We start from the raw sequence: 71,494 nt of genomic DNA, 5'->3' as shown, positions 1-71,494 counted from the left end.
CGATTAGCCGGATATTCGACCGATTTTTTGCGCTTATTTTAGTTATACCTCGCAGCTGAATCTCTCATACGATGATCTCGTGATTCTGCCGGCGATCTGACCTAATTTAAACAATGAACTTTGAGTGGCTCAGGATTCGACCGATTTCTCATTCAATTATATGGTGAATCTGCAGGTTATCAATGACAGAGAGACCGGAAGATCACGCGGCTTCGGATTCGTGACCTTCGGCGACGAGAAATCGATGAGAGACGCGATCGAGGGGCTGAATGGCCAAAGCCTCGACGGGAGGAATATAACCGTAAACGAAGCGCAATCTCGCGGCGGCGGCGGTGGCGGCGGCGGCGGTGGTTTCCGCAGCGGCGGTTACGACGGCGGTTACGGCGGCCAGCGCCGTGAAGGCGGCGGCGGCGGCGGTTACAGCCGCGGCGGCGGCCGTGACCGTTACGGCGACGGCGGGTCTGACCGTTACTCCCGCGGCGGCGGCGGCGACGGTTACTGGAGGCAGTAGGCGATGGCTTCGCTCGTCATCGTAAGTAGTTCGTGTTTGATTGTTCTGAAATTTTGCTCTCGTGTTTGTTTTCTCCCGTTTTCTTGATCGCATCTTTGCTTGGTTCTCTGTTCTTCGATCTGACCCTGATCGACATGGGTTTCTCTGAAAATCTTCGCTTCGGTTTGATAATTAACAAATATCTGGTCTTATCTGTGTTAAAAGGCGTGAAGATATTTTTGATTTTCGCTGAATTCAATGCGTCTCGGGAAGGCTGCTGAGATATTTTATTAAATAATGTCAGACGGTGCAGCTTTGGCCGGTCCCTCTTTTTATTAAATCCTTCGATACGTCCAAAGTTATGAACATATTTTATATTAAATAAAGCTCATCCGAGGAATATCCTTTTGGGAAACGTTAAAAGAAATTAAATATGAAAAATAAAGTTGCTCAGTATATAATATTGCAAGGATAAGAGGGTCATCTGAGCGTAATAATATCTCTTGGACCATGGTCCCACAATCTTGCTAGAACGTCGTAACCAAATACCCGGCAGCTTTTTTATTTATATTTAGACTGTCTTTCAAAAATTATATCTAAAACATAATTATCACTTTCCCGGAGTAATGATCAACTAAAGTTCATGATTTTATTATTACTCAAGCTTTGTAGGCTTTCGTTAGTGTAGGCTTTGATAACTCCAGAAAAACTATTATAAAAACTAATATATTATAAAATAACCCAACAACCAAACTAACTGGATGACCTGAGGCCAGTTAAGACCTTTAGGGACCAAATCAAATTGATCTGTTTTGGCCAGGGAAGTTGAACTATAAAATTACAATTTGATTCAATTTGATACAATTACAATTTGATGGAAACAGCGAGGTGAGAAGATGATTACCAAGATTTAATAAGAACAAGATGAAGATCAATGCCAGTAATAGGCTGTAGGACATAATTGAAGAAAGTGAAAGTATGAGAGTAAGATCAGTGAAGACACGAAGAACTGATGATTGGACGATAAAGTGATTAAGGAGGTGGAGATGAAGAAATGCTTAAATTAGGGTTTGCGATTGAGTGGAGATGAGACGACAATCTGAAACGGAGATGATGGAATGAGAGTTGATGATGGTGATTGTAAAATGGACTGTGAAGATGGGAAGTGGGCATACCTATACCCTATAATTGACTGTGTAAATGATTTGTAGCAACAAATAATTTGCGAGAACCAATATTCTGATGCTTTCTTCAATTTTATCATAACTTTTTAACAGACCAAGAGCACAAGCAATATAAAAAGGCATTTTCTATAATAAATCCACATAACCGTCTCTACATATTCAAGAGATGTGGCACAACATGATTTAACGACATAAAAAAGAGCAATAATTTCAGAATAATTCTTCTTTAATTTTTCCTTTTTGCATGTATAAGTATCGGTATGGGATTTGGCTGGTCACTTAAAAGTGGATTGCAATGATTGGTCCTTTTGGCATCGTCAACGACACTCATTTCATCAGATTAAAAGTGCAAAAAATAGTGCAATCATTTGCAAATTTTAGTGGAAAATCAAAGACATATATTTCAAATGCAGACTATGACGTGCAATATTTGGGAAAATCTGAGTTGGTTCTTTCTCTGTCGTGGCGCGGTAGGATGCTGCGACGGGTGCGTTGAAATGATAATTGATATAAGAGAAGTGTAAACTATCATTCTTTTTCTGTATTCAAATTTTTAAAAGAAATTTAATACATGAATACATGGACCCAAATACGTAGGCCCGACACAGATGAAATGGGTCATAAAAGCACAATGACAATAATGTCAATCTCAAGGGCCCATTGACTAGGCCGTGTATGTGAAGGTCGGGTCTCCCCTTTAGCCCACGGTCCACGCGCTAGGTGAGACCAATCTTCAGTGCTTGATGGTCCCCATCACACTTCCGTGATCCATGCCTGGGCTAGGAAAAAACCAACTTTCTGGTTACTACAAATTTCAACCAGCATGCATGGCTTACGATCCAAAATGAGTTTTGGGCTGAAATGTTAATGCTTGTTCTATATTTACCTCTTCGATCCATTAATTATTTTGGGATCTATAAATAGATCTCCCACCCTTATAGAAGTGGACCCTTGAATTTTGTTCCTAATTATAATTACCATAGTGATTTTCTCATTTAAAATCTCACTTAGACCCATTGTTGAGTTTTAAGAGTAAAGGATTGAGGGAGTGACATTTTTTAATGGCAAAGACAGAGTACAGTGCTAGGTAAGATACTAGGGGTGTGCTTGTAGATTGATCTATTTGTGCTCTGGATCCCACTCACGAGGGTTTTATATATGTGAAGATTTAAGGTTTTCAAGAGTTTGTAAACATTGAGCTAGTGTAAATACCCCACTCACCCATGCCCAGGACAAAATAAATGTTGATAACACACAATATTAGTAGGTTAATATGATGATATTATATATGCATGTTATCAAGCCGAAAATGACTAGATCCGTATTTACAATGTTATTTTAATTTTTATGGAATTTACAATATTTTTTGTAATTTTTCTGACAACAAATTCTGAAACAAAATAATTTTTTGAGTCATAGTTTTTCCTTAATTTTTGGACATTGTATTCATAAATATATAAAATTTCCAAGTTGAAATATATATTTATTTATATTTTGTATAGTCCTCATAAGATAACCGATTCTTGAAATCGTAGGGTTATAAATACCCCCTTGTAAGGTCATTAGAGGGACTTTTGATGAAAGATCAACTTGTGGTTTCTTGGCACAGGTAGCTGTATCTGGGTTTCGTCGAGTGCAAGAACTCCTGATTCAGAGGTTCTTGAGAGTTTGTTCACCAATTGTTCTCTCTTACCTCTTCCATATATCCTATTCTCCTCTCTATCCCTCATCCTGTTTCTTGATTTTGTTAGATCTCCATGGGGATCGTAACATATTTGCAGGGTTATGTACAATTCTATATGAATTGTAAGACATTTTTCAGGTTTCTATCTCCTCTGTTTCACATGTCACCGTTTGATTCGTCTAATGGTGACCAATCAGTGATTACGCTTAAATGATTGGTGACATCAAATCATTAAACACAAAGCATTATGGCATGGGGATTAGTGATGCCATAATGGCATTTAATGCTAACTATTTTCTCACCTATTTCTTCAATCGTAGGGATGATGTGACCCAATGAAAAAGATGATATTTTCTGTAATACATGCGATGCAGATATTGAGGCAATTTGAATTTTAAACTCATTATTCTCGATTTGTCCATTGGTTAGTAATGATAACACCATCCAATGTGTTATGAGACGTGTCGTGCACATATCCCTTTTATTGAGGTTTAAAGGATGCACGCTGACTTGGCGTGCGCTGACATGATGTCACATCAAACACATAGTTCTTTAGTAATATATATAGTATACTTTTAAACCATTATACTCTTATTTCGTTGTTTCGAGGATGTGACAGGTGGTAATCTGACCCAATGGTTGTATTTCATGGTATGACTAGATAAAACCCTAAGAAATGACATGACAGGTAGCGAGGACGAGGAGAGATGTTTGGATTATATCAACAGCTAGGAATTGTCCAACTTCAGGACTCGATATCTGATGACCAAAACTATGACTAAACATCTTTAAGCTCACTTCCTCCTAGAGAGGCAGATTGAAAAAAGTGAAACTTTGAAGGTCCATCAAGAGTATCTTGGTGTCTTGAGTGCTGTGAGAAGGTCAAAGGAGAAGCGGGGAGGCTGATCTGCATCAGGATGACGCCTTGATCTTAGTGGAACATATGGATATAAGGTTAGTCTCTTGCCTTACATTGATCATTCTTCAACATATTCATTTAGGTAGATCATACTCATCATTATTATCCATCCCCCTCTATCATCATTTACCATCCACATACGCCATCATGATCTCGCCATGTGTTCCCTTTCTATTTGTCTAAGAAAACCTAAACCAACCAATATGTTCATCTCATTCATCACTCAACTCCTTTTGCCACCTTCATCACCATGTCTCATCCTGTCATCTTTATCTCGTCTCACTTTCAAGCCCTCCTATCTTCTATTAAACCTTAAAATTTATATTTATTATTGGCATTTTGTGTTAGTTATCATCTCATCTTATCATCACCTCTTCACGTCTTCCTTCATCCTAACATTTTGTTTTCACTTACTTTGTTTACGGTCCACTATCTATCACTCATGTAATACTCGTCCTATTTCCATTAAATAATTGTTATTCCATTAAATAATTGCTACCTCTTACGCTATATGTATCCCTTCTCATCATCTTAAATTCACTCAACATATAAAGCTATCTCCCTTAGATTCGTTCCCTGTGGAGACTACCCTTGCTCATCCCTATCTAGTCAAATTATTCATGATTAAAAGTTTGTAAATTTTATAGATTAAACTCAAATCTACAATGATGTAAATTTACCCTAATTTTGAGTTTATCAAAGGCATACAATAGGTATACTACGACAAGTCGCTAAGGAGGTCTCAGATGCCAGTAGCTGGTTCATGTCCCCCTCAGAGTCTTCCACGCTTGGTGGATGCATCATTGTCATCTGAAGAAACTTCTGGAACCCACTTTGTTCGTTGTTTGGAATACCTTTGATTGAGGCCCTCTTCCATTTATCTTCCCCCATCCCAAGGTAGGCCATCACTTAGGTACAAGCACTCCGTTCAAGGCAGCATATTGAACCCCCAAATTTATGAACTGTTAACATGAGAGATGGAAACTAGAGGATATTGATCTAGAAAAAAATAAGTATAATATGGATTGAGTGATGGAATGATGATTGCATGAGAAGGGGATAGAGAGATATGAATGGGCATTTGTATATAACTGAATATAGAAGAGCTATGCAAATTTGGGAACAGTGGAATGATGAGGAATGAGGTCATGTAAGAGTTTATGAAGCTAATACTATTTTGGACGTGGCTTAGATGGATCTTCAACTCACTCTCTTTCACTAAGCCTAAAAATGTAATAAGTTTAAATGTTATCTTATAATTGTGGAACCTCCCCATATAGATCAGAGGGCATGAATGGATAGAGGGATAAAATACAAACCTGCCTTCAAATTTTCAGCTCAATCTGTATTAAGAATTGTTAGATGACAAGGTTTGACTTTCTAGGATCTGTCTTAGCTTGTCATTGCCACTACAGCACCTTAGGGCTTTGCATCTAATTTTTTCTAACTTATTCTTATCAGTGATTATTCAAACTCTTTGGGTCATCCTTGAATTATTTTTTCCGGTCATGACATGCATCCCATAGCAAATTAAAAGAGAAAAAAAAGTCTTAACCATTTAATGTGCGACGTGATGACCCGTTTTGCCACTAGGTTAATGCATTTCTCATTTTTGTCGATGTCATGAGGACACATATGTTTTTGATTTTCCAGATTTGCATCACATTAAATGAAATTGTAATCAAAGATTTCTTTTACACTGCCACATGTCACTCCCTTAAAATCACATTTAGTACACTTCTAATGATGCCATATATTTATCTTATACATTATAAAATAATAAACTATAGCTCATGATTATCTATTATTTATCAGAATTATTAATGCCATAAATCCAATTTTTTTTTAGAATGCTGTGGTAGCCCTTGGTTTCTATTTGACAAATCAGATGATGGCACTTGGTGGAGAGCACTTTGAAGTGGTAAATATACTTAAAATATAAAACCTTAATTAATTCTTCATAAAATATTTTAGGAGATAAACATCAATAATGATAGAGCAGCACTTAGAACTAGGTAGTAGTTTCATAGGTTTTTTAGGCAGATGACCTGAAGTAATAGAGAATCTTAATCTTGGTCAAGAAGACAGACCAATAACATTAGGTCCTATTATAGCAAATATGATCTTTCCTCTGCTTAAAATATTCTCTTGGATGATAATGAGAGGTTGATATGCTCCAATTATGGGGTTTTTACTGGTTTTTTTACTAATTAGTCGTGTGAGTATTTGAGCTAATCAACAATAAAAATTAACCTCACAGCCTTAGGGCGAGTAAGGTGTCGATCCACAAGGAGAAGATAAGAAAATAGTAATTCTTTTTAATTTAATTTATGTTATCAATTCCTATCAGTTATCCTAACCAGCAAGTTGAAGATCTTCAGTAAATTAGGTAAAATATTCTTCAGTCATTTTTTTAGTTATCTCACAGTAAAAATCAGTTTAGATTGACTTTCAACTTATGGAATTGGGAGAATTTCTTCAGAAGAATTTCTTACACGTAGTTCATGCTTAGTTACAGGCCTACACCTGTGAGTTTGAGCGATAGCCTCTTTGGCTGCGCGTGGTTTGCTGCGCACAGAGCTGCGCAGCCTGCTGGCAGCGCGCAACACTTTGTGTGCAAAGGCTGGGCACGCCTGATGGCAGCGTGCGGCCTCTGTCCGCGGGGGCTGTGCGTGCCTGATGGCAGCGCGCGGCCTCTGTCAGTGGGGGCTGTGCACGCCTGATGGCAGCGCGTGGCCTCTGTCCGCGGGGGCTGTGCGCGCCTAATGGCAGCGCGCGGCCTCTGTTCGCGGGGGCTGTGCGTGCCTGATGGCTACGCGCGCTCTCTGTGGGCAGAGAGTGTGCGAGCCTGCTGGCTGCGCGCAGCACCCTGTGCGTAGAGGCTATGTGCAGCTGCTAATCCTTGGTTATGGGGGATTAACTATGAGCTAGATACACTGGATGGATGGACGATTTGAAAGGCAATGAGAAGAAGACACGATTTGAACAAACAACAAACTTGAAATCAACTTTGAACGATGAACAATTTCGTCTGGAAACGTTGGAAAACACTTCTTGGTACCTTCCAACCCAACTTCAATTGTCTTCGAAGGGAGAGGGAACAATCTCTGAAACCAAAAAAATCACACCAACCTTGTGTCATGTTCCTGCCGGCAAGGTGGTGATCGTCTTGCCCAGGTTTATGCCTCAGCTTGCTTCTCCTCCCAACTCCAATGCTCATCAGCTCTTGGAGGGTCTGCAGAACTCCTCTCCTCCAAGCCCTAGCCTGTTTTAGACAGAAATTCTAGACCGCCTCAAATGGCTCTTTGAAGGACTATTTATAGGTTTCTCCCTTGAGCTTCTTGAGTCTTTTTTTAGGGCTTCTTCTTGTAAGTTTTTGCAAGTCTTGATTAATCTGGTGCCTTCATTGTATTTTATCCACATTTAAACTCATTGAGATGAAAGGTGAGATCCAATCCACTTGATTCTCTGAACCAAGTGGGGTTAGTAAATATGGAAATAATGCATGCAAATAATGGTAAATCTGGAATCAATGTATGCAAATGATGTTCTGATTACTGGAAAATCCCTGATTATTTTATGACATAATTAGAGTCATCAAATACATGCAGAGGTCAAGACATCAAACATATTTATGAAAATCATGATAAAAAATCAAGATATATATAATCGTTTTATTTTCTAATATGATATACAAAATGTTCATAAAATTACCCTAAATTTTATTAATGTGAAAATATTATTCTTAAAAACATATTTAAAGATTGGAAACGTGATATCACAAACATAAATTTATTTTAATGATATTATTCTAATAATTTGTGTATTATGAGGTGTTTACCTGGTCCTCCAGGTCTCTAAGACATGGAAGAAGCTTTTGACCCTCCCGGATCCATTACACTGGCATCAAGGATGATCCAAGGAGTGTGGTAGCTGATGGAGGCAAATTGTGTGTTAATTTTTAATCTCGGTTTAATTTTAATATGCCTAAAATCAAATAAATTTGATAAAAGTATAAAACTCACTCAAACGTATAGTAAGAGCAAGGTCATCTCCACATGGACTGCCCTCTAAAGTGTATTTAATAATTGAGTTATTAGTTAATACACAATAATAATGAGGATAGTAAGTATAAGAAGAAATAATTAGTTAGTATGTAATTACATATTAGGTAGACGAGAGAGTTAGATTTGGAGAGAATATCAGATATGAATTATATATATATACATTTATAGATACTGGAAATAATAAAGAAGTGAGATACTAGATATTATAATTAAGGGTGATATTAATATAGGTAGTGAAGAAGTAGATAAGACTAATAATATAGATATATTAGTAATATACTATTGATAGAGATAAGAGGATATTTATTTAACTAATAGTAAGTTATATTCTAGATAGAAGAGAGGGATAATAATAATGACTATTAAGATTTAAGTAGTTAGTGAAGAGTAATGTTAGTCTTAGTAAGATCTAAGGAGTTAATTAATAAAGATAGTTATTATAATAAGACGTAAGAGGAAGAATAAAAGAGAGCGAAGAAATGTCATAGAATAGAAGAAATAAGGAGTAGATAAGGGCACTAGTAAGAGAACTTAACAGTATATATATACATATATATAGGATAGCCTATAGTTATACTATTTATTATATAGTTAATATATATTATAATATATATATATATTATATGTTTTATATATTTTTAGAGTAGAAAATCGAAACTCAAGGGGTAGTTCTATTGAATACCCTAGAAGTGTTCGCCAAAATGCCCGATAGAAACCTAAATAAAAGGTAGATTTATATATTTATATAATTTTTATAAATTGAAAGCAATAAAAACTTAGAAAAATTCAGAAAATCCCGCTGCATAGCATGTGTTTGATGAAATGCCTCATAGAAGCTGCGACATCAAATTTCAACGAAAACTTGATCACTATCTGCATTGGATTAAAAATCATGCATCCAGAGTATAGTAACACATAGAACTCAACTGAAGAAAGTCGTAAACGCACCTGAATTGCCCTGATTCGATGAAAAAGGGTGGCGGCGCCGATCGCTACCGCCGAGCTTTGGTGGGTGGTCTCCCTTGCTCTTCTCTTCCATCCTGGCGTGAATCCAGGATGCGTCAAACCCCCTTCGGCGCCCTACAGAGCTCCGAGAATGGTCGGAGGGGTGTCACGGCCTTCTTGCTCTCCCACCGCCAGATGGCCTGGCGGTCTCCCCTCGCCTAAAACCGTCGCCCGGCCAGTGGCGTCAACGGCCAGGGAAGGGGTGGACAGAGCTGCCCTTGGTCGTCTGATCCCCTTGCAGCTGTGGACCCCTTTAAATTTAGTCTAGCCCATCAGGCCACATCAGCCTGCCCCATCAGCTACATCCTTCGTGATTGGTCCATTTGGGTGGCCCCTCGTCTACGTCATCTGCGACAACCAATAGGAATCCCTGAAAGTAAAATAAAAACCAATTAAACAAGATGAGATAGATATCAGCGTTTGATCTTCTTTTAGAAGATCAGATCGATGATATCATATCCGCCTATTAAAATAAGCCCAAAATGACATGGGCTACGGGCTGGGTCGACTCGAAGCCCGGTCATGATTTCTTTTCAAATTTGACAAGATCGCCGTCTGTTGGGCGACAATCGATCATGTTGCTTCACAGCCTGGCCCGACACAAATCTGAAACAAAGAGTGGGATTAATCCCATATTGGAAGTATTCAAAAAATGAAATGCTTTAAAATTATTAATCAATATCTTATATCTAAATAAATTGACTTCCGTCTCCATTATTCGGACTCCCCCTGCGGCCTCTATGGGCCTTATGTTGGGCCTCTCTGGTGGCCGTTGGGCCTGTGCAGGGTGCCAGCCCTTACTGGTTGCGGGATGGCTTGAGTGCCCTGCGTTCGTTTGCCTGTGGCTGCCATGGGCTCTGCTGCACCTGGCTTGGCCTCTAGCTGGCCACAACAAAACTTTTTTTTTTTAATTTACTTTCTTCCTATCTCCTTCTCTCTTTTATTTTCTTCTTCAACCTTGATTTCACCCCTGCAAAAATATAGACTAAAATACTAGATTGAGCATTAATCTCATGATAATTAATAATATTTTAAACATATTTTTACTAAGAAATTATTGTACTTGTAAATTAGTGCATGAGATAGAAATTAAAAATGCATTATTTAATCACTTGCTCTATTTAGTGCATGAGATGAAAATTCTTGTAAAATTGAAGATAATACACATGAATGACCCCAAAATAACTTTGGAATGTGTATGATTACATGCCACATTTTGGGTCTATCAGTAGCGTGCTTTTATTCCACCTTCAACTACACTCCCGATCCATCATCCTCTGCTTCTGTAGTGCGTATTTCCTTAATCTTTGATGTAAGGAAACAGGTGGATGAATAATTTATGATGAGGACCTTTTAATGATGAGCCCCTGAGATCTAAACTGATAGATATTACATATTTTCAGTTTACTTCTCTTGAGGTCTGTAGATTAATCCACATCATATCAGACTTACCTGTTGATGATGAACTATTGCTTTGCATGATTTATAAGAGTAGACAAAGAGAGGAAGAGAAAATAAACTAGTGAAAACTATTTCTCAACTATTATGAACTTTATTATTGCATATATTAAGTTCCTCACCTTGATATTACTAATTCTAGAGGTATTGTCTTGAATATTTATGATATTTGAACTAATATTGAATAACATGTTTTACTTGGGGAATTATTTGAGTAAATTATTTGTGGTATACTAATGGCAATCTCTCATTGATGAATACATTGAATATTCCTTAGTGTGGTTGATTGAATATTATTCTAACATTAAAGCGCTTCTACCATATAGACTAATGCACATCATAGTATACTTGGGGTCATCTAGAAAATCTCAGTGGGAAGAACATGAGGAAGAGTTTGATAGTTGAGTCCAAGAAGGCCAACAAGTATCGTTCAGAGAAAGATGTTGGGTGTCGAGGATGACATAACTTCACAGAGTTTTATTTTATTCTATTTCAGAGTATATGACCAATGGAGCATTCATACAAACTGGTTAGGGTTTCCCATAACTTTGGGCTGCATATCTGTGAAGAGGCATTAAGAACTAGCAAAACCTGTGTAGAAGATAAGTTAGTCGACCATACCTTTATCACATTCCCTTGATAGGTACTTAGCAACTCACCTAGCTACCTATATTAGAGTTATTACAATTGAAAATAACCTAATCCCCCCTTTTTGGTTCATACCTTAGCCAGATAAACCAGAAATATTATAAAATTTGAAGTTAAAGTTTAATGTGAATTATTCTATTAATATAATATAATGTAAACTATCACTTATCGATATATGAATTTTCAAAATTTTAGGAAGGAATTATAAGCGTTTTAATATTATTTATACAATTTTTTCTCATGGTCATTTATCAAGGGGTCCTTAAAACATTTAATGACCATTCACCACCTCACATATCCAAGTAAAAAACCTCAAAATTAATATATTTCATGATTATTTTTTAAAATAGATTTTCATATGAAATTGGGGATCAAATATGTTTCTTCCTTCTAATCAATCTAAAGATACATTCATTATTTTTATGTCACTATTCTGAACACAACTCTTTATTTAAAATCTTAAACTTCATTAAATCCCAACGTGATGAAATTTAATTTAGAATCACGAAAGATGCACCCATAATTTTGGATCATTCCCTAAAAGAAAGTTGGCCTCCAAAGTAAAATAGTCTCAAGTGTTTTACATATTATATGTCGTGTATATAGTTTTTTAAAATCTCATTTTGTAACTAGGGAAATTAAAATATTAAGTAATGAAAAAATAAAGAGAAAAATATAATATTTTGATCATAAAAGTCTATTCCAAAAAATATAATTATCTAAATTATTTTTCAAATAAAATTCAGATTTTTTACATATTTACTATTTCTATGTAATAATAAAATTAATTAACATAAATTTAAACATAAATAAATCAAGGACATGCCTCTCCAGGAGAACCAAATAAAAAATAATTTACATATTTAACATTTGTGCATATTTAATATTTTTATTGCGAAATTCAATCATATATAATTAGCAAAATAAATTTTACTTTATTCAATTTCTGCTTATTCTGCCCTAGAGGAAAAAATGATAGACCAAATCATATTAATACAAAAAGTACCTAATATATTTATGTAATATTTATGCATGTGTTAATGACTCTTTACCATTTGTGCTTGTACTTATACTTCATTAGAATAGTTATTAACACCAAGCAAATAAATTGTGTTCCATATATCTTCCATTACCAAGACTTGATCACATATGTGTCTAGGTGACGATGACATCATTACACGTTTTGTAACTCTAAAATTTATTTTCATTATTCTTATGGTGTTCCCCTTTATTATTAAGAGATATAAATAAGCTATATTGTGTATTTGCTTTTATCTTTAGCTTGAGACTAGGAAACCAAAAGCTGAAAATTAATTATCTATGCTGCATCATAATAAAGCTAACCTCTAGTATAAGTATCCTAATTAGACTCAACAATGACCTAAACAATGCAAATTTTCATCCACCTACATTTGCATATTCATCACTGTCTCCTCAGTATCAAACCTTATTGACTGCCCTTATATTTACACATTATTATCCCTCACACTGGTTATATTTACGCATTGTAATCCCTCAAACTGGTATCCCACCGGTTCAGTAGATTGATAGATGTTGGTATACAGCTCTAAGTTTAGCTATAAAAGGCTATAACATTAACTGTGACACTACCATGGTATAAGTCATGATCCTTCAACTCAGACTGTCAATAATATGATAATGTATCAAGATAAATACATCTGCACAAAAATAAAAAATAACAAGACAGTGTTAATAACAATAGTGATTTTACAATTTTTACTCAACAACTTAATGAGAACTGTCTGACAATATTATGGAAAGCATCCGAGAATTGCATCTCAAATTTGTGCGGATTATCTTTCTGGTGTTGTACATCAGTACTCTAGCCTATTGAATGATTTTGCACCCAACTGCAGGTATTTTTCATTACAAGCATTGTTTGAATAGTAGACCAATTTTCATCTTCTTCTGCCCTATAGTCATCCCGGCTATGGCAGAAGCATGAACCACATTAATGGGTCATTCAGAAAGAAAAAAGTTACAAACTGGGAGAGTACAAATAATAGTGAATGACTACTAAGTCTCTAAAGTAGAGTTTAATGATATGGCAGCAGCCAGAGACCAACAAAATCCTATAACAGGACCTTAAATCTTCAATGAATGGTTATAGAACTTCTCTTATGAGCTTCTCCGTTAGAAATTTTGGAAGTCCCATCACACTGTCGATAGATCCCACCTAGGACATGAAAGAAAGCGGTTTATTCATCAAACTAGAGGTAAGTAAAAAGATAAGAAATCAGCCAATGAGATGTAACAGAGGGCCGACCACAGAATTAACAAATGGTGACGTCAATGGGTGCTCCACCATGAGGCCTCCAGCCACATAAAGCACCCCACCATCTTCTATCTGTAAATGAGACAAAAATTATTAAAAAACCCAGTAAAAACAGGGGCATTCTTTGAAAAAAACCCAATTAAAAGATTAAGTAAACGGCAAGCCCCAGTATCTACCAGACTGTCGATGACCTCCTCAGGAATCTCATGGAAATAAACCTGAAAAAGGAAGTTTAAGGATATCGAACTTAGTGGGTAACATTAAACATACTAGATTGCAAGGACTAAAAAAGCCTATTGTGGTTAAAATCAACAGCAAAAATAAATGAGATAATGAATGAATAGTAGCTGAGTAGAAGAACGCAAAATGAAGAGGGAATGAGCTGCCCGAGATTACTCTTTTGACAACAATTACATTAATTGTTCAGATATTGACATTTTACCATGATATAAGTGCAGCTCTTAGCTTAAAATTTTGAGGAAGGGAGTGAAAAGAAGGATGTTCAAGGGTACCTCTGCCTTGTCCCATCCTCCTCGTCTGATTCCTGTCTTGAGGTTGGTGACAAGCACAGACCCCACAGTGCAGGCTAATCCACCGGAATATCCTGCAAGGTTGGGTCCAGGTCAAAGGAAAATCAAGAAAAAACGAAATAATAAATTCAAAAAATAGTGAGAGAGAAAAACAAGTGAGTAAACCTTTGATAAACTCTCGCGCTTCTTCCCTGCCAGAAGGTTTCTCCCTGATAGATCCTCCATGAACGACCACCTGAAAATTCCCCTGGATTAATTGCCTAAAAGCTTTTTAATCAGGAGGAATGACTATTAAAACACTGTAAATTAGACTTTGGCTCAGAGTCCACGATTGATGAATTTGTCATTGTCGTCGTCATTCGTTCAAGCCAGACATGAACGCCGATGACAAAGACGCCTGTGTCGTCTATCCACAGAAGACGGGAGATTTTTCAGAGTTGGGTTCACATGTCAACAAACACAATGACAATGGGACAACAATGATGAATTTGCCATCATACTTCTCATCATTTTCATTGTGATTCAGGGATGAGGATGACGATGATGAAATATGGGGAGTTTTCCCTTTGCCAATCATATGATTAAGGATAACAATGACAATCATAGAATATGACAGGAGGAAATAAAAGATACAAAGATTGAGCCCATGCTAGCGCAAAATTTACGTTTGTGTTCAGATAAAATGATTAACTAACAGTTACTTAAACGATGAGAAGTGTCAGAGATGACTGCCACCCATAAGTAGAACACATGACTCAGGGTCTTTGACTGAGTTTAGTCAGTACTAGCACAGAGAAGTTTTAATTTATAGTAGAACTCATGGTGAGATTCACAACAGGTCATACTCTATTAAAGAAATTAATGCCAGCATCTTCAACAGAGACAGAGAAAAGTCATAGCGATTACAAAAGAACGGTTTTATCTTTTCATAGTATTGTCCATTTCTCTCTATATCCAGAAGAGGATAATCGTCATATAACCTTGGACAAAAGTAGCTCAGTTTTCAAACTTACTTGATCAGCAGTGATCAAGAGCGTTGGTACTTCATGTTCTTCGTAGCCATTGTATGGAAGCCTTGATATGATAGCCTCAGCCTAGTCGATGCAGAAACACGCAACAAAGAATCATCAATACTACCCTTTGGGAAAACTCAATCAATAATCTAGGTTTAAAAAAGAAGATTACCAATTCTTGCATCCCCAAAAAGTAAAAACGAAAATAAATGAGAAACAAATCACCTTTGCCTCCGCCAGCGCCATGACCAAATCTTCAGGATTCTCCTTACGAATGCTCTTCTCATCTATGTCCGCCGTCTTCCACCAACACACGACGAATCACCCGAAAAATCGTCCCAGAAGTCTTAGAAACGATTAAAGCTAACAGGGAGAGAGATCATATACCATGATCGTAAAATCATATCCCATTTCCTTCAAGATCTGACGACGGGTAGCTGAAGCGGAACCCAGAATCACCTGGGTCATTGTCGGAATCCACCATCGATTACCACAAAAGATCGAAATAACGTACTTTCGCAAAATGGGTAATGGTTTTTTTTCTGAGATGTTCAGCCAATCTGAGAGAGTTTTAGAGAGAAGACTGGGCAGCAGAATGAACCTTGAATGGATTATTCCCCTGCGCGGCCATGGAATTCGTGGGAGCTGGGCGAGAACTTCCTTCCTGGTGCAGCTGAACAAAAAAAAATCGGGACTTTGGTGGGCGGGAGTTTTTTTCCTGATTTAATCTTGATTTTAATGGGTTGTTCATGACGATTTCACCCGACTTATGCCTAATGATCAAATCTCGACAACTCTTAAGTCAGCGGATGATTTTTCACTAATTTAGATGATTATTTAAGTTAACATTATCGTAATTATCAAATGATTAAGTGCGTAATTAGAGTATTCTAGGTATCATTAAAATAGTGTAATCTCCTGTTTAAGAAATGGGCTCACCTCATTAGTCATGATAGCAGTTGATGGGATCCACGAGTTTAATACACCTTTAAGGGCCAGTTAGAGAGATTTGATGATCAGACTAATTACAGATCGGCAGTCGTCCTCTGTTCGTCGTCCATCAACACTCTTGGCCTTTGGTTGACGTATTTCAATATTCATTGACATAATAAATTAATATAATCCACATAAGATGCTTATAATGCAGTCTCGGTGAGTTCATGTTACAACGAAGTGAATTACAATGAGAGTGTAATACAGATATCACTAGTCTTTTAAAAGACGTGTTCCAAATATTCAAATATCAAGGAAGAATAACACAATTTAATCTCATTTGTATGATGAGTATGGTTGATCCCCTACACATTTATGTCAGTATAGTTAATTAGTGAGGATGGTTGATAAAAAATAGGGTAATTAGAGATATAAATCAGACTGATACATGGGACCATAGGGTGCTACACGTAAGATCTTTTGATGCGATTGGATATGCTTACATTAAAAGGGCTGCTATGAAAAATATCCAAAATAGTGTATACAAGGGCATCCTTTTTCAGGTGCATTTGCAAATTAGATCCCCCCCCTCTTTTATTCTCTCCCACTCCGAAGAAACCTCATTTTTTAGTATGAATGGAGGTTGAGAAGATCTATGATATTTTCAAGAGGTGTTGTTCAAGAAAATCAAGAGGATATCCAATGCTCTAAATATTTTGCGGATACCTCAGGATGATAGACTCAAGAACGGCTTGAATAAACTTGTCCAAAGAACTGTGTTGTAATGGAATATGTTCCACATTTGATGTGATTGTCCATAGTTTTATTGTTTTGAATTCAATTCAATTGTTAAAATTTTTGTCTGACAAAATTATTTTAGATATTCATTCAACCCCCAAAGATCCTAACAGTCCAATCTGAGACATGTTCTGGAGCTTTGATAGACATTTGACTTTGGAAATCCTCCAAAATGATGTCTAAAATATTTACTTGGATACTATTTGGGGTGGATTACAGTGCCAATGCAATTAGGAATGACCAATGGGAGTAATGTTAGAAACAACCAACCATTGTGCCTTGTGCCAGCCTCATTAGTGGGAGCAACAAGAGCCACACATTTATATTTTGACCTCCTAAGAGGCGTTGGTGATAGATGCGCACAACCATTCGACTTTACTGTCATAATTGGCAGTGGTCCTGCATTGTGCGGGTCACCATTGGCATACAATGCACACTTAACAATAATCAGTGCAGTGTGGACCCCAGGTGGCCCATGGATCGAGTCAAACCTGATCCTCCATCGAAAGGGAAAAGCTCATGCAGTGACTAGGTACCAGTTGGCCCATGGATTGGGTCAAACCTAATCACAAATGGTGGATTTTGACCAGTCTGACCGGAATGGACTCAAGGAGGTTGATCAGTTCATTCGGATTGGCTGATATCAAACCAGTGATATATTTTTTAATTCAATCCATTAGTTTTAGGTTCCAAACACAAAACTCATTCACGAATGAAAGCCTTTGCCATTACATTGTTAGTTTGTACTACACATATATAAGATATCTAAGCATCTTACACCACAATTTATGAAATGAGATAATACAAAAATAAATTATAAAATGCCAAAAAAATTACAAAAAATACAAAAATTTTGGGAAACTATCTGGTACTTTTATTAATGCGAATGAATAAAATAATACTTCTTGTTGTCAATAAAATTATGTAGTGAATACTTATAGATTTATTGAAAATAATAATTTGATATTTAATTAATTTATTTTTATTAAAATTTTAGCAATGATTTTTAAGTGTTAAAGTGATTATTTACTTTTTAAAGAAATATTTTCATCTTTATTTTTCAGAATTTTAATATTTTTAAAATTTACATCATATTATATTTTTAATTTTATTCTCAATTTGTGATATGATTATGTGGTATAATGAATGAAATGTTAAATTTAGGATAAATATATGGACCTAACATCCTTACCCCTAAGTTTTAGTTGACCAATAATATTAGATCATGAGGATAACTATGTAATATTTCCAACCCTCACTTATATCTTTTCACACTACACATAAATCATTTAAATACTTATTTATATGTCTTGAATAAAACATGTTACTATGTGAGAGTACACAATCCTCATCACATTAACAAAGATCATAACAAAATCCTTAAAAATCTTAGGTGTAACTCGCGTGTGTTCCTTCTCCGTTGTAGTCTTCGAATCGAAATTTCTTTTAGTTGGCTAGCTAGAGAAAACTCGATGCCAACTTATTTGGGGAGGAACTAAGAGCTACTGAAAGACACAAGGTTGAGGGTAGTGGAGTTGAATAGTTTAGATGAAAAGTCCAAGATTGCATACAAATCTATTCCCACCAAGTAAAGAATGTACTTCCCAGGCCAAACATATGGTTGATGAAGCAAACTCAAAGCCACATGAGTTTTGGGATACCAAAGTATGATTGGCTACCACAACAAGTTGTAACTATCATCGTATGTGTTCTCAATAAGATATATTATGATTGGTGGAGAAAATTCCATGCCAGGACATCTGTGTTCATATTCTGATCCCCACGAGGAGATTATCACATTCTCCCTCTCCATAAAAGCGATGGTTATATGAGATTAGTTGTAGTGGGAGGATCTTTTTTCATTAAACAAACAACTGCATTGAATTATTAACTCATTAGAAATGCCTGATGTAGGAGAAGATGTTTTTGAGTAATCCAATATGAAGCGTAATGGATGACAACCATTTGATTGGTCCAAATTTCACTAGCCAGCTCATGAATTTAAATAATTTTTTATTAAGTATAATCACATTGCTTACATCCTGTAGAGTGATGGCCTTGTAAGCTTGCATGATATGGACTATTAGAAGTGGAAATATAATACTACCATGATCTAGTGCTGCATGTAAGTTTCTTTGTGCAACAAGTTGGCAAGGCAACATCAAGATATGCATCCCCGGGCCATGATGCTTCATTTGATGGAGCTTTTTACTGAACATTATAGAGCTCTTAAATATGAGATTCAAAATGCCTTTTCAAAGGTTGCATGCCCAAGTCATCTTCAGCACATGTCCAAACGCTAAAGATGATAAAATAGATTGACTGTTTGCTAATATGTGGAGTTTTAACTCCACGTTGAGATGAGCACTAAGATCATTCTCTAGTAATTTCCTGATTAATTCTCCCAATCGACTTTTATTTTAGCATGTACAAACAATAGAACACTATGCCATATCTGCTGAACATGATAACTACTAATAACGGATACTATGATACCCCCAATCTACATGAGCTTTTGTTGAGGCAGTTGTGCACCCAAACCTATCTCAGTGGTGCAGCTAGGGCATGGTGGGGGGGTGGGTGCTCAAGGTGCCAAATGGGCCATGCCTTTGTCGTGTTTCACACAATACTGAGGTGCCATTTAGGTGTTATCATATTGACATCCTACACTAATGTTCCGTCTCACTTCAAAACTAGTAGCGGGTTTGTGGCAATGATGAGTGCAACATGTGCATAACGTTAGACGACAATGCCCATGTTGACCCTAGATGGTGACTTATATAGAGTTGATATTGATCTTGTGCTAACCACCTGCTAAGGGTGGTGTCGACATGGTGTGGGGAGACCACATGCTTGTGCCAAAGGGGCATGAAAATTCATCTCGTGCAAAAGACCTACAGGTGCACGATACATGAGATCAGTTGTGGGTGCAAAGTCCATGTGGGAGAGGAGCGGGGGAGTTAAAACTCCAACCACTGATTGATAGGTGTGACTTGGCATGGTGACTTCCTTTAGAATCTGATGTAAATACAGGGGCCAGAATCAAGGCCATTCTAGCACATAACTGGGTGCAAATGCCTTTCTACATTATCTTAGAAAATAGTACATTGTCTCCTCTTTTAGAGGCCGACTCCACTACTTCTTATTTTCTCAAAAGAAGTTCACTGTGCTGGTGAATGCTGCTTGACTTTGAGAAAAAGATGAAGGTTTTTGCACTACAAAACTACACATTTAACCATTAGTTTGCCGCGTGACAGAAACCTTCAGAAGGAAAAGGCCCAAGAACTTTTTGTTGAGAGAGAACGAGATATGTATATGTATATATTTATAGATAGGTTTGTGATTTATAGATCAAAAGGTAGAGATAGGGATGGAGAGAGAGAGAGCAAGAGAGAGAGAGAGAGAAGAAGAAGAAAATGCGAAAGTGAGATAGAGGGGATGAGAATAAGAGAGGAAGCGAGAGGGATAGAGGGAGAGATAGAATAATAACAATAACAACAATAATAACAATAATAAAAATAATACCAATAATAATAACAACAGAAAAAAATAAGTTGGTCCTAAACAGCTTGATATCTCTTCTTTGTAGAGCTCTTAGGATATCTCTTCTTTGTAGAGCTCCACGACCGTGTTACATGTAGGTCTGTTGAGTAGCGGACAATTTTTTTTTAAATGGACGTATGGTTCAGAACTGTGACTTCTGAAAGACATCAACATGTGACATTGACATTGGCATGCACCAATGTCCCTATCAAAATTAGCACATGTCAACATCATTGTCATTGTCATCATCAATGATGATAATTGCTGTCACTTTGATGAAAGCCGTCATCCCATTGTTTATGACAGGCATAGTTGTCACTAATGGTAGTTGACATCCGCATCAAAGCCAGTCATCACCTTTAGTGATGATAGTCATCATCATCGATGATCATAATTTTCATTCTCATCAACTACAACCATCGTCCCCATTGATGCTTCTTTCTTCAGTGTCATATTTGGAAAAAAAATCCTCATCAATGATAGTCATCATCCTCATCCAGAATGCTTTTTTACATGTTGTCTACCATGATATATAAAATAATGGTGGTCAATACATCTTTTTATCGACGACATGTCTTCCTCGTCAACAATAATTGTTATCCTCATTGATGAATACAATCAGAGTTATTGTCAAAAACAGTGTACATCCTCATCCACATGGTCAATAGTTGTTTTCCTCTTTGATAGTTGTTTTCCTTGTCAAAAATGCCTCCAAAAACATTCTCGTCAAAGGCAATTATTTTCCTTGTTGATGATGCTTCCATTGATGTTGTCATTGTGCTAACAATCATTATTGTCTTCATTAACAAAAAAAACATTGTCCACATAAGTTTTCATCCTTGTTATTGAAAACTGTAGTTGTTTTCAATGATTATAATTATCTTTGTCCTCTTCAACCAGTTGATGACAGTGATCCCAGTCCACTGCAATGGTTTCCATCCCTGTCAATTACAGTCGACATCCTTGTTAATGATAGTAATCATTTTCAATGACATTTGTAGGAGTCATTCTCATTGAAGATTCTCATGTAGATATGTTTTTTCATCTACTTTCATTTCATTGATGCCCGACGTTGTCCTTGTGACTGTCGTCGTTGTGATTCTATTAATTGTAGAGTACATACATGTTAGTGTTCAATCTATCAAATACAATATAGGATCCATACTTTTAAAACTTATTAATCCAAATTATAGTGAGGACGAAGAACTCTACCATCATCGTCCACCCCCCCCCCCACATCTGTCATTTCCGTCATCAGTCATCCGTCGTCCATCATCTAGGACTGATGTCTGATGACTAACGCTCAAAAAGTTTCCGTCGAGGCATCTGTTCACTGATCTGCACGAAGACAGACAATACATCATCCATCCAACAACCTTAATTCATCCTATCCATCCTTACTTTTTGTGGGCATGGAATCCTAGTTCAGCATTACTGATTTCTTTTTTAGATTTTTGTCTAACCCTTGCTCAGATTTAACAATCTAAAATATAAATAAAACATATCCACATGACCTATTTATAAATTGTCTATGTATAAAGAAATCAATGTTATATATAAAGAAATCTATGTCATATATGAAGCAATCTATGTTATATGTAAAGGCCTATACGACTTGTATATATTTTGTCTATGTATATAGCAATCTGTGTTATATGTAAATCAATTTATGTTGTATATAAAGTCCTATACAACCTATATATAGATTGTCTATGTACATATTGCAATCTACGTATATAGTAATCTATGTATATATTATATTAATCTATGTTATATATGAAGGCCTATAAATATAAAGGTTACGTGTTGATGCTTGTCGTGCAAGTTTCTCTCCTTGTGCTGTAGATTTCTTCAGGAGAATCGAGATGGGTGATGGAGCGGCAGCAGCGCCGTCATGCAGGAAGAAGAAATCCGAAGAGTCCTCGTTCATTGAGGATGTAAAAGATCACATCGACGAGTTCATTCACGCTTCCATGGAGGAGCACAAGACCTGCTTCCAGAAGACCATCCGGAAGGTATTTTTTCGGAAAATTTTTAGGTCTAGAAGTCTCAATTAGTGATTTTGATGATGCCCGGGGATTTGGATTCTTCAGATGTTCGGGATGTCCAAGGTCGTTGCGGAGAGGAGTGCTGCGGCAAGCAGTGCCGGGGAAGTTGAAAGCTCCCTCTCTCTTCAGACGACGGTCTCGCAGTAGGTATGGGATTCGCTTTTTCAACCCAATTTTAATCATTAGTTCTTGTATCTCCTACTTGGATTAATTTGGATAATGTGTAATTCGCAAAGAAATATCTTTTCTTGTAGAAATTTCGTTTGACGCAATATAAGTCCAGTGAAAACCATCTGAAATGAAAAAATGTTTTGGCCTGCATGGTTCCCCGGATTATCGAGTGATTAATTCCCCATCTGTTTGGATCAATAACTTCCGACGTTCTGTTTTTCTTTTGGAATTAATGATTGGTAAACGGAGAAAACAAGGTTCCTTAATAAGTTTTTTCAGCATTTCTAGATTTAGGGCATGATTGGAAGAAGGGTCGAGATCCTGATATATGAATAGATTACAGAAAATTGATTTTGTGGTCCAAATAACTTTATTGGGAATATTTAAGGAAAAAATTCATACCGCTGAAAACTCTAATTTTTTAGGCACAACGTCTGTTGCTGCGTAACCAAGTCATATTTACCTTGGAAACATAACATTTACCTTCTCGCGATTGCTTTTCCATGATTTTTTTTGGGAAGCTTTCTTGCTTCTTCTGTGACAAACCTCTCGAACTTTAAATATCTGTCTGCAGACAATCAGGCTCATCCTTTTGACCATTTATCTGGAGGAAAACCCCTACACTGTAGAGCAATTTCTAGTTTATTTCATCTTCATTCGTATTGAAAGAAGTGAAATATATTTCTCCTTTACTTAGCTTGTTTACTTCGTTGAGGCTCTTTTTTTTTCTTTCTATAAACCGGTACGCAGTCTTTTTCTAAGGATTCTTAGCTGATACTTTGCCTGTACATACGTTTTTGTTCAAGTTTTTCTAAACTGTCAGAGAGTAGTGTTTTCATGCCATTTCAGAAACTGGTGGTCTTTCGTTACAGAAGCTGTTAGTTTTTTTGCTTCCGCTAGTGTTCTTGCAAGAATCGAAAGAAAAAGATGTAAAATACTGAAGCCGGAAAAATATCCGACAGATGATGTGATTAGATGAGTAGCTTGACACGGATATAAATTTCAACAGAATCCGACTGGTTATGACTGGAATTGAAGCGGACTTTGTCTGCGTTCTGAATGCTTTAAGTCATCATTGTTGCTATCGTCTTCAAAGTTTAATAGTATATCTCTTCTCCTCCAGAAACCCACCAATTTCTGGTTCCTGATATCTTTCCCGTTTCCATGAAATATAAGAAAATTATTTTATTCTATTCAGTAGGTTAAAGTCCAAAGAATTTGGTTTGGCATTTTCGTGTTCTAATTTCATGGATTTTCCTCAGGAAACGGATAATATTCAAGACTTGCTCAGATGTCGGAGTTTTCTGCCTGTCCAAACCTGCTTGCCGGTGGAGTTGAACAGTATACTCTAAATATCTTGCTTTCCACATCTATCAGGTGCGGATGATGTAAAATTAGATGTCATTTTAATTTCCTTATTCGGTTATTCCACAGATAAATAAATTGTTTTGACAATGAGAAGTTCGTCGTTATTTGGTTCTCAGGGCGTATCTTTGGACTAAATTAAAATAGGCTTTGCTATTTTTTTATCATGTTGGAATGATAGAGAGCAAACTTAATTCAGATTCAACTTCAGTTTATATAACTGGGCAAGCACAAATGTCAACTGATGCAATTAAGCCTATAAGAATCCATTTAACTTGAAAATGAAAATGACTAAGTTGCCAGTGCAATACAATGTTCGATGGCTGATTGGGTCGAATATTCTAAAGAACAGATGCCCCATTGTGTGCTTAACCCTTTCATCCACTTGGACGTTCATTTAACTATTGTTACACATTCTCCATAATAACATCTCCCTCTTTTATTGTTGCTCGAAAGAGGCAATCATGTTTAGTACCATGTTGTTCACCTTGGATTTTCTCATAGAATTATTTGTAGCATACAAGGGATGTACTTACAGATAAAACCACACTTTTAAGGGCTGAAACAGTTGATTGCTGTTTAACTTACCGATTATTCTGTGAGAGTCGGACACTGTAGATTCAAAACCAAGTTTTGTAGTTGTTTAAGTAATGGAGCTGTGTCTATGAATCACTTTGAGGTAGGACATGCAAATTGTAAGGTCCAAACTTGATTGATAAGGTATCTAGGGAGTATCTGATAATTAGAAGCATGTATCGATTTCCTGGTTTTCTAAATTGAAATATCAAACCATGAATTGAAATTCCTGGTTTTCTTAATTTTCTCTAACAAAAAATGACTTCTCATCATTCCTGAAAGATATGAGTTGATGTCATGTGAACAGTTATTTCATTTTTGTTAAAACAAAACCAAATCATTTAATGTATACAAATTTGAATAGTGCATGTGCACTTACCCTGATGAAAAGTGTCACTGGAGCAAACTGCTATAATTTCTGGTTACTTTTCCATAAAACTTGTTTTCCACCAATATTGATACATAAGTCACTATTGGTATTTTATCATTCCTAAAATTAATCCAATCAGACTAATAAGAATCCCCTAAATTTTAAGAAAGCGATAGATTTGTGTAGAGTATTGAAATGTATGATGACATTTGCCTGTCACTGTGAGTATTATGACCTTCAAATGTACAGTCGTTGGAGTTCAGATGAGCTAAATTCATGATACAAACTGCATTGGAGAGATGATGAGGAATTAGGAACGGAGTCAAGATCCCCTAAATATAGTGGAGAAGAGAAGACAATGCATCTCATAAACTCATAGGGTAATATCTTTGTGTATTGTTAGAATTTGTTTTAATAAGGATATAGTTTCAATAAAATGTGCAAAGAATAATAAAAATATTAATTTTTAATATAGGTTCAAACACATTTCTTAAAAAAGAAAAATGAGGAAAACCATAAAATATTCTAGGGTGATGGAGAATAAATAGAGAGAACTTATGCAAAATGTCATTCTGATAAATATGGTCAACATTCTGTTCTTTTATCATCCCTTCTTTATCCAGATTTTCTTTCCCTTTGCCTTAGATTTGTTTGTGCACAAACCACACTTCAATATCATAATAATATGAGATTATAGCCATGATCTTGTGTAGGTTATGGGTCAAGAAGAATCACTCAGAAGGTCTGCTATTGGGGCAGACGCATAAGAAATCATTGGCAAGCATTGATAACTTGTAAACATTGTATTCTCCAAAACATATTCATCTTTGCAACATAGAGTACACAAATAAGTGTCCAACTCTTGATGTGGAGGATTACTGATTGTCTTTGGTTAACTTGACTTCAACTTTTGAGCAAGGAATATTAGGAAGTCCCTATGATATGATGCAGTCATCAATGTAGCTGATGGATGAGAGGTTCCTTTCTCATGAATGATGTGCTTTTTTTGGGGCACTTGGCCCATGTAGTAGAGATTGAAGATCATGCAATACCACTAGTTGGCAAACAGAATCAATGAAAATCATATCACTGGAAAGGTCCAGCACAGTTGACATCATAAGACTTAATAGGAGAAGAGCATCATCCTGTACATAGATAACCTTGTGGTCATTCTAGCGCATGCTGAGTGTGTCATGATCTTATTCCATTCCATGGAGTCCAATTATTCATTCAATACCCCAATAGTGGCATTGACCTGGTATACAATAAGAGTTTTTTTTGGTAAAATATATAATTTTTTTAAAAAAGGAAGCAGAATTTCATCATTCTGTGGAAACAAATTCCATTCAGTGTTAGTGACGCCTCATAATCCATTTGAAGTAGATGTGCACTTCCCCGTGAGTGTGTTGAACTTGTCCATAGAGACAGAAAGAATCGCATATGCAGAGTGCCATGATGTCCCCTGTAAATTATCTTGCTTACCCTATGTTGGGTGTCAATAATGCATCATGATACATAGAAGGTCAATGCTGTTTTCAACTTTCAATGCATCCACAATAAGTGAGACCTCTACAAATCAGCTACCTTTTGTCCCAAATCATTTTCATTCCTCTGTACGTTGTCTTCAAAATGTCTCTCACCATCCTTGAATTGGGAATGTCCATGTCCCTTATAGATACCATCAGATGATGGTGTCATTATTGTCCATGCTTCGTGGTGATTCAGTGAGGACTACAAGATGAAAAAGTTCTTGTTTGTCATCTTTCCATTCATATCCACTCAAGATATGCTCTTATTTCTTGATACCTTCACATTAAGTCACCAAAACATGATTTCATACTTATTTTGATCAATTATTTTTAGTTTTTCACATGTAGTATTCGCTACTTCTATTGATTTCTGAGAGGAACCCACTTAAATACTTTAAGTCAAGTTGACTTTTTTTTAATACTCTCAGATTTATAATTAAATTAAAATATTAAATGGTGATTTGTAGATCAAAAGAGAGAAGCTAAAGAGACGACCTGGACCAGAGGAGATAATCTAAGCCATTGGTACAATAAAGGCATTGTGGAAATAACCCACCCTTCAAATTTGAAATAAATCTAAGAGTTAGGAGAGGTAAGGCACTTCTACTAATCTCATCTTGTATTTCTTCTCCCAACGCAATGTAGTCATCCTACTGGATCATATTTTTTAAATAAATTCTTATTGTATAAGGGTGTGGGACAGAGTACAATTTGATTAATATTCTTGGAGAAAATGCAGAAATCAATCCTAGGGGGAACTACTAATGAGGTTTGTGTGATCTTTGCTCTTTTTTCATTTTTACTTTTTCAATTTTTTATCAAAGAACTTTCCAATGTATAGCCTATAATCACATGTTTTGAATGTCATAAAAATATCCAAAACTTCCTCATTTATCAAAAGTTACAGCATTTTACTTCCACCATACACTGCTGCCGAACTCTGCTGATTGGTCGAACACCACCGCCACATAATCAAGGATATTCTAGGTAATTTAAATAAAATTTTCCTTAAAATATGTAGATTTTGTAAAAATTAAAAAAATATTATTCATATAAATTTATAATTTTATTATTTATTTAAATCAGTTTTCATTCCTTTACTTCTGTTCAATTGAATCTAAGTATTATATAATATCTAAAAATACCCAAAAATATAAAACTAAATATAAATAATTTTAAATAAAACTTTATATCTCAATAACTTTTCCCTAGGGACTCTAAATTCACTTACCATTGCCTCAGAAATGAAATTATTTATACACTATTATAAAACTTAGAGCCTTAAAACGACATGCAAACAAAAATTATGGTTTATCATTTCTTGAGAAATCATTTTTCATAAAGAGGTTTAATGTTCTATGATATGTTTCAATACCATTCAATACCATTGAACTATAAACAGGGAAACCATGATCGTAGAAAATTTTATAAACACTATAGGGAGATCAAATTTACCATCATATTAGTTTATGTAGATGACATAATTTTGACTGGTGATGATAGTGAGGCCTTTTGAAATATTTTCTTGGTATAGGAATTTCATACCTTTCTTAAGTACTTGATATCAAATTCATGACACTATCTAAAGCCACAATAAATCAGTGATAAGTACGGTCTATAATCCGGTTCAACATGAAAGAACAAAACATGTTGACATTGATCGACATTTCATCAAAGGAACTGGTAAGGCTTCAGTTTTAAAAGCATATTCACAATATCAGGATGGAGGGAATCCACACTTCGCTTGAGGGGGGTTGTCGAGAAGAAGAACGCCATGAGGGAGGGGGATTGAGTGCAGATCTGAACATGCCTAGAAGTAAAGATTTGTTGATATACATTAGAGTATATTCATAATCCGTAAAAGTTAAATGTTTTTCACTTGACTTCAAACTTAGCCAACATTGTATTTATGTGTGTCTATATATATATATTCCAGCAGGGATTCCTTGTGTACCCTATGAATGAACAAACCCTTTATATTTCTTTCTTGCATGGGAAGGAACTTATTGCTTCCTGCTGTTAATCAAGCCCCTTTCTTCATTCTTTTGGGGCATTCATATCAGAAGAGATCAAGTGTCTTTCATCTGCAGAGTAAAGGAAGGTGATTCCTGAATCTTCATTTTCTGAAGCCCTGCAAAAACTAGATGACTCAACAATCATCTACATTTGTTGACACTACCCATGGAATATATAATGTGTTTACGTAGTTCCAAATCAAATATACAAGAACTTTATAGAAAGAAATAATAAATTGAGAGAGATATGCAGTAGGAAAAAGATTGAGATTAATGGAGACAGAGGGATATGGAGATTGCTAGATATAGAGGGAGAGGGGGGGGGAGAGAGAGAGAGAGAGATAGAGATAGATAGATATAGAGGGAGATGGAGAGAGAGAGAGATGGAGATATATAGATATAGAGGGAGAGGGAGAGAGAGAGATGGAGATAGATAGAGATAGAGGGACAGAGGCAGAGGGAGCTAGATAGAGATAAAGAGAGAGATAGGTGTGTCGTTAGATACATATACATATCAAGATGGATATAGATATATAGATAGATAGATGGATGGACAGATAGATGAAGAGATAGACCGACCGATAGATAGATATATATAGAGAGAGAGGGGGGGAGGGAGAGAGAGAGGAAGGGACATAGGAGAGAAAGAGAGAGCGGGAGGGAGGGAGAGAGAAGAGAGAGAGGAAGGGACAGAAAAGAGAAAGAGAGCGAGGGAGGGAGAGAGAGAGGAAGGGACGGAGAAGAGAAAGAGAGAGAGGGAGGGAGAGAGAGAGGAAGGGACGGAGAAGAGAAAGAGAGAGAGGGAGGGAGAGAGAGAGGAAGGGACGGAGAAGAGAAAGAGAGATATTGAGGGAGAGAGAGAGGAAGGGACGGAGAAGAGAAAGAGAGATATTGAGGGAGAGAGAGAGGAAGGGACGGAGAAGAGAAAGAGAGATATTGAGGGAGAGAGAGAGGAAGGGACAGAGAAGAGAAAGAGAGAGCGGGAGGGAGAGAGAGAGAAGAGACAGAGAGGGAGAGAGAGAGAGAAGAGACAGAGAGACAGAGAGAGAGAGACAGAGAGAGAGAGAGAGAGAGAGAGATCCATTGCTCGTCATCCATCATCCTCATGGATTCTGAGTTCTGACGCCATCTATCACGGGGACAAGGCCGAGTTCCAAGGTGTCAGACATGCCCCCTTAGTTGACAAAATCGAACAGTCGCTGAAATAACACCAACGTCGCCCACGCGTAGGCACAGAATTCCTTCTCACCGCCCCTATCCATGGACCAAATAACTCCGACAGCCCTCAGCAACAACACCCATTACACCTTCACCTTCTCACCGCGGAGAACATTCCTCGGAATCTCAACACTTCTGATACTCTTCTTCGCCAGTAGCAAAGTTTACAGTTTATCTCTTCCACGTCCAATACAAGAATACAAGCCCAAGATGAGGCTGAGCTCCAAGAATACCGAAAAGAAGCTTCTCAAGGAAGAGGAGAAGAGATTGAACAGCGAGAGTGGGAAGTGGAAGGTGGTGAAAGAGGAGTACACCTTTCTCCCGGGATCAGTCCCGTTCAACAGCTGCCATGCGTCCACCATTGTCGAAGCACGTCTCAGCTTCTCCACACAGTCATCGCCCTTCGTCATCACTCCCTCTTACGCCATTACTTGTTCTTAGGTGGAGGAAGGGGAGTTCATCGTGGCTTATTTTGGAGGCAGCAGCGAGGGCGCCGGCGACGTCAAGATCTGGCTGCAGAGATACGCCGTGGGAGATAGAAATAGAGATAGAGATAGAGATAGAGATAGAGATAGAGATAGAGATAGAGATAGAGATAGAGATAGAGATAGAGATAGAGATAGAGATAGAAATAGAGATAGAGATAGAGATAGAGATAGAGATAGAGATAGAGATAGAGATAGAGATAGAGATAGAGATAGAGATAGAGATAGAGATAGAGATAGAGATAGAGATAGAGATAGAGATAGAGATAGAGATAGAGATAGAGATAGAGATAGAGATAGAGATAGAGATAGAGAGAGAGATAGAAATAGAGATAGAGATAGAGATAGAGATAGAGATAGAGATAGAGATAGAGATAGAGATAGAGATAGAGATAGAGATAGAGATAGAGATAGAGATAGAAATCGAGATAGAGATAGAGATAGAGATAGAGAATAAGCCACGATGAACTTGACGTCTCTATCTCTATCTCTATCTCTATCTCTATCTCTATCTCTTTGTCTATCTCTATCTCTATCTCTATCTCTATCTCTTTGTCTATCTCTATCTCTATATATCTTTATCTCTATCTCTATCTCTATCTCCCTCTTACGCCATTCTCAACCGGGTTTCGCTTAAAAGACTGAGTTATCGGTTTTACAGGACGGAGCTTGGAAGCCTCCGGTAATGGCGGATGAGCAGCGCGGCGTGCCGCTGTGGAACCCTGTACTGTTCTTGCTCCCCTCCAAGGAGCTGCTCCTGTTCTATAAGATTGGCCAGGAAGTCCAAAAGTGAGTATGATAACCAAATAATTCAAGGAAAAACTTTGGAAAAATCATTCCGGAGGTCCTACGTTAGCCGTAATTTTAAATATATTTAGCTTGGATTTAGGTGGAGTGGGTGCATGAAGCGGTCCAGGGACGGTGGGTATAGCTGGTCTAGCCGGGAGCAACTTCCCCCTGGAATTCTGGGGCCCTCCAAGAACAAGGCGAGGGTCTCCCTCCTCACACTTGCTATTATTATTGAAAAACTTTTGTGAGTTCCTTGATGATTGTAATGCATCGTGTGATAATCTATCTTTTTTTCTCTAGTTTTAAAGGGTATTCCATGAGATAACGGGCGAGTTAAGTTTGGAATTCCAGATATTACAAAAAGTATTTATTGCAAACAAACCATATATTGCAGTATGAAAAATATTTATCTCAAATTAGATTTTTTTTTTAGTATTTTTTCTATTAGTTATATATGTATTTTTATTGCCGATATTTGTACACTTCTAACTAATAATAATGTTATTATTTTAAAAAGTTTTCTGGGTTCATTGATGATATTCATTTCGTTCTGAACTTTTACATGCGAAGTGGTAACAATACTGTTGATCTGAGTATTACATGTCTTTATTTTCTCTCTCTTGTTAGCCCATTAAGGGCCCTCTCTAGTCAGCCCACTAGGGCTTCCTATAAAACCCTGTAATCTCTTTCATTTGCTATCAAGAATTGTTCTTTTCTTGTTTACATGGTATCAGAGCCCTAACCCTAACCCTAATCTGGGTTTCCTGGGCTCGACCTTGCGCTCCGATCTTCGGCGGTTCTCACGACCGCCTGATCTCGCGCTCCGGTCTCTCGCCGTCTCGCTCCGGGCCTCCCAGGCGCTCGCCGTTCTGACGTCCGCCGTCCCAGCGTCTTCCGCTCCGGCGCCCGCCGTCCCGGCCCGCGCCGCCTCGGCTCGCGCCCTCCCGGCTCACGCCGCCCCGGCTCGCGCCCTCCCGGCTCCGGCTCGCCGCCCGGCTCGCGCCGCCCGGCGGCGACCGACATCCCGGCGCTCGCCGTCCAGGCGGCCGTTGTCCCGGCGCCCGCCGTCCCGGCGCCCGATGTCCCGGCACCCGCCGTCTCGGCCCCCACCGTCCCGGCTCCCACCGTCCCGGCGCCCGACGTCTCGGCGCCTGCAGTCCCGGCTTCTCGGCATTCCGGCGCCTTCTGACTGTGGTCTACTCTGCTTTCATCATGACGAACCCGGTTGAAGCCCAGACCTCTTGTCACGCCAGACTCGGCGCCGGTATCTACGCCACATGCATCTGCGGTGCCTCTCGAGCCCGGAATTGGTCGTCCTCCTCTGGACCATCCTCTTTGCCTCGGATGCCTCCGGATGGTATGTTTATTGGATTCAATCTCCTGCAATGGCGCCAGATCGTCCAGATAACTTTAAAGGCGTCTCATGCCATCTTCTAGAAGACGGACCTTCGGACCGATCCCAAGTATTATGACTGGCTGGGCGTTGAGGGTAGTTCATCGTTGGCTCTTGGACAGTATTTCACCTAGTGTTAAAGGTGAATTCATGTCTCTAGAGTCGGCTCGGGCGATCTGGGAAGCAGCACTTGAGAGCCACTCCAAGAAGCACAACATTGCGACTGCATGTAATTGGTACATCGGGCCGCTAACCTGCGTCAAGGGGACCGGTCTATCATGGAGTACAATCGGAGCTCATTTCGTTGTGGAATGAAATTGACTACTACATGCCGCCGACCCCATTCGGTGGACCGCCAATATACTCTTCAACTTCGGGTTTTCCAGTTTCTTATGGGACTGAACCCGGAATATGAAGTTGTACGGGCTCAGCTTATTCATCGGGAGACTGGTCCTACCTTCAAGGATGCGCTCCACAGCAGGCCCAGAACTCAGCTTCGGCACTTGTAGCTCATTCCTCTTCGTCTGCACGCCCATCGTCGACTCCACCACCCGGCTCTTTGCCACGTGGTCCGACGGCTCGGACGGAGGATTCTCCAAAGGGTGATCCTTCGCTGTTTTGCAATTACTGCAAGAAGCGAGGTCACTCTAAGGAGACGTGCTACAAGCTTCAACGGAAACGCGCACAACCGAGCAACCTTGCTGCAGCCACCTCGTCCGTGCCCCCCCCGGGTCAAGTGCCTATGCTGTACGGTCTTCTCCCGACTAGTGCCTCGCCCGCTAGCTTCACTCCGGAAGAGATGGAGCGTCTACGCCGCTTGCTTGATCCTCCAGTCGTGGGCTCATGCTCCTTGGCCCACGCAGGTATGTCCACCAGTCTTCCCACACCTACATCCCCTCCTGGCCATTCTTTTTCCTCTTCCACTTGGCTTCTTGATTCCGGTGCCACCGCCCACATGACCCCAAATCCTCGAGCCTTTCAAACTTATGCACCCGTTTTTGGCTCCTCCAAAGTTAAAACAGCCTCCGGCGATCTTCTCACTATGGCGGGTATTGGTCGCGTGGCCCTTTCCTCTTCTATGCATCTATCTAAAGTTCTTCATGTTCCTCGCCTTACTCATCATCTTCTCTCCCTATCTAGCCTTGAAACAAGACCTTACCTTCTCTCCTAATTCATGTTTTTATCGTGATAAGGTGTCGGGGAGGACGATTTCCATTGCTGAGGAGCATGAGGGGCTCTATCTTGTTCGTCCTTGTTCGAGTTCTCTTGCTTTTGCTGCTGCGGCAGTTTCCCTTTCAGCTTCCCACGAGCGTTTGTGGCTTCTTCATCGACGTCTCGGCCATCCTTCTTTTGCTACTCTTTATCGTCTCTTTCCTAAACTCTTTCAAGGCCATTCTGTGGACCGTTTTGTTTGTACTGCTTGTCGAATTGTCAAACATCATCGTACCACGTATCCTATCTCGTCTTCTCATTCTTCGACCCCATTCTCCCTTATTCACACCGATGTGTGGGGGCCTTCCCCTATTCATAGTACTTCCGGTTCTCGGTGGTTATGCATCTTTATTGACGACGCTACTCGATTCACGTGGGCATATTTCTTGAAGAACAAATCGGAGATATCTTGTGTCATTCCTCAATTTTACTCCCTTATCCAAACTCAATTCTCTATATCCATTCGTCGCTTCCGCTCCGACAATGCTAAAGACTACGTTAACACCACGTTAAGCACCTTCTTCCAAGACAAAGGCATTATCCATGAAACTTCTTGTCCCTATACACCACAGCAAGATGGCGTTGCCGAAAGAAAATTCCGTCACATCTTTGAAATGACTCGGAGCCTTCTCTTCCATATGCATGTGCCCAAGTATTTTTGGGGGGAAGCCGTCTCCACCGCCATCCATCTTCTTAATCACCTTCCATCTCGAGTGCTTGACTACTCCACTCCCATTGACCGTCTTCAGCATTCCTTTCCAACTCTCTCTCTCCAAACTCATCTTACTCCTCGTGTATTTGGATGTGTATGCTATGCGCCCAACCACCAACTTGGTCGTGATAAACTGGATCCCCGTGCTATCAAGTGTGTGTTTGTTGGCTATTCTTCCACCCAAAAAGGCTATTTATGCTATCATCCACCCTCTCGTTGGTTCGTCATCACCAAAGATGCCACGTTTGATGAATTTCTTCCCTACTATTCCTCCTCCTCTCGTGAACCCTCATCGTCCCCATCTCCCTCCGATCCACTCGAATTCCTCATCCTCGTCCCTCATCCCTCTTCACCGGCCCCGCCCGACGTGTCTCCGCCTGTTGCTCCTCCAGCAATTGTGCCTCCCGACCCGCCTCCGGCCGCCGTCTCAGTCCCTCCTGTGGAGCCTCCTCTAGTATCTGCTCCTGCGCTCGACCCTTCTGCTGCACCTTCTTCGATTCCTCCGCTCCCTATCCGTCGCTGCCCGCCTGAAAAATGCTACGGTATTACCCTTGCTCGTCGCAAGCCTCGGCTTCCTTCTTCGTCTCCTGCTGCCCCGTCTCCCTCAACCTCTACCCCTCCTGCCACCTCCTCATTAGCCGTGCTGCCCTCTTCCCGTTCCTCTCCCCTCTATCCGTTGGCGGAATCTATCTCCTCTCATCGCCTCTCACCCTCTTATCATGCCCTTCTCACCTCCCTTGATGCCACTTCCCTTCCCAAGACGGTGGACATTGCCCTTTCATTTCCGCATTGGCGTCAGGCCATGGCGGAAGAACTTCAGGCTCTTGCTCACAATGAAACGTGGGATCTGGTTCCTCTACCGGCCGGGAAGCATCTCGTGGGTAGCCGTTGGGTGTATGCTGTGAAGCATAATTCTGACGGTTCTATTGAGCGCCACAAAGCCCGGGTTGTGGCACAAGGGTTCACTCAGAAACATGGCATTGATTATCAGGAGACCTTTGCTCCCGTCGCCAAGCTGAATATTGTGCGGATCTTATTGGCCCTTGCTGCGGATCGGGGCTGGATTTTGCAATAATATGATGTGAAGAATGATTTTCTGCATGGAGAGTTGACTGAGGAGATCTACATGGCATTACCTCCTGGCTACACTTCCTTAGTGCCATCGTCTCCGCAGTCTGTTGTCTGTCGCCTGAAGAAAGCATTATATGGCTTGAAGCAATCTCCTCGTGCCTGGTTTGGTCGTTTCACGACGGCCATGCAGCGTCATGGATACCGTCAGTGTAATGGTAATCACACCCTTTTCTACCGCCATTCCACGTCAGGGGGAGTCGCTATTCTTCTTGTGTACGTGGATGACCTCATTATTACGGGTGATGATACGACGACCATTACTGAGCTGGCTATGTATCTCTCGTCGGAATTTGCTATTCGCCATCTTGGCCCGTTGAGGTACTTTCTTGGCATAGAGGTGGCCTATTCTTCCAGCGGGATCTTTATTTGTCAGAGAAAGTATACGGTGGACCTTCTCTGTGAGCTTGGAAAGGAGGACGCCAAGCCTGCTTCGACACCGATTGATGCGAACCATCGACTTGGTGCCGATGCGGATGAGGAGCTTGCTGAGCGTGGCCCATATAGAAGACTTGTGGGAAAACTGCTTTATCTCACCCACACTCGCCCGGACATTGCATATTCAGTGGGTGTTCTGAGTCAGTTCATGCATACTCCTCGCATGAGCCATTTTCATGCTGCTCATCGTCTCCTCTGTTTCCTGAAGGGCACCATTGGCCGTGGATTATTGTTTCGTCGCCATACTGGCTTGCGTCCTCAAGTCTACACCGATGCAGATTATGCCAGCTCTGTGGTTGATCGTCGGTCCACATCTGGGTATTGCACCTTCTTGGGCGGCAATCTGATTACTTGGAGGAGCAAGAAGCAGAAAGTGGTCTCTCGATCGAGTGCTGAAGCGGAGTTCCGTGCCCTTGCGCATGGTCTGTGTGAAGCACTTTGGATTACCCAGCTTCTTCGTGAGCTACGGTGTCCATTTCCCTCTCCTGTCCAGTTGTTCTGCGACAACAAATCGGCGATCAGCATTGCTCATGACCCCGTTCAGCATGACCGTACAAAGCACATCGAGATCGATCGCCATTTCATCAAAGAGAAGCTTGAATCGGGAGATTTTTGCACGCCTTATGTTCCGTCCGCTGAACAGCTTGCAGATATCTTCACCAAAGGGCTTCATGCCCCTAAGTTTGAGGAGCTCTGTTCCAAGCTGGGTGTGGATAACATCCACGCTCCAGCTTGAGGGGGAGTGTTGATCTGAGTATTACATGTCTTTATTTTCTCTCTCTTGTTAGCCCATTAAGGGCCCTCTCTAGTCAGCCCATTAGGGCTTCCTATAAAACCCTGTAATCTCTTTCATTTGCTATCAAGAATTGTTCTTTTCTTGTTTACAAATACATTGTGTGATCTATCTATTTCTCCCAAGTTTAGGTGTTCTCCATTTCTAAATAGGATGGATTGATCACTGACAAGTTAAATATCCATATATTAAGAAATATATTTATAACATTATGAAATATCTATTGTAAAATATACATATTTGTATCTTAGTTTTCCTATTAATTATATATGTATATTTTTTGTTTACATAGTCCCCAATAGAAAACTATATTACTTGAGTTCTATTCTTTGAAATTTTTAGATCTTTCACTGTTAATTTTTCTTAACTTCTCACAGCCAATCTTGCTGGAGGATGGACGCCTTCTCTGTGGGTCATCTGTGGAAAGCTGGAACTCTTGGGGCGCCTGGATGGAGGTCAGCATCAGATAGTACTTGTCATCTCAGATGACGATGATGACAACAGACTCATCATTTGGCTTTTGTCCTCGCCAGGATGACAGTTGGACTTCATCTATCATCATCATCCTTTCTTTGACAAATCATCATCATCAACATAACTTAAGTGGTGGATGGACTATGTATGACAGAATAACATCATTTTGGTCAGTCATCTGTCACAGAGTTTGCAGTTTAGTTATGTTTTCCTGACATAGAGGAAATCTCTAGCATCCAATGATGGTCAGGATAAAACAGAACAAGAGGCAAAAAGGCTTTTCTTCCTTTTTTTTCTGAGGCCAGGACAAATGACATATGATGGTAAGGGATGAAACAGGTGGACTCTATCCATCCAGCTTAAAGGCTTACTGCAGATATGATGATGATGATGAGTATGGATTATTATATGCCAACAATACTTAGAGGCTTAATACAGACGATGACGATTAAGGATAATAAGCCTTGATGGCTTACAATAGACCATAATGATGATTGATTATCATATGCCAACAAGCCGTATAGGATTACTGCAGCCGATGACGATGACTGATTATCGTCCTTCAACAACCTTTGCATGCTTACTAAAGCCGATGATGATGACTAATTATCATCCTTCAACAACCCTTACATGCTTATTGCATACGATGACTGATCATCATCCATCAAAAAGCCTTACATGATTACTACAGGCGATGATGATGACTGATTATCCTCCATCCACAAGCCTTACATGCTTACTACAGGCAATGACGATGGCTGATTATCATCCGTCTACAAGCCTTACAGGCTTACTGCAGAATATGACAATGAAGAAATTTTGCATGGATAGCGTGGCTGTCTTGTTACAACCATCTCTTGCAGGTGACTGAAGATGGAGGTCAGACGTGGCGGAAACACGGGCCCATTTACATGCAGAACCAAACTCTTGGAGTTATACAGCCCGTGCCCTTTGTCACAGAGAGGGGAACTCTACGCATGCTTCTACGCTCTTTTGAAAGCATCGGGCGAGTTTGCATTGCTGACTCTTTCGATGGGGGCATCACTTGGACCTACGCCCAGCCCACGGGTCTTCCAAACCCTAACTCTGGTTCGCTTTTCACTTATACATTTTTTTCTTTATCTCTATTTGCAATTCTATCTCGCAACATAAAAAGACAGGTGTTTGCTTAGGCTTTGTTCTGAAAAGAGAACAAGGACGCAACAGATTTGTCTTTCTAAGGAATTAGAAGAAGTAGAAGAATAAGGAGGTTGAGAGAAAGAGAGAGGAGAGAGGAGAGGCCCATATAGGGAAGATGATTATTATTCATTGTAGTTTCCCAAAATAATTATGTTACAGTGAGATGATATGTATAGTATTCATTAGTGACTATTTTTTCTTAATTGGTTGTGTTATTGTGAGCCCTTTAATCACATAGGTTTCTTTACTAGATCTCGGTTACGTCTAGATATCTCATTGATCCAGAATTAAGTTATGGTATTTTTATTATTTTTTTGTGATATTCCAGGCCATTAGATCAAAGAAGCTTCCATTGATAGATCTGGGTTATGTCTAGATATTTCATTGATTCATCAGTTCTCGTATTTCTTTATTTTATTTCTGATATTCTAAGTCCTTATATAAAAAAGACTTCCTTTGCTAGTTGTGTATTACATCTAGATATTTCATTTATTCGGAAATAAGTTTTGTTTATTTCCTTATTTGTTTGTGATATTCTAGACCCTTAGATCAAATAGGCCTCTTTTGCTAGATCTGGGTTATGTCCAGATATGTCATTGATTCAGAATCAAGGTATGTGTATTTCATTATTTATTTGTGATATCCTAGGCCGTCCGATCAAAGAAGCTTCCTTTTCTTGATCTGGGTTACTTCTAGATTGGGTATTTTCTTATTTTCTTTTAAATAATCTAGGACATTAGAACAAAGATGATTTTTTATTGACTCCAGTCTCTATGTTTTTAAATTGAAATAACTCGGAACTAGATTTCAAGAAGAATTTATTCTCTTCACGACTGTCATCTTAACAGGGATCGATGGTGTGAAACTAAGGAACGGGCTTCTTGTTCTCGCCTACAACAGTATTTCTAGGGGAGTGCTGAAGTTGGGCATTTCAGATGACGACGGCGACTCATGGGAAGAAGTGGCCACCTTAGAGGAAGCGCCATCCATGGAGTTCTCTTATCCTGCTGCTATCCAAAGCATGGACGGATGCGTTCATGTAACCTACACCTATAACAGGACCCAGATCAAGGTGAGAACAAGGGAGAATTTTATTTATCAATTATTTATCGGTGTTTGTCTCTCTAACTTTACTTCTGCAGCACGTAGTTCTTCAGCCATGAGCTCAATCACAACCCACCATCGGTTGAGATTGATGAAGAGTCGTCTCGTTGTGGGTTATTTCTGCGACTCCATGCACAGTTAATCATTTAGTCTCTAAATTATGTTTTTTTTTTGCAGTGCTCTTCTCCTTCAATGTTACTATATGTGATTATATGTTGTTTTTGAGCTAAAATGGCGTAATGGATGGAAAGGGTAATTAATTTGTACATTTGAAAGAGGCCCACTGCCTACCTATAAGTTTTCAGCCGATGAAAAATCTTTGATGTTGTTTCTGACAAGTGACATTGAGATTGACTTAACGTTGGAGCAATACTAGAAGGAGTCGGTGAGTTGCACAACAGATGTGAGAATCTCTTCCATTTTTAAATCCAACACCCCAATGTCATTAAATCCTTTAAACACCATCTGAGCAGCTGGTCTCTCTAGATCAAATTACTTAAGGACTGACCTAATATTTTCTAATACACATGAAATTGACTTTTATGTCAAGTCAATATGACATGACTAGGATATACTCTGCATCAATTGATTTTCTTATAATTTCCCATGTGATGATTACGAGATATTTTGGCCTATAACGCAATATCAAATAAAAATTTCAACATTAAGGATTTATCAATCAACTTGAATCCAACAGTGATGCATGAAAGTTGGTGACTAAAGACAACCTATGGTAGACCAAAACAAGTTATCGTTCACAAAGACTCCTATGAGTATTTGAATCTGGGTATATTACTAATGGAAAAGTCCATCTCCTTGTTCGAGGATGGGAGGACTGTCTACAAGCACCGTGGTGGATATTATTCCCTAGATTCAACGACTGGTGGGTCTCGGATAGGATTTGTTGATCGCTCAATTTTTCCTATCTAGTCTGATGACAAAAGTGCACGCACACATAGTACTTAAATAAATAAAGAGACTTATTACTAGGTGGAAATGAGGACCTGATTGTGGATCAACCATCTTTAGTGTCTTTAGGTGGATCGAGTTATGGTTTGATTGTTGACCTGTATTGGTGGACAATTTACTGGGGTGACCATCGACTGGGTCAAGAGATAGACGTATATCAAATGGCAACATGGCCACATGCGCTGGGTCACATTTTTAAGGCACAAATACCTTAATAAATTATTATAAAATAAAAATATATATTTCAACTAAGAAAATTCATAACTTCATGAATTTAAGGTCAAAAAATTCATAAAAATAATATTTTTAATCATAAAATTAATTTCTTTTAGAATATGATGTGATAAAAATCCTTAAAATTAAATCCCCAAAAATAAAAATATCGCCTGGAAATAAATTTATACATTTAAAGCTTGATAACACAAATTTTGAATTATTTTAAAGCATAAAATATGTAAATGTCACAGAAATAACTCAATCAGTTATTTTTTATCACTAAAGTGCAAGATTCTTGAATCCTAGAGGGATACAGTGGCTGAATCGCCAACTGAAGCCATTAGTTTTCGTGAAGAACTTGAAAAGAGGTACTACAACAGTGATAGAGCTGAGATAAGAGAGTACATTGAAATGTCCCATATTCATTCAAAGTTGAAGGCTCTACATTTGGAATTGCCTGAAGAATCCATTGTCTACATAGCTCTCGACTCTCTCCCTACACAATTCAATCAGTTCAAAGTGAGGGATAATTCTAAAAGGGACCCTTCATCTCTTAATGATATCATTTATCATTGTGTGCAACAAGAGGTGATACTGAAGTTTGAACAATTAGACAGTGCCCAACCCACAATTACCTTCGAAGGAAAGCTCAAAGATAAAGGAAAGATTAAGGGAAAGCAAGCTACCGATGGTCAACGTAAAATAAAGTAATATAAGGAACACAAGCTTATTTGCAAGTGTGGTAGGCATTTGTAGAAATAATGTGCTGATTATCTTGCTTATTGCAAGAATAAATCTACACATTTATCTCTTGTTTGTTCATAACTTAACCTTAGTTCAGTACCAAGATACACATGATGGATATATTCAGGTGTTACTTCTCAACTGGATCAATGGAGGGCTGCCTAAACCATTGCCCACCAAAAATGATGAGTGATTCATCGACCAAGGTGATGGTAAAGCAACTAAGGTCTATGCTTTTGGTGTCTTCATCTTAAAGTTAAAGACTGGTTATCATTTTTATTTCAATCAGAATTTAATTGTTCTTTCTTTTGGACACAACTTAATATATATATCCACCTTGATCAAATCTGGCTATCAGTACTCACAGGTACTGGATGTTTGGTGGCTTAGGATGACTTGTATTTATTTGACTCCACTACATCATCATTAGTTCAGTCATTATAAACCAGCTTGTTTGGTTCAATATGCAAGTTAGTATATAAGAATTTATCATCTTATGGCATAAAAAATTTGGCAACATTTCTAAAAAAAATGACTTTAGAGGCCGGAGTATTTTTTTTAATGATTTATGACATTAAATTCATGAAGATATCATTTTTATAACTCAAAAAATATATCTCTTATATTTTTTGTCTTATATTTCATTTAATATGAACTAATTAATGTTTTTTTGGTTTTATTAGCACTATGTCACATGCCACAGTTTGATTCATCAAATGGCCACCGATAACTCAAAACATGCTTCATGACATTGTTAATCATGATGCCATAATGGAAAATCACTACTGAAGCCCTTTAGTATTTTGATTGCATGTGATGATGTGACTGAAAAAATATATCATACATATTTTAAAATTAATGTGATTGTGTGGACCGATGCCATCACATTAGAATATGATTTCTTTATCTTAATAAATTAGTTAAACAATCAAAGAGTGAGACGCCCACACACACTGCACGACATATATATGTGTGGCACACACTTGTATACGTGGTCCCTATGTGTATACATGCTATTGGCAGAATGACAGAACGTGTGTACTTGACTTGCTCGGATGCAACACCACATCAGGCAGTCCAATTCAGTAATAATTCCTTTAATTTTATTTTTTTATGTTTAGGGACAAGTAACATAACCTAAGCCATTGATAGAGGAGGAAAAGGGAAAATATCAGAAATGCTAAGGAAGAAACCCGAGTGATCTAACGATAGTGTGCTTCACATGATGCTCCACGTACTCCTATCCTATCGCTTACCTGCCTAGAATAATTGGGGAGATTCTTTTGTGGAACCCTCCATGGCTACCTATTTTGTCACTATGAAACTTGTGTAGGATAGCGGGGATTAATGAGGGATTTGATGGTGAAATGATATGTCCTTTGAAGCACAATAATCCTTATGTATATATTTGGTGGTATCTTCCATGTAATGGGCTTTCATCTGTGAAAGTTTTGCATGAGCCATAATGTTCTTCCCCCCTCACCTGCTACTGAATTTCCAAGTCCATATCCATTATTTGGCCATCCGTCAGTGGTACTATAAGGGAATTTCCTTCTAGTCAATCAAAACTCAAGACTAAAATCACATACATAGATGATTCTTTTTAATAATATATGGTGCTTCCATTTGTTAATTGCATCGGTAACTGCTAGAAACTCCCGTTCGTATGGGTTTAGAATGTGGTATCCTCAAAACTAAATAATGCAATGGGTTTTGAATGTTGTAATAAGATTTCTCCTACCCCACTATCTGAGGGTAATGCATATAAGAATAATATGAAATATGATGTTGCTCAGAATCCCATTTCTAACGACCCTATATAACGTTGTGACCCAAGATGTAGATCCTTCTAGAAGCTGACAAAATCTCCAAAAATGTAAGTAGAGGCTCACAAAATCCTCTGACAGAATCCTCTAACAGATTCTTCTTTCTAAATCTGAAGAATTTCTCCTACACCTTTTAAGAGGTTCATATTTTATGTTTTGTCTCGTTAGAATCTTCTTGAGCCACACAATATCATTTCACAGATTATATAGACCCCAAAATCTGCAAAACATCTCTACTTATACTTTTCAAGCGTCTAGTCTTCTATTTTATCTCGTCAATGCTGTTTTTTCTAATGTTTTTAGTTGTATTTGATGGATATTATGTGGCCGTAAAGCCAATTACACTACCATGTTTATTTAAGTTCATCGAATAAAATATTATGTTCATTATTATTCCGTGTGATGTTTATAATGAACTCCATGAATACGTGCAATGACTTAGTGAATTATGATGAGATCATAATACAGTGATCACTAGTCTTTAAACATGTATTCTAAATATTCCTATTCGATGGATAATCGAGACAGACATCAAATTATCTGAATAGAATAGCACTAGCTTATACGATAAGTATAGTTGATCTTGTGCCTATTAGTGTGGCGACACTAAGGAAAGATAGTGGGTGTTATTTTGAGAAAGAGTTCACTTAATTTGATCTTTATGAATTCATGAATGAATTATACCTAAACATCAACCAGGTTGATTAAATTCACAGTTGTATAAGTGATCCATTGACTTGAGACACCAAAGACATCTCGTGAATGGAAGACTAATCATGGAATTCAAATAATTCATAGCTCGGATGTAGTAAGAAACTCACGGAGATGATTGAATGGTCAATACAGGATCATTTGCCCTCGATTTAAGAGGATATCGATTCAAGGAAGACGATGCAGAAAAATCCCTGGCCAGGGTAGCGAGGATATTGGAGAAAGGCATTCTCCAATGATCCCCGTTACGCATCAGTACTAATCGAATGACAGATTAGGGATTGACGATAAAACATACCCTAAGTCATTCGAGAGTCTCGCGCACATGATGGATTATACATATACGGTAACCAATGACGGTAAAGGTTCCACGAGGGAGTTCAATACTACTCGGTATCTTCTAGAACATGAGGTGTAGCTTGGCACCCCATGGGCTGGAAACTTAACCTATCGATTGGGTTAAATCAATCCTTATTTAATTAATCTATATGTTGATATAGTTAATTATTAAGGTTGGTCAATAAATGTTATTGGACCATTAAAGTTATTAACTAGAACGATACATGGGCCTAGAGGGTCACACGCATAAGGTCATAAGGGCATTGCTGGATATATTTTACTTTTAGGTTTTTGAGAAAAATCTTAAGTGAAATATAAAGAGGGAAAGGAGTCTCATTTAAAGCACCCATGCAAGCCTGATTTGAGAGACCCCTCCCTTTCTTCATTCTCTAGATCAACCAAGGAGATAGTCTACAAGAAGATTTGAAGAGGAAAAGGTGGACATCCAAGCGCCGAGTGATCGCGTGGATACTTCTAGAGGCCCGACGAGTGAACAGCTTTAGAACGATATCAGAGCGGCAAAGTCAAGGGTGGAATGTGTTCCCCACAAGGTACATTCAATGTTTCATTTTAAAGATCGATTGTGAATCGATCAACAAATTTTAAAATATTTTATTTATTGAGAAACATGTTTTTGCCCCTTGAAGTGTTCTCTTTGTTTAAGAGTGCTCAAGTGCTTGATGACTCAAACACAACCCTGTTGTGCGCTCAAGGATGGGAGAGTTTAGCTCTTTGGATTCAAGTATTGGCTACTTCAATATAAGCAAGGCACATCTATTCAAGTCATCTTTCTACATTGTTTGTGTGATAAGAGGCATACTTTTAGTATATTCATATGATTATACTTACACATTTATTTACATTTGATTATATATGTGTGTTATTAAGCCTAAAATCATTTAATATATTTTTAAAATGAAATATTCATTTATGATTTTTTAGACATTTTTATTGGATTTAAAATATGACTTTCCTTGAATTTTTTGGCATTAGTCTTCTAAGTCAAAAAACATACTTATCTGTATTTTTTGACATAATCAATTTTCTATGAATTTATCACCAATTTAAGGCTTAACTTTTACCGTGCCAAATGTCTCAATTCGATTCATCGAATGGTGACCAATCATTTATTCTTGTTGATGAATGGTGTAAACCAATCATTGAAAAGATGCTATTATGGTATCATTATAATACGAAATGGTTAATTGGGTCTTTTACCATTTTTTTATTACACGTCATGATGTGGCTCAATCAAAAAAGGCACATTTATTCAATATTTTTGTTATCCTTTTCTATTCATTTGTACAAGTCAACATCAATGGTGTGCCCACGTATCGTGAAGAGCATACATCATGCATGCACGTGACATGCACATGTACTGTGATGCTGACAAGGTGAAGGGCTATTAGTGTGCAATGAAAAGAATGTGGAGGTGGCACATGTTGATGTGTTGCCAACTTGGAAGATACGCATTGCCTCCCTAGCCCTCAATCAGGACTATTATGTGAGAATCCATGCCAATCATTTTGGAAATATTTGAATTAAATTGATGGTCAGGAATTGTCTAACCTCAATGCTTGATATATGATGATCTAGAAGGCCAATCAAGCTGAATTTTGAGGGAAGCTTCATCTTTCTCCCTTCTATCCATTCAGATAGTTGGATTTATATAATGAGCCCCTAATCTTTGCAAAAAAATATTTTAATTTGTTTCGTCCTAGAGAGGATGATCGAAAGAGAATGACATTTCTAAAGATCCATCAAGATTGCTCAACGTCCTAATTGATTTGACAAGGTCAAAGATACGGGGAGATGTTGATTAACCATAAAACATAGGTATCCAAGGTTAGTCTCTTGCCTTATATTGATTAACCATAAAACCCTAAATCATTAATATCTTCACCTTCCCTTATTTCATCTCCTATGTCTGTCATCTCCCCTTTATGTCTTTATCTTACTCCATTCCCATTCATCTTATTCAGGTCGTCATACCTACTCTTCTTATCGACAATCGCGTCCTGATTAAATAATTAGTACCATCACTCTCATCTCATTGACTTCATCAGATCTCTACCTCCTTCCATATGTGTATTCCTTCTCATCCAACCTGAATCATTATCTAGTATTAATTAAATCCCTAAAATTTGTTCCATGTGGGGAAAGTCCCTACTCATCCACTATTCAGAATTTTAAATGAGTATCGAGTTTATAAATTTAATTGATTAAATTCAAAACTAACAATGACATGGTAAACTCTATTTTAGTATATTCATCATTGTGCGCTAAGAGACAGAAGCACTGTTAATATTGGGGCATGGTATTCATCATTGTCAAAAGAGACAGAAGCAGATACAATTTTGACAGAAATGCTTTTATTATTGGGCCTAGTTAGTTTCAAAAAAAATTATTGGGGCTAGTCACCATTATTTTTATAGGCTGGTATTGGATCTCCCAATAAAAAGGTGGGATCCAAACCATTAACATAGAATGGTAATATTGGGTGTATACAAGTAATAAAAGTAATTGATTATTTCATGAAGCACAAGTTCCGAATATTTTGATAAACCATTTTCAATATTCATTTTGTTTTTAATTATAGTTTGATCAAAACAAGATATTCACTTAACCAATTGAAGTAACCGATTTATAATTTGAAATTGATGAAGAAATCACAAAGTTACATCAACTATAGTACCTTACCACCCTTAATTTTCTCCATTATGACCCTCAGTGTCATCATGTTCTTTGACATTTTAAAGAATAGATTAAACATCAAATGAGCATATTGATAATTAGCAATAAAGTTCAGGTCAAGGAGTCAATTGACTCAAAAAGTATCCAAGCTCCCAGCTCTGCTTTATAAATTGTTTCATTATTCAAATGTAACAATTTGGGTTAAGGGGTTGAGGATAACAAAAATATCTCACCTGATTTTAATAAATGAATAACAATAACTAATTCCAAAACAATTTCATAGGCACATTAAATATGCTCTTTTGATGAAGATTGAGGAAGGGATGCTAAAGTTGATGCCTTGGAGCTTTGAGCAAGTAAACACTCTTCACAAAGCCTTTGCCCAAAACTCCCACTTCTTTTAGAATCGAATATGGACCCCCAGCAGTGTTCTCATCTCCTTCCATCCCATCTCTTTCTCTTTTCTGCAAACATTCACAAATAGAACCATTGTAAGACAGCAGTCTATTGAGGTGCAACAAATAATGTCAAAAAATAAGTATCGAGATGATGCTGAATTCCTCATTGTCATCCCCGCATGTTTTCATCGTTACAGACATCCATGGATGATGAGAGAACATGAGTGATGACGATGATGTCATTGCGCGCTCGTCTACATGACCTGAGCACCTTACACAGAAAAGTATCCCCTCTTCTGCACATTGGATGATCATCATCCACATTCAGCTTGAGTGAATGACAATGATGACGACTAACTTTTCATCAACAGATGGACGACGATGACAACGACAATGGCCATTCATCGTTGACGCAGGGCCCTACAAGTGTCTCACCTTGGAACCTTGTTTGACCCAGGTGAGTCCCATCGCATCAGCTCCAAGAGAGTCATACCATAACTTAAATGTGCCCACAAACTCCTTCTGCAAGCAAAGTTCAGTTCTTAATTAGCAAAAGAGGTTCAAGATTTTTCTAGATTAAATGGAACATGGCCACGCAATGGTCAAGGTAAATCACCTGTAATTCTTCCACCAAGCACTTGGTTGGGTCAAACCCCACCATAAGCTTGTTCCTTGTTGCTTCCAAGCTTTCAGTTTCTTTAAGAGGCAAGTATGGATGAAAGGCTGAAGATGGTTTCCCCTCTACCACGTGCTCTCCTGTGCAGAGAGGAAGAGAGAGAGAGTTGGAAAATTGCCCTTTCAAAGATAAATTGTAATAGTTAATGCATGACATGCATAGATGATAGACCTTGCTTTATATCAGTAGGAAAGAGGAGGCGCTGAGGGTAGGAGAGCCTGTCTTTGTGCAACAAGATGACCGCATCGTAGTTATTTAAGGGAGTCTTGAAAAGGCACTGCAAATTTTCTACTTTTAGATTGAATAATTATTTTAAGTAAAAAGCATATTATTTTCCTTCCTCACCTCCCAAGTGTAAGCTCCCGCCAGACTTTTTAAACAGAGGTTGGTCATGAGGGCTGCGCTGCAACGAGCATAGCTTGCCAATCGCTTAAGCATCTTCGAAAATAGAAATTAAACCAAATGAGGGAACCAAATGTTAGATCTAGCCAAAGGTAAGGATTAGTAACTGGTTAAATTTCAATTGTATTTTCCATCAGGTAGATGAGTGAGCTGATCGGATAAAAATGATCATGACCAGAACCTATGAATTGATCGAATTTTCTGATCTAATCTAATCAGATCGTCGACCCCTACCCCTAATACAAGTCACAATCAGGGTTTTATCAGATTCTTGATCATTATCAGGGCTAGTTAATGGATCGAATCTTTTGACCCGATCTAATCCAATAGTCCTCCCTACCCCAAACTGTGTTGGCAATCGATTATATTTTTATTGGAATGAACCACTGACCAGATCTCAATCTGTTAGTGAGATAGGTCTTATATGGCTAATGGGCCTTGTTCTATTAGCCCATTAGCCACTTATTCTCGTTCTCTCTCCTAGGGTATAAATACCCTTCTCTTGTAACCTATCTGGTATAAGAGTATTCTTCTTCTTCTACCCCATCGTCTCCTCTCCTCCTCCTAACCCCAACCTAGATTGGGATTTCACATGGTATCAGAGCTCTGCTCTTGATCCATTGCTGTGCCCTAGTCCCTGGCCCCTCTGCTGCTACTGTCTGCTAGCCAGACTCACCAGCTTAGCCAGTGGACCTCAAGCAGCCCGCCCTCAGCCAGCCGCAGCCAGCCAGGCCAGCCACAGCCGCCCTCGGCCAGCCGCAGCAAGCCGAGCCGGCCGCAGCCCGCCCAGCCAGCCGCAGCCCGCCCTCGGCCAGCCGCAGCCAGCCAAGCCGGCTGCAGCCCGCCCTCGGCCAGCCGCAACAAGCCGAGCCAGCCGCAGCCAGCCAAGCCGGCCGCAGTCCGCCCTCGGCCAGCCGCAGCCAACCAGGCCAGCCACAGACGCCCTCGGCCAGCCGCAGCAAGCCGAGCCGGCTGCAGCCCGCCCAGCCAGCCGCAGCCCGCCCAGCCCGCCGCAGCCCGCCCTCGGCCAGCCGCAGCCAGCCAGGCCAGCCACAGCCGCCCTCGGCCAGCCGCCGCACGCCGAGCCCGCCGCAGCCCGCGCCGCCCGCCGCAGCCCGCCCTTGGCCAGCCGCAGCCAGCCCAGCCGGCCACAGCCCGCCCTCGGCCAGCCGCAACAAGCTGCCAGCCGCAGCCAGCTGCCGCCGCAGCCCGCCCTCGGCCAGCCGCAGCCAGCCAGGCCACCCACAGCCGCCCTCGCCCAGCCGCAGCAAGCCGAGCCGGCCGCAGCCCGCTCAGCCAGCCGCAGCCCGCCCTTGGCCAGCTGCAGCCAGCCAAGCCGGCCGCAGCCCGCCCTCGGCCAGCCGCAACAAGCCAAGCCAGCCGCAGCCAGCCAAGCCGGCCGCAGCCCGCCCTCGGCCAGCCGCAGCCAGCCAAGCCAGCCGCAGCCGCCCTCGGCCAGCCGCAGCAAGCCGAGCCGGCCGCAGCCCGCCCAGCCAGCCGCAGCCCGCCCTCGGCCAGCCGCAGCCAGCCAAGCCGGCCGCAGCCTACCCTTGGCCAGCCGCAGCAAGCCGAGCCAGCCGCAGCCAGCCAAGCCGGCCTCCTTTGGCCCTCGGCCAGCCGCAGCCAGCCAGGCCAGCCGCAGCCGCCCTCGGCCAGCTGCAGCCAGCCACGTCAGCCGCAGCTAGCCCTAGGCTCGCTGCAGCCAGCCAAGCCAGCCGCAGCCTGCCCAGCCTTCGTCTCCTACTATGACGACCGATTCTACCCTCCACTCCGGGTCTCTCCCCCTTGGAACCACCCCGGCGCCATCTCCCGTCTTCACGGCCGCCGACTTTGGGAGAGATCTACCATCTCCTAAGATTGGTCTTCCTCTACCGCCTGCCCCAGACTGCTGTCGGTTGAATGCTCCGCAACTCCTTGCCTGGATCAAGTTTGTCGAGTCTACGCTGAAGGGTCGTCTCCTCCACAAACACTTGATCTGTCCGCCCCTGCCGTCGACCGATCCGCACTATGTTGCCTTTGATGCCGAACAGAATTTTGTACATTCCTGGCTGCTGAACCACGCGCTCTCTCCTTTGGTCTACGACAAGTTTCTCCACTTGACTACTCCGAAAACATTTGGGATCATGCCCACAAGTACTGTGGTCATGATGCCGACCATTGAAGGATCTTCTCTCTAGTGGAGCACGCTGGGGCCCTCCGCCAAGGAACCATGTCCATCATGGACTATAGTTTGGCCCACACTGCACTATGGCAGGAAGTTGACTACTATATGCCCGTTGGCGATTCGAACGGCGTTGATCGTTGTCACACCCTTCGCCTTCGTTTTCTGTCATTTCTCGACCGCCTCAATCCCGAGTATGCCAAGGTTCGGCGAAGAACACTGTGCACCAAGGGTACTCTCCCAGATTTCGAAGCGGTGGTCAAGGAATTGATAGAGCTGGAGAGCAGTCTCCGTCGTGACCGCTCTGAGGTGGAGACCCCTGCTGAATCGACTGCCTTGCTCTCCCGCCCTGGTGCCTCTTCTGGTCTGCTGCCCCGTCCGCCTGAGCAACCCAAACCCCTTGCCCCGGACCCGGCCTCGGATCCGCGGGACAAGCTGCTTTGCACCTACTGTGGCAAGCGCCGTCATACGGCGAACCGCTGCCGGAAGAAGCAGCTTGACCTTCAGGCCGCCAAAGATGCTAAAGCCCATGTCGCCGCAGCCCAGGCCGCGTCCCCTTCTCCGTCCAGCAGTTCTGTGGTGACCATGGAACAGTTGCAGACCGACCTTGCCCGTTTGACTGCGCAGTTGACCGCCCTGCAGACCCAGCCTATGGCCTCCTTCGGGACGATTGGTGCGTTACTTGCCTCTTCTCCAGATCAGTGGTACTGTGGACATACGGCTCTCACAGCCCCTCTCGTGTCGGATACCACTTGGGTGCTTGATACGGGGGCCACGGAACACATGACCCCGTTCAATCACCGCTTCGTATCCTACGAGCAGCATGTTGGGACTCGTGCTGTCCTCACCGCCGGAGGTGGATGCCTTCAAGTGGCAGGCATTGGGACCATCCACGTGGATGGTCTCGGTCTCATTCGAAATGTCCTCCATGTTCCGTCTCTCCGTGCCCTGCTTATGTCTCTGCAGCGACTTGTCGATGCGGTTCAGTGTTCCTTCCACATTCAACCTGATGGGATCTTCTTGTCTAACAAGGTGCGGAAGACTACACTGATTAGGCGGGACCGGGGGCTGCTGCTGTTCGATGATGGGGGCAGATCGTGCTTCATGGTGCAGTGAAGTCTTCGACCAGCAGCTGATCCTCACCAAGACCGCCTCCAGCTTGCTCATCAGCACCTCGGGCATCCACCGTTCTCGACTTTACAGCGTCTGTTTCCGTCTTTATGTATGGGCTTGGACCTTAAGACAGTTGTTTGTGAGGCGTGCCAGTTAGCCAAACATCGACACTCGTTTTTTCCCCCATCTGTTTCCCATACGACAGTGCCGCTGTATCGTATTCACAATGATGTCTGGGGCCCGGCTCCGCAGCCCAGTCTGAAGGGGCACCACTGGTTTCTGATCTTCGTCGACGAGGCCACCCGCTACACGTGGACTTACTTGCTTCCAGCTAAGTTGGCTGTCGCGACCACTGTTTGGCAGTTTTGTGCGATGGTTCAGACTCAGTTTGGCCGTCCCATTCAGCGTTTCCGCTCGGACAACGCTCGCGACTATGTCAACCAGGAGTTGGCGTCCTACTTTGCCGAGCAGGGCGTTCTCCATGAGACGTCGTGCGTTGCCACCCCGGAGTAAAATGGCATGGCAGAACGTCGCATTGGCTATGTGACGTCTACTACCCGCACACTGCTGCTGAATTATTGTGTCCCCTGGACGTATTGGGGTGAGGCCGTCTTGACGGCTACTCATCTCATCAACCGTCTGCCCTCTCAGCCTCTTCAGTTCAGCAGTCCGATTGATCGGATGTCTACTGCCTTTCCTGCCGTGACGTTGCGTACCAACCTTCTTCCTCGTGTCTTCGGTTGCACTGCGTACGTTCATGACACGGCACCCACCTTGACGAAGCTCGATGCCCAGGCCCTCAAGTGCATCTTCGTCGGCTACTCGTCACTCCAAAAAGGGTACAAATGCTATCACCCGTCCACTAGACGATTCTTTGTTTCTGCGAATGTCACCTTCGCCGAATTTCAACCCTTCTTTGGCCCTTCCTCCTCGTCCGGTCTCTCGCCGGGTGAGGCTTCTTCGGCTCCCCCCTTGGAGCCCTTCCCTGTCGTCGAGCCCGCTGCTCCTTCTCCTTCCACGGATTCTCCTCCCACGGATGTCGCTCTTGCTCCTCCACTCGATCCTCATGACTCCTCTCCTGCGGTGGCCTCCGAACCACATCCTCCGATGGTGTCTCCCCTTGAGTTTTCCTCTACTCATCCTGAGCTCACCCCTCCTGTTTCTTCGTCTCCGCCCGCACCTCCGTTCGAGTCCTCTGCCCCTGCTGTGACATCCTCTCCCTCCACCGCTTCCGCTCCTTCTCCGTCTGGCCATCCATCTTCTTTGACTTCCCCTGGGGCTGATGATGCCTCGCTTGGCTGGCCAATTGCTCTTCGTAAAGGGGTCCGTCAGTGCACTCGCACACCTCTTTACCCACTTTCTCACTACCTTTCCTACGACAGACTGAGTCCTCCCTACCGTCTGTTTTTGACCCGCATTGCTTCTGTTTCTGTCCCACGCCGCCTTGCCGATGCTCTCTCCTGTCCGCATTGGAAAAGCGGCGATGGACAAAGAAATGCATGCCTTGATCAAAAACCACACGTGGGATGTGGTTCCTCTTCCGCCTGGTAAGAAGGCCGTGGGGTGCAAGTGAGTTCATACCCCGAAGCACCGTGCTGATGGGTCCCTTGAGCGTCGCAAGTCTCGCCTTGTCGCTCGGGGCTTTACGCAGTCCTACGGTGTCGATTATTTCGAGACCTTCTCTCCCGTGGCGAAGATGGAGTCTGTCCGTCTCCTCTTGGCTCTCGCTGCTCATCATGGGTGGTTGATTCGGCAATTTGACGTCAAGAACGCCTTTCTCCAAGGCAATCCTGAGGAAGAGGTCTACATGAGTCACCCTCCCGGGTACCCTCTTGGTCCTCCGGGAACCGTCTGTCGATTGTGGAAGTCCTTGTACGGACTGAAGCAGTCTCCGCGGATGTGGTTCGGTCGCTTCTCTTCCATCATGCGTGTTGAAGGCTACACCCAGAGCAACGGCGATGCTACCATCTTCTTCCGTCATGGCCAGACCGGGGTCGCTATCCTGGTGGTCTATGTCGACGATATCCTGATTACCGGTTCGGATACTGTTGAAGCGTCTCGTCTTGGACTCGCTCTTGCTCGGGAATTTGAGATTAAGGCACTCGGTCCCCTTCGTTATTTTTTGGGCCTTGAGGTCGCCTACTCGTCTCGCGGCATCTTCGTCTCCCAGCAGAAGTACACCGTCGACCTGCTGACACAGACTGGTATGACCGATTGCTCCCCACTTCGGACGCCTATTGATCCCAACGTGAAGTTGGGTGAAGGGGGCGACTCTCCGCCGGTCAACCACTATCAGTATCAGCAGCTGGTGGGGAAACTCCTGTATTTGACCCACACTTGCCCCGACATCAGCTTCGCCGTCAACCTCCTCAGCCAGTTCATGCATTCTCCGCATGAGATCCATCGCCAGGCAGCCAATCGAGTCCTTACATACCTGAAAGGCTGCCCCGGGAAGGGCATCCTCTTCCCACGGAGCTCAGACACGACTGTGAAGGTATATACGGATGCTGACTTTGTCGGGTCTGTCGTCGACTATCGTTCCACCACCGGGTACTGCGCCTTCGTGTTCGGTGGCCTTGTCAGCTGGAAAAGCAGTAAGCAGGACAAAGTGTCCCGCTCCAGTGCCGAGGCGGAATTCCGGGCCCTCGCTGATGGGGCTTCTGAAGGCCAGTGGATCTACGGGATTTTGCACAAACTTCGCTTCAAGTATTCCGGTCCGATCCACTTCTACTGCGACAACAAGTCGGCTATTGCCCTGGCCAAAAATCCTGGCCAGACCGGCCGGATCAAGCACATGGAGCGAGACCACTACTTCTTCAAGGAGCGGATGGACGAGGGCATCTTCGACCTCCATTTTGTGTCTTCCTCCGACCAGGCCGCCGATGTCCTGACCAAGGGCCTGTCGAATCCCCTCCTGGTGCGTGCTGTATCGAAGCTCAGCATGGACGACATCCATACCTCACTTGCGGGGGGCTGTTAGTGAGATAGGTCTTATATGGCTAATGGGTCTTGTTCTATTAGCCCATTAGCCACTTATTCTCGTTCTCTCTCCTAGGGTATAAATACCCTTCTCTTGTAACCTATCTGGTATGAGAGTATTCTTCTTCTTCTACCTCATCGTCTCCTCTCCTCCTCCTAACCCCAACCTAGATTGGGATTTCACACAATCCGATCCATTAGATTGGATTGAGTCAATTGACTGACAGATCGAATCTTTTAAAAAGAACCAATTATATCTCTGATTCCTAGCTCTAGATTAATCTATCCGCCTGAAGAATTGGCCAAATTCACTTACTGATGTTGTTGGGGTTGACTTGGTCCAGGCTAGGGATGTCTTGTCATAAGATGTGGCCAAGAACATCGCTGGTTCAATATCGTGAGGGTTTTGTTCGTGAGATTTCCGGCTTAAGATGAAGGCTTCCTGGTAAAATAAAAAAGATGAAATCAGCCACAATTATTGGCAAAACGCACAACAGAATTTATTGTTATGTCCGTACATCTATTTGTTTTATATCCTCCAACGTCAAGTCATTGTTTATGTCAACAATCAGCGGAGAAAATCCCCAATCGTAGTTTGCTAAGAGCCGAAGAAACCTGCAGTATTTTCAAATAGATATGCACCATTATTACAGAAAAAGAACATGCATTTAAAAAATTTAACAGACAAAGTGTTACCTCAAAAATCCAGTAGTCCTTGAAACTGGGGCACAAAAGGGTTGAGGGTTTAAGAAAACGTTGGCAACCAATAATTCGACTGCCTCCTCCACGAGAAACGAAGAGAAAAGATGACATGAAATCCATCGTTTAGCAAGCCTGCAAACATCGAATGAAAAGGCGACATGAAAAAGCATTCATTATACTGGAAAAAAATATTAATAGGATATTTTTTTAATAATTATACAGTGATGAGGATGGTTACCTGGCAACGGACCCATAAACAGGGAAGCGTCCCAGAAGACCATTGATCATGCTAGAATGCTGACTTCGGAGGAACAGCTCCCTGTCTGAGGATGAGACCCCCTTGACTAAGTCTAAATTTCCCACTTCATTTAGATTTCCAGTTATTGAATAATAACGGCAATAAAATTTTAAAAACTCACCAAAACTGACCTTGATTAATCATCAATTTCAGCCCCCTTTCGTGCAAAATCCTGAGACGAAATGCATACCCAAGAATCATGACATCCACCTCATCCTCGGTTGCAACACAGAATGCTTCCCGACCATTGTCAAACCTGAATCAGAAATACAAAATCTTCGTTAAGGAAATATTACCTAAAGAAGATAAGGATCACCAACTATAATGACGTATCATCATCCCCGTTACAGGAAAACAATAACGAATCGTTATCTGTCAAAAATTTGCAGGCGAACAAGACGTTATCATCACCTTCTGGACAAAAATGGATGACAAGGACAATGACAAGCCATCATCGCCCATTTGTTCTTATCCACAGTGACGGTGATGAGGATGGTGATGGCAGATTCTACCTTTTGGCGATTTCAAGAAGCCACGCGTGCTTTGTCTTCTCAATTGCCACTTCATCCAGAGGCCACAAACCCGAGCCCTCTAACTGCATTCAAACCACACTCTAGCTAACACAAGAAAGACCATAAAACAAGAGGGTGCTAGAGACCTTGATGTAGGTATCGATTGAGGAATGAGTTTTGAGGAGAAGAGAGAGAACGGTAGAATGATAAACAAGAAAAAAGAAGAAATCAGAGGAACAATTGGCTAACAGTCTACATATCCTTGCTTTTCCTCCTAAGGGGATAGCAACATTTATGGAAGAGGAAACTATCATAATTCACAATGATGATAATGCCCCTTACATGTAATGGGGATAGTAATAGATGGCATAGCTTACCAACCTGAATCATGACATCAATTGGCTGAATAGAAGCTGGAGCAACCTTAAGCGATTTTACGTTGCTGACCTTCTTGTCCGCTAGGGGGTTTGGCTCAGGAGGAAAAACTGCAGTAGATCTCAATGCTACATAGAAAAAGAAAAACATAAGTAAAAAAGCACAGCATATACGCTGGGTAATCCTTTTTTAATGTACTATAAATGAATGCAAGAGATTTGTACGTTTTTGTCATCATAACGAAATAAAATCGAAAATCCAAAAGAAAAAGGCCAAAAGACAAACCTGCATCCAAAGGTAGCACGCTAGACACCTTCAGGGGAAGTCCATCCAACTGGCGCAGGCGTTTTGAGAGTATCTCAAAAGCCTCTGTTAAAGCGCCGGAAAATGATATTGGCTCTGTTTTTTAGCATAAATGCAACCCCACTTAAGTCAGAAAAAAATTTTGAACCATAAATCTGGAAAACTTGTCACAGAAATGAAAGAAACTAAAAAGAAAAAACAGGTTACCATGAGTTCCAAGAGAAAGGGAGAAATCAAGCTGGTCTACTATCTGCACCACGTCATCACTTGACAAGGAGAAATGGGTCGAGAGTACATGCTGTACAATTCTTTGAACGACTTGATGCCTCTTCCACAATGGGCACTCCCACACTGAACCAAGGATATATCAACAAGATTTTTCCTGGCTTGATAAACATATCCAAAAAGACAGCAGACAAAAGAGTAAACTCACCCGTGCTCTCTGCAATTTTCCCATCCTTAAACCTCCGGAGTTCTGCTTTATCCCCCCAAAATTCTCTAAATTTTGCAGCCTACCATAAAAAAGTCAAAACGAGGTCAATTTCAAACCAAGACAAAACTCGCGCAAGTAACTATTCTTCTTCTTTTCTCAATAAAACTTACCTCTTCTTTATCATCAGCGTTTGGTCCAATGTCAACAATACGAGAACTCTTGTCAAAGGAGCTGAATAGCACGCCAACATGCACTGGCTGTTGGCAAAACTTCGTAAATCCCTAAATGGCGGAGAAAAACTAAATGATTTTCGCAATAAAAATGGTGAATAAAACGAGAAAATTCACAAAATTACGCTTTCCTACATCACGTATATCCCATTCACATGGCGTAGTTCTCCAGACCAAGCGAATTAGTTTGGCTCTATCATTGAGCGCCCTTGATAGGACAGAGTGCAACCGCTCCTCAAAAGTTTCAGGGAACTCGCCATCGATACAAAACTTTGATCGATCAACCTGTTCAATGCCTGTCATATTGATTCTGGAAAGAAGATAGACGAAATTCTTAGATGAAACGGGGAGTTACATATTTTAAACTATGTTAGGCTATTTTATGTAATTTTTAATTATGTGTCTGACAATTTAAGGTTTATAGCATGGCAAGAATAGTGGAAGATAAAATTCTTTCAAAAAAAAAGAATAGTGGAAGATTTGAGTCCAAAAACATTTTTCAGGGGCAGCTGTAAAATCCAAAGCTAGAGAGAAAATTTTTGCAATATACTATACGACCAGAATAGTGGAAGATTTGAGTCCGAAATCCAGCCCTACGTTCGTCCCGTACGTTTTATCATTAAAATCTAATTGAAAACCCACGGAAAAATTATAGGAAATTATGTTCAAGATTCTTGATATTGTTGAATGTTTAACATTTACAAACAAAACCCCATGTGGCATGGAACAGATTGATGAAGCTTAGATTATTTCATTTGAAAGATTTTTTAAGTAGATCATTTAAAAGTCGTACCTCATAAAAAGGTCAAATTTAACAGGAAAATCAACCCTTGTCATGAAAATTGCCTCAAACCCGCCATCTCTACATTTGCTCATGCAATCAAGCGCCAAAGAAGCTTCATCTTGCAGCTAAGCAAACAGTTAAAGAAAGGGGTAAGATTAATGGGAAAACAAAGTTGAAATTCATCTTTTATATTTTCTTACACGAGATCACACAATCTCAAAAAAAAATTTTGAAAAAAAGATAGGAAAGATCACACAAAGTCAGTGACCTTCCCAATCACACGATCTCAAAAATCTCTCACTCACCTCTGAGAAGGCTGCCTTTCGCATTCTAAAGACCAAGTTCGCGCACCCGGACACGTCTAACATGACAACATCAAATAACTGCCGATTCAGTTCCTGGCGAAATCCAGCACAGAAGGAAAATAACGAATATTAGCTACAAAAAAGTATGAGGAATAGAATTAAACGTAAAATAAACCATAGCAACCGAACGACAAAAAAGTATAGAATTCATAATACCTTTTCTGATACATCTAGATCCCGGGCAGCTTTGAGAGAAGGACATTTAGTCCACGATGTTGAGCTGGCTGCAAGAAAAAACCATCTTTTACATGTTTTGGCAAAGCGATTTGAAAGCACTACGACAATGGACCTGATAAAGTTGATCAAACACTAATTTTCAAAAGATCAAGAGATTAAAGAATGCACTTATTTGACCTTCGATGCTAATTTACGATTATTCTGAATCACAATCCTTCTCCCAAAAACAACTAACGACCCTTCATTGAGAGATTTAATGACAGTGGCTTACCAAACAAACCTGTCAACAGATAACATAATCACATTCCGCTGAGAAGAAAAATTCTCTAGATCATTGATAAAAACAACCACACAAAAACATTTGCATTGTGCCAAAACCTTCTAATCCATTGAGGGCAGATAAAACAAAAGGCTGACACAAAAAACATAAAACCTCGCGCTTGAAACAATTAGATGGTCAGAATAAGCACCAATAAATTTAAGGGTGACACGGAATATCTGCAGTGCATCCATTGACTTGTTGATGAGATTTCCCCCATGGCCCCCAGCTAGGAGCGATAATATTACGGATAATAAGTAACCATTAATACCATCATGCGCATAGACTGAACTTCTATTTCTCGCCCAAACCTGCCCAAACAACACCAAGCATTAGCTTTGCCATAGGAAAAGGGAATATCATTAAGAGATCAGGATCGGATCAAGAATCTAGATCTGATCGACAGACAGACGATCAGCTCGTTATCTACTCTGATTGACTGGTATATTATCAATGGTTGTCCATCAATTGGATTTGGGAGATTAACCAGGACAATCCACCATCAAGGTCCTCTCGATCCCGAAGGATTAATGTGCCAATCGTGATCAGTCTACCCTGATCGATTGGATCCAATCGGCGATCGGATCACACTCTGTCCTATCTGACCTATCTAGTTTGGGTGATTATCCAGGCTGATCGGACAATGTACCATTGATAGGTTATCTTGATCAGATCCAATCAATGGGCATATCATGATCAAGAAAGTTTGACTGATCAAACTGATCAGATCACGATCTGTACTCTCTGATCAACCAAAATTGGGTTATTGACCAAACCGATCAGATGATCCCCCATTGATGAGTCCTCTTGATCTGATCCGATCAATAGGTCAGTCGTGATCTGGATATTCATATTGACTGGATTGGACCAATCTGATCCAATCTAATCCACAAACCGTAGTTTCATGCTAGAAACTTCTGAATAAAAATTGGTCATCTTGGGATTCAGACAATAAAACAAGATTACTTTTGAAAGAAAAACAAGTAAGATAATATTGTCATGGAATGAAGAGACGTAATTGAGAATATACTTTAAGGAGAACCAATGCCTCCTCTAAGTTCTTCCAACCATTGAAAACTTCACGGATGTACTCTGCATTATCCTCAAGAAATAGATCCTCCAAAATGCTACTATTATACCTGGGAGTAGCCCGTGCGATCACTCCTGCAGAAAATCAAGATGCTAATGAATTGAGCTAAATTATCCAACTTAAAAGAGTCATCAAAAGAGAAAATTAATTTATTACCATCACCATCGTTTGCAGCTCGGACATTGTTTCTTGACATACTAAGTCTAGAACTGTTGAAAACAGATGTTGCCGCGGGAATTACCCTTATGAAGAACCCAGGAAGATTGCAAACCTCCAAAGCTACAAAAATCAAAAAAAATCCGTCAACTTTCCAACTAAATCAAATAAAATACTTCTATCCATCATGATGATTTCATAGAGTGGACCTGGAAAAACGAGGAGAACTGGCTTCCGCGCCTCGTTTTGAAGTGTAGACCACGATGTTCTACAAACCGTAGGGCAGGATTTTAGATGTTCTTTGATAGCATGCAGATAGAGACACCTCCTGGCGTGATACCGATGATTCTTGTAGTCTTTTTCCAGGAAGCAATTCTTCGATAAAGAAAATAAGATACAAAGAACATGTGATTTCTTCTTTAATGTATGCCAAAACAAACCTAACATAGCACATTTCACGCGTTATTTTCTTACTTTAGGCATTCGAACAAGGAGATCGACGTTCATGTCAGGTTTCACCATTGAATTGATCGAGCGGCTGCCGGCGACCAAGATAGATTCAGGCGATTTGAACGCGAACCCAATCTTCTCCGGGGGAACGCCGAGCTCCCTGATGAACCCTGGAGCGACATCTGGAACAACGGCAGATTCTGGGGTGCTGCGAATCGCTTCCACGACGGAGGCGACTGTCTTGTCGATTATCTTGAAGGTAGATTGATCTAGCTTAACATCCTTGATGAGCTCCTTCACCTTGAAAGCCATGGAGTCGATTTCCGACGCCATCATCAAAACCCACTGGAATTTCAATCGAAAGATTGAATCTTTTGAAGAAATCTGGCAGGGGTCAAATACTCATCAGACCAGGCTGCCGCAAGCGTTTGAAATTCGCCGAAATCCAGTGGAAACGATAGCTGTAAGAGAGCTCAAGCAAGAACAAGAACAAGAACAAGAAGGGGTTTTAAAAGGGTTTTAGATGACCCCTCTTTTTAAACTAGGTCTATTTTGGGCCTGGGCTGATGATAATTCCGGCCCATTTAGGCCCATTTAGGTCCATTTAATGATATCAACTCAAAATAGACCCGTTGAACTTAAAGAGCTGGGGAGATACTAGGATGATTATTTGAAATATTTGCCCTGGCAAAATATTATAAATAATATTTTAAATTATGTAAAATTGTCCAGATGGGGTCGGGGCAGGTGTCTGTGATATTGTTATTGTGATCCTGATTTGGAGTTCACAAACTCATTTCTCATATTTTTTGGCTTCAAAATTACTTATTCCAGTAAAGAATCTCAAAGTTTTAATTATAGGTCTGTGTCCAAGCCTCGTGCCTAAGTGATAACATCAAATAGATGGTGATAATTATGTATGATTATGTCTTCTTTAATTAATGTTTTTAGTTATACATCATAGTTTTTTATGATTTCTGATTTAAAATGTAAAAAATAAAGAAACTATGTATTGAGTCTTAATTTATCAATTGTATTGGCTGTGTTTAGACATGGGTGTTCTGTTCGCTTTGTGCGAATTTGTGTGAATTGTTCGTTCTGTTCAGTTTTCCGAACAGAACAAAATCAAATTCGCACAGAACATCGCACAGACCCATGTGCGGTTCGGTTTGTGCGAATTGTGCGAATTTTTTTATATTTTTTAAAATAATAAATAAATAATACATCCCTCAGTCCCTCCCTCGTCGGCTCGTTGCTCTCCCAGTCCGCCCCCCAGCCCCTACTCCCTCAGTCAATCCGTCCCTCGTCGCTCTCCCGACGTCCCTCGTCCCCCTTCTCGATTTTTAGGTATTTTTCAGCGAGCCTCACGGGCGTCCCTCGTCGGCTGTCGCTCTCCCAGCACCCCCTGCTCCCTCCGTGCCTCGTCGGCCGTCGCTCTCTTTCACTCACTCTTCCTCTCGCTCTCCCTCTCCCTCTTCTTCTCCATTTCTCCATCTCTCACACTCACTGCCACTCTAATTCTCTGTCTCCCGCTCTATCACTCTCTCTTCCTCTTTTTCTCGTCGCTCTCCCAGTCTCCATTTCTCTGTCTCTCACTCTCACTGTCACTCTCATTCTCTCTGTCTCCCTCTCTCTCACTCACTCTTCCTCTCCCTCTCCCTCTCCATTTCTCTGTCTCTCACTCTCACTATCACTCTCATTCTCGCCCTCTCCCTATTCTTCTTTCTTTCACACTCTCTCCCTCTCCCTCTCCCTCTCCCTCTTCTTCTCCATTTCTCTGTCTCTCACTCTCACTGTCACTCTCATTCTCTCCCTCTCCCTATTCTTCTTTCTTTCACACTCTCTCCCTCTCCCTCTCCCTCTTCTTCTCCATTTCTCTGTCTCTTACTCTCACCATCACTCTCATTCTCTCTGTCTTCCTCTCTCTCACTCACTCTCTCCCTCTCCCTCTCCCTCTTCTTCTCTCTTTCACTCACTCTCTCCCTCTCCCTCTTCCTCTTCTTCTCTCTTTCACTCACTCTCTCCCTCTCCCTCTCCCTCTTCTTCTCTCTTTCTCTCACCCTCTCCCTCTCCCTCTCCCTCTCCCCCTTCTTCTTCTTTTCTCTTTCACTCACTTTTCCTCCCCCTCTTCCTCTCCCCCTTCTTCTTCTTCTTCTCTCGTTCACTCACTTTTCCTCTCCCTCTCCCTCTCCCTCTTCCTCTCTCTCTCACTCTCTCTTTCTCTCGCTCTCCCTCTCCCTCTCCTTCTCTCTTACTCTTTGTCTCTCCCTCTCCTTCTCTCTTACTCTTTGTCACTCTCATTCTCTTCCTCTCCCTCTCCCTATTCTTCTTTCCTTTACACACGTCCACTCACTCTCTCCCTCTCCCTCTCCCTCTCCCACTTCTTCTCCAATTCTCTGTCTCTAGACATGGTCGTTCGGTTATCCAAACTCTCACTCTCTCTGTACGGTTTCCGTCGGCACCCAGCAGATCCACATCTCCATGTCATCTCTATCTCTATCTCTCTTGATGTTCATCATCATCTCTCTCTCTCTCTCTCTATTCTCCATGACATCTTTATCAACTGTTATTTGAATGAATGGACGCAGGAGCACATGATGCGCCTCTGGCAGAAGGAGATACTCTATGTAAGATCAAGCAAGCAAGAACACTCTTTTACCTTTTCATGAGACAACAAAGAAACAGAGCTTCCAAGGCATTCCACCCGGATACATGGAAGATAGACAGGTAGATACATTATTCAAAATCTGAGAAGATGACGATTTTTTTTGGACTTAGATATTCGTTTTGAACATATCTTTGATCGCAAATCTGTCAGCGGAAAACTGTTACAAAGTGGAGCAATTGAAGAGATAGAGATTAAAAAATGCAAAAATTAAGAACAAATACCTAAATATATTATTATTGAAATCTAATCATTCCACCCTCTAACTAAATTCTAGAAAAAAATATCGAAGTGCACAAATTTTCATGCAAGTCATTTTAATGAAATTAATTCTCAAAAATCTATTAAATCCATTAGTTCCTTTCTTTTAATACTGAATGAATTTAGATAAGTCACCAAATGAATTCAAATGAATTACCAAAATGAATTCAGTATAATCCACTCTTCTAAATAAATTACCAAATGAATTATTTAAAATAATCCAAACTTTTTTCTTAAATCTAAGTTACAACAATGACATAAACCCCTGACATATCAGGTACCATTAAACTATAAGTGCCATTATCACTAGATTGACAGTTAGATTTGTACTGATAGAATTTCTACTAAAGATGGTGTGTTGTGAATTAGCATAATATATAATAAATAAGAATATTTTTAGTATAATATACTTTGGTAGATGCATAACAATTTTTTTGCAATCTTGTGCAATTTTGTGCATTTTACGAACAATTATATGCAATTTTTGACTCTACATGCCAATTATGTTCTCTTCGTTCGAATTTTGTTCGTTTTGTTCGAATTTGTTCGTTTGTGCGAATTTGTTCGGTTGTGCAAATTTATTCGGTTTGTGCAAATTGATTCGCTTGTGCGAATTTGTTCGGTTTGTGCAAATTTGTGCGATTTGTGCGATTTGTGCGAATTTGTGTGATTTGTGCAAACTTTTCGAACATCTGTTCTAATTTTTGCACATTAAAAGAACAGCACAATGAACAGACCCCTGTGCAGTTCATTTGTGAATTTTTTTGTTCGTTTTAAACAAACAGAATAGAACGACCATGTCTAGCTGTGTTCAATAAACTAAACCCACCCATTTGATTCTCTTGAATCAAGAAGAGTATATCATATCGCGTTCCATGAGTTCCAAAATTAATTTTGATCATTTGGCATTTTTAGTTTGGCGCATGAGGTTGATGGACTGGGAAATCTGTCGAGAAACTAGACAACAATTCCAGTAATAAAATGTTTTTCACCTGAAGGATGAATGGAAGCTTCATTCTTAGATCTAACATTGTTGTAGTGTGAAACATCCTCTTTGTTGACAAGAGAGCTTGATACTCTACTAACTTCTCCTTCATCGCAACATAGGCATTTTTCAATGAGATTTTTAATTCAGTGCTAAACAGTATCCATGTGATGCCTTGAGAAGGATTTTCCGGTGCGTCAACCACAAACTGCAATGGACTGTCTAAAAGTCGATACATCCATAAAAAGTAGATGTTTTAATTACCTATGACTATGAAACTATGAGCTCATGAAAAGCTATGAGCCCTTCTAAAAATATTTTTAAGATATCCCACTCTTCAGCCATGATAGAATAATTCATTTCTGTTTGTACTCAGACACCCACCATTTTGACTAATATTTTCATCTTCTCCCAAACAACTTCAATGAGAATATTTGTCTTCTCCACGCCCAACTTGCGGCTTAGATTCGGATAGTGATGAACCCTTTGTTGTGAAGCTCCATGATGCCGGAGGTCGTCAAGACGTCGTCCGGTCGACACTGAGGGTAGCAGCTCGGTATCGAAGAAGGACCTCTTTCGGACGACGACGGCACGTGTCGTCCGATAATATGGATGGACAGGTATAAATAATGATGGGTATGTAGAAAATCCTACGTGTAGTACGTGCGAGTGCCGATGTGCGGTGGTGCCGTTCCAGAGATCCGACGGGGTCACCTAGGGTATGGTCAACCAGACCACCCAAACCTCGTCAGAGAGGGTCGAGGACGACTATGTCGCCGAACGAGACTTTCCCGCTTAGATGCTCACACTCGTCGGGCTTGCCCGACTCGTACCAGCCAGGTAAGACTCTCTGAGAATTCGACGTCGTTTTCTCAACATGTCTCATTCTCACCTACATCTAACCCGAGCGCGGAGGAGGCAAATCAAAAGTATACTAAAGTAGATAAGAGACGTAAAGAGCGGTAGAGAGGGGTACCTTCGTCGCGTCCGGCAACAGATATTTTGTAGCACGGTGGAACCGGAGGAGCAGCAACTGCGGGGCACGGGCGTCGTAGCGGTGCGGAGGGCAGCGAGGCGGCAGCACGACAGTCGTTGGTGGGGCGGGTGCGTGATGCAAGGCAGACGCCGGCGTCGGCGCACGGGCGTGATTGGGTGCGGCTGAGTGCGGGCGTGAGTGCGGTGCAGCGGCCGGCCAAGCGCAGGAGTGGCGCGGGGCGCAAGGTGTAGTGCGGGGCACCGGGCGCGGACCGGCAGGATGAGGCACGGCACGACGCAGCAGGGCGCGAGGCGCGGCTGCAGCGGCGCAGAGCACGGCGACACGACTGCAGCGCGGACCGGTTGGTGTGGTAGGGGTAAGCGTCGTCGCTTTGGCTTGTCGCGTCTGCTGAATGCGCGTCGGCGGCGGCTCGATGACAATCCTGTAGTGTCAGACGGTGCCGCGCCATCAATCCTCCCGGGGTGGGAAGGACTCGACTCCGGCGAGTCAGGGTGGATGAACAGCAGCGGTGGGAGCAGATCCAGCCGAAGGCGATGGAGCTCTTCTTCTGATATCCAGGCGTCATCCACGCAAGTCCATCCCGCCCAACGCACCAGGAAGCTCCTAGATATCCCCCCCCTGCATGGTCAATTACCTCCTGCAGTACACAATCGATTGCCTCGTGCCTATCGGGCGAAACAATTGGGGGAGTGGTCGCGGCAAACTCACTCACACTGATGGGGTCTAGAGATGCCGAGTCTGGTGGGTGAGAAGGGGCCCGGTACAGAGCTAGGTCCGCCACATTGAATGTAGAGCCTATTCCCCATGTAGGAGGAATCTCGACGTAGGCGTTGTCGCCCACTCTTTGGAGGATCGGGAACGGGCCGGCACTACGAGCATGTAGCTTCGTAGCCGTCCCGAGAGAGTACCTCTCCGGCCTAAGTCTCACCATCACTAAGTCTCCCACGTCAAAATCTCTGGGTCGGCGATGCAAGTCGGCGGCTTGCTTGTACAATGCATTTTGCTGCGTGATCCTATTATGAATGCGATGATGTAATGTAAAAATATGCTGGGCAAATGTAAGTCCGTCTTCTGACACCCTAACATGCAGGTCTACGGGAGCTAGGTCTAGTGGTTGAAGGGGGGCCTGGCCGTAGGCGATCTCAAAGAGGCTCAACCCGGTGGTACGATTCACCGAGGAGTTATAGGCGAACTCGGCGCGTGGTATGATCAGATCCCACGACGCGAGATGTTCACCAACTAGGGAACGGAGGAGGTCGCCCAAACTTTGATTGACTACCTCCGCCTGACCGTCGATCCGCGGATGGTAAGCAGTCGAGAATTTGAGCTTCGTGCCCAAGAGGCTCCACAAGGTCTTACAAAAGTAACTTGTGAAGCGCACGTCCCGATCGGACATGATCGAAGCTGACAGGCCATGAAGACGCACAATTTCTCAAAAGAATAGTTGTGCGACCTTCGTGGCGTCGGACGTCTTTGCGCAAGGCACAAAGTATGCCATCTTCGAGAACCTGTCCACGACTACCATGATAGAGTCGTGGTGCCTCGCGGTGCGAGGTAGTCCTAGGACAAAATCCATACTCACGTTGTCCTAGGGACGCTTGGGCATCGGTAGCGGGGTGTATAACCCGGCACTCTTCTTGACCTGTTTGGCCAAGGCACAGACACGGCACTAGGCAACTAGTTGCCAACATTGCGCTTCAGCGAAGGCCAGTAGAACTAGTACTCCACGGCCGCAATGGTCTTGTCGCGGCCGAAATGGCCGGTAAGTCCTCCGACGTGACACTCCCAAGTGAGGAAGTCACGCAGCGACGTGTGAGGCACGCATAACCTGTTCTTGTAGAATAGGTATCCATCGGTGATGACGAAGTCCCTATAATCTTGGGACGGGCCTCGTCGGGCCTCGGCGATGATCGAGCTGAAATCGGGGCAGCTGTCGTACCTATATCAGATGGTCTCGAACCCGAGGACTGTCACTTTCATGACGTTTAGCACGTGGGCTCTCTGGCTAAGGGTGTCGGCGACGATGTTGTCCTTTCCCTTCTTGTGCTTAATGACAAACGTGTAGTCGTGTAGGTACTCGACCCACATGGCATGTCGGTCACTCAACTTCTGCTACGAGTGCGCCTCCTGGTCCGAGAAGAGTACAAACTCCGAAGATAGGAGGTAGTGCTGCCAATGCCGTAAGGCCTGTATGACGGCATAGAACTCCTTGTCGTAAGTGGAGTAACGCAGCTTGGCGTCATTCAGCTTCTCGCTGAAGAACTCGACAGGGCGACCCTCCTGACTGAGGATGCCACCAATCCCAATGCCTGAGGCGTCACATGTGACCTTGAACACCTTCCCGAAGTCGGGTAGGCGGAGCACCGGCGCCTGTGTCATCATGAGCTTTATCTGCTGGAAAGCTCGCTCTGTTGTTGGTGTCCAAGTGAACGACTCCTCCTTGAGGCAGTCGGTGATGGGAGCCGTGACGGAACTAAAGTTCCATATGAATCGTTTGTAGAAGGTCGCAAGACCTATGAAACTCCAAACATCGTGCAAATTGGCCGGTGTCGGCCACGACGTGATGGCCCAGACCTACTCCGGGTCCGCGGCAACGCCTTGAGCGGAGACGATAAACCCAAGGAAGGCGACTTCTGAGGTGAGGAAGCTGCACTTCTTGGGGTGAGCGTATAGCTGCTCGCGCCGTAGGACGGTGCAAACCTGCCGGAGGTGGTCGAGATGCTCGTCTTTCGATTGACTGTAGACGAGGATGTCATCAAAGTAGACGACTACGAACTTCCCTATGAACGCGCATAGTACCTCATTCATGAGGCGCTGGAAGGTACTCGGTGCGTTGGAGAGACCAAATGGCATGACTCTCCGCTCATATAACCCATCCTTTATCTTAAAGGCGGTCTTTCACTCATCGCCGGGACGAATATGGACCTGATGGTATCCGCTCCTCAAATCTATCTTGGAGAAGATAGTAGATCCAGCCATCATGTCGAATAAGTCCTGAACTCTGGGAATGGGAAACGGTACTTGACTGTTATCTTGTTGATGGCACGACTATCGCAGCACATACGCCACGTGCCATCCTTCTTCGGAGCTAAGAGGGCCGGAACCGCACATGGGCTAAGGCTCTCCTGGATAAGGCCCTTCTCTAAGAGCTACCTGACCTGTTGTAATAACTTCTCGAACCTTGGCGGCTCCGTGCGATAATGCAGTAGGTTCGGTAGTGTCGCACGGGGTAATAGGTCGATTGCATGTTGTATGTTCCACATCGGGGGCAACCCACCAGGTAGCTCATCTGGGAAGACATCTCCGAACTCCGATATGAGGGCCTCGACCTTAGGCGAGCGAGGTGTTACCAGTGGATCGGTGGGGACGTCGAGGGTGACGGCGAGACACAAGGGTCCTCGGACGACCATTAACCCTACGGGTTTGGTCGCGACCAGCTTGTTCGCCAGCTTCATGGTATAAGGATACCATGTAACCCGTCGTCCCTGATACATGAACGAACAGGTGTTCGTTCGCCCGGCTAGGGTGACATCGTGGTCGTATAGCCAGGGACGGCCTAGGATGATGCTCCCCACTTTCATGGGGGGTACGTCGCAGAGGACACTCTCGTCGTAGGCACTCACCTTCAACAGAACGCAGCATTGACGCTTCACTGGTAGCGAAGAAGCGTCAATCCACGAGACGTCGTAGGGAGTAGGGTTCTCGATAGCGGCCAACCCTAGTCGGGTAACCATCTTATCGGAGATGGTGTTGATGCAACCTCCATTGTCCACAATCAGCTTGCACACCTTGCCGTTGATCTTCACATATGTGTAGAAGATCGAGGTGCGGAGGGCCGCATCAATGAATGGTTCTGGCTGCGGTTTAGCCAGAAGGGTCCTAGCGGGAGTGGTAACCCGCGGTGATGATCGCGCCCTGCTAGTGCCGGGTGCGTCGACGACAATGTTGGCCAACGGTCGGTTGGACACAAGTGGTGCCACGGAGGGGTCTCTCGTGCCTCGATGATCTGTATGTACCCGACCTGTCCATCGGGCTCCTCATACTCGAGGGCGAACTCTTCGTCTCCATGGTAGTGGTCATCCTGCGGTGTATCCACTCCAACCACTTAGTCGGGGTCGACGTCTCCAATGTCGATCAGAAGTGCCGATGAAGGGCATTGGTTGGCCCAGTGTCCTCTTCCTTGGCATTTATAGCACCTCACGTGTGCTTGACTAACAACGGTACTCCGAGTCGGTACGTCGCTGGTGGTGGCTCGAACTAGTGGGGTGGACCCCACGGATGTGGCAGGGCCGGTTCCTTGCCCCCCCCCCGTGGTCAGAATAACCCATGTAGTCGCGGGTGGTGTGGTATGAGCAGGAATGGGAGATTTGGAATAAATAAAAAAGCAATGGAGTGAGAAAGAAAATGAGAATAGTGAGAGGAAGAGACTTTGAGTCTGAGAATGAATATGGGAGTGAGAGTGGTGGAGAATGAGAGTGAGAGAGGGTTGGAATGAGAGAGATTGAAGAAATCATAGAGTTGTGGAGTGAGAAAAGCGAGAGAATGTGAGAGGGGGATAATGGGAGAGTGATAGAATGTCAGAGGGAGAGTGTGAGTCTTGAGAATGAATGAAAGAGGGAGACATAATAAGAGTGAGAGAGTGACAGGAGAGAATGAGAGACTGAGATGGAGAAAGTGTGAATGTGAGAAAGAATGAAAGAGTGAGAAAGACAAATAGGTCATTAAAGAGAGAGAGGAAGATAGAGGGACAATGAGAAAGGGAGATAGATAGATCAACATAGATAGAGAGATATAGATCAACGAGGGAGAAATAGAGATTTATCCATAGAGAGAGAGAGAGAAAGGAGGATAAAGGGAGATAAGATCCATAGAGAGAGAGAACAAGGAGGGAGAAATGGCGATAGAACTAGAGAAAAAGAGAGAGGAAGACAGAGGGAGAAAGAGAGACATCTATAGAGAGAGAAAGGGGGAGGGAGGAAGGGAGATAGATAGATAGAAAGAGAGAGAGGAAGATGTAGGCCTTACCAAGTTGGGCGGTGGCAGTGGCATTGGTGTGCACAGGATTGATTTAAGAGAGGGGGGAGGAGAGACGTGATGTGTGCTAACCACTCCTCTCCCACTATGTATATTATTATTGTAATAGATTAAATGTACATTCAGCCTTTGTCCCAGTACTACATGCAAATCGAAATCAAACTGAAAAGCTCAGTCAGCACTAAAAGGCTGACCAACGATCTGGTTTAGACCAGTTTGAACAAACTTTAGTCAGAATATTTCCTTCCCTAATGATATATTAGGTCCAGAACTTCCCAAAACCACCAAACATCCTCAAAACTCATAATCTAGCAAAAAAATTTGTGTTTTTTGTAGGGCCAACAACTCAACTGAATTATTATTCTCACCATGAGCAATTAATAATCACAAATACCATGCTAAGTTAATAATAAAATAATATATTTTTTCATCGAAAATATCATAGATGCATGCAATTAACGCTTAAAATGATTTATTAAATTTTAGAATCTAGTTAATCTTGATCTTATTGTATTTTCAAAAGAATTCTGACATTAATTTCATAAATAATGAAATTCTGGATT

General features: G+C 41.4%; 5 protein-coding genes across 8 annotated transcripts in view; 3 read left to right on the top strand and 2 right to left on the bottom strand.

Moving 5' to 3' along the window:
• Window positions 1–744, top strand: part of LOC144706323 (glycine-rich RNA-binding protein GRP1A-like) — a 1,393-nt gene extending 649 nt beyond the window's left edge. The window contains exon 2 of the mRNA XM_078579224.1: window positions 176–744. Coding sequence (XP_078435350.1) covers window positions 176–511 — 336 coding nt within the window. The 3' untranslated portion in view covers window positions 512–744. The remainder of the gene's footprint in view (window positions 1–175) is intronic.
• A 12,670-nt stretch (window positions 745–13,414) lies between these two features.
• Window positions 13,415–16,042, bottom strand: LOC144706517 (uncharacterized). Its single transcript, XM_078579507.1, has 9 exons — window positions 15,896–16,042; window positions 15,682–15,753; window positions 15,520–15,594; window positions 15,295–15,375; window positions 14,447–14,516; window positions 14,264–14,355; window positions 13,928–13,969; window positions 13,743–13,823; window positions 13,415–13,652 (listed from the first exon to the last, which is right to left on the bottom strand). The coding sequence occupies exons 1-9, from the start codon at window positions 15,923–15,925 to the stop codon at window positions 13,581–13,583; spliced, it is 615 nt and encodes a 204-aa protein (XP_078435633.1). The 5' UTR covers window positions 15,926–16,042; the 3' UTR covers window positions 13,415–13,580.
• Window positions 16,043–22,377: 6,335 nt separating this feature from the next.
• Window positions 22,378–24,270, top strand: LOC144707046 (uncharacterized). Its single transcript, XM_078580167.1, has 3 exons — window positions 22,378–22,583; window positions 22,662–22,763; window positions 24,050–24,270. Exons 1-2 carry the CDS (start codon window positions 22,434–22,436, stop codon window positions 22,761–22,763), a joined length of 252 nt encoding a protein of 83 aa, XP_078436293.1. The 5' UTR covers window positions 22,378–22,433; the 3' UTR covers window positions 24,050–24,270.
• Window positions 24,271–29,860: 5,590 nt separating this feature from the next.
• Window positions 29,861–39,955, top strand: LOC144706614 (BNR/Asp-box repeat family protein). Of its 2 annotated transcripts, XR_013582284.1 has the most exons (9): window positions 29,861–30,229; window positions 30,302–30,388; window positions 31,007–31,134; window positions 31,235–31,331; window positions 37,188–37,265; window positions 38,148–38,373; window positions 39,312–39,535; window positions 39,606–39,676; window positions 39,745–39,954. XR_013582284.1 is itself a non-coding variant. In XM_078579606.1 (8 exons), the coding sequence occupies exons 1-8, from the start codon at window positions 29,903–29,905 to the stop codon at window positions 39,624–39,626; spliced, it is 1,188 nt and encodes a 395-aa protein (XP_078435732.1). In that variant the 5' UTR covers window positions 29,861–29,902; the 3' UTR covers window positions 39,627–39,955. The 2 variants fall into 2 exon arrangements, 1 of the variants encoding a protein (XP_078435732.1); XM_078579606.1 differs by having other exon boundaries at window positions 39,606–39,955.
• A 7,239-nt stretch (window positions 39,956–47,194) lies between these two features.
• On the bottom strand, window positions 47,195–61,479 carry LOC144706757 (nucleolar protein). 3 transcript variants are annotated; one of them, XM_078579774.1, is made up of 25 exons: window positions 61,014–61,479; window positions 60,749–60,914; window positions 60,540–60,662; window positions 60,324–60,457; window positions 59,445–59,604; window positions 58,954–59,021; window positions 58,738–58,830; window positions 58,442–58,557; window positions 57,784–57,958; window positions 57,589–57,699; window positions 57,419–57,497; window positions 57,193–57,336; window positions 56,968–57,081; window positions 56,689–56,810; window positions 56,308–56,390; window positions 55,927–56,051; window positions 55,736–55,859; window positions 55,492–55,629; window positions 55,314–55,410; window positions 55,112–55,237; window positions 48,486–48,578; window positions 48,312–48,417; window positions 48,081–48,220; window positions 47,900–47,986; window positions 47,195–47,530 (listed from the first exon to the last, which is right to left on the bottom strand). In XM_078579774.1, the coding sequence occupies exons 1-25, from the start codon at window positions 61,323–61,325 to the stop codon at window positions 47,393–47,395; spliced, it is 3,174 nt and encodes a 1,057-aa protein (XP_078435900.1). In that variant the 5' UTR covers window positions 61,326–61,479; the 3' UTR covers window positions 47,195–47,392. The 3 variants fall into 3 exon arrangements, with proteins under 3 accessions (XP_078435900.1, XP_078435901.1, XP_078435902.1); XM_078579775.1 differs by having other exon boundaries at window positions 55,736–55,847; XM_078579776.1 differs by having other exon boundaries at window positions 55,736–55,820.
• Window positions 61,480–71,494: the final 10,015 nt, after the last annotated feature.

Source organism: Wolffia australiana, chromosome 8 (assembly GCF_029677425.1).
Source record: "Wolffia australiana isolate 7733 chromosome 8, ASM2967742v1".
Classification (NCBI taxonomy): Eukaryota; Viridiplantae; Streptophyta; class Magnoliopsida; order Alismatales; family Araceae; genus Wolffia; species Wolffia australiana.
Note: the sequence above shows the minus strand (reverse complement) of the source record. Positions and strands in the feature narration are given on the sequence as shown.

Coding starts and splice junctions, on each gene's coding strand:
- LOC144707046 (XM_078580167.1), top strand. CDS start 22,434: ATGGGTGATGGAGCGGCAGCAGCGCCGTCATGCAGGAAGAAGAAATCC. Junction 22,584..22,661: donor TCCAGAAGACCATCCGGAAG/GTATTTTTTCGG, acceptor TGGATTCTTCAG/ATGTTCGGGATGTCCAAGGT.
- LOC144706757 (XM_078579774.1), bottom strand. CDS start 61,325: ATGATGGCGTCGGAAATCGACTCCATGGCTTTCAAGGTGAAGGAGCTC. Junction 55,630..55,735: donor GTTTATGGGTCCGTTGCCAG/GTAACCATCCTC, acceptor CGATGTTTGCAG/GCTTGCTAAACGATGGATTT. Junction 47,531..47,899: donor GGGTCAAACAAGGTTCCAAG/GTGAGACACTTG, acceptor GAATGTTTGCAG/AAAAGAGAAAGAGATGGGAT.
- LOC144706517 (XM_078579507.1), bottom strand. CDS start 15,925: ATGGCCGCGCAGGGGAATAATCCATTCAAG. Junction 15,376..15,519: donor TGGCGCTGGCGGAGGCAAAG/GTGATTTGTTTC, acceptor TGCATCGACTAG/GCTGAGGCTATCATATCAAG. Junction 13,653..13,742: donor CACCATTTGTTAATTCTGTG/GTCGGCCCTCTG, acceptor TTCATGTCCTAG/GTGGGATCTATCGACAGTGT.
- LOC144706614 (XM_078579606.1), top strand. CDS start 29,903: ATGGACCAAATAACTCCGACAGCCCTCAGCAACAACACCCATTACACC. Junction 31,332..37,187: donor TGGGGCCCTCCAAGAACAAG/GCGAGGGTCTCC, acceptor AACTTCTCACAG/CCAATCTTGCTGGAGGATGG. Junction 37,266..38,147: donor CTTGGGGCGCCTGGATGGAG/GTCAGCATCAGA, acceptor CATCTCTTGCAG/GTGACTGAAGATGGAGGTCA.